This window comes from Onychostruthus taczanowskii, unplaced genomic scaffold, assembly GCF_017590055.1.
Source record: "Onychostruthus taczanowskii isolate IOZ18803 unplaced genomic scaffold, ASM1759005v1 scaffold4, whole genome shotgun sequence".
NCBI lineage: Eukaryota > Metazoa > Chordata > Aves > Passeriformes > Passeridae > Onychostruthus > Onychostruthus taczanowskii.
The window spans coordinates 12,752,301-12,824,389 of NW_024501459.1; positions in this window are offsets into that span (position 1 = coordinate 12,752,301).

Consider the following 72,089-nt stretch of genomic DNA (forward strand, 5'->3'; position numbering starts at 1 on the left):
TTTTTTAAATACCACTTTGAAATAAGTTCTAAACTGGTATAAATCAGTGTAGGTCTCCTGAACTTAGTTGAGATTTACTAATTAACACTCATTGAAGAGCTGATCATTCATATGATGCCTTGAAAACAAGTTCCTGATAAAAATAGATTAATTTATTCATTGTGCAGACTAAAATAAATTATTTTATTTGAAAGGTTATAATTTATTTAGAACTTCAGAATTAAAAAGAAGTCAAAACCATTTGCCTACAATGACTTTTAGCAACTCTTTTTCATCATTCCCATGCCCAATTTTTTTTTTTGGATGTTGCCAGATCTTGTCTCACACATCTGCATCATTTCACATAGCCTTTTTTCCTGTGTATTAATACAAATATTTGATAACATTTATGTTGTAAATTCTTGGACATCCTACTAAATAGTGCTTCCTTGTTGAAAGCTCAATATATTTTCCATCTTTTATTTCCCAATTCTTGTATAGAATCAGATCTGTAAACCTTCCCCTCATCTGTAACCACTAGTTTTCTTGATAACTTTTGGCTGGGAGCTTATCAGAGCTATTTTAGAAGATTGAGAAACACGTCAAGTTTCTCTGTTATTTAATAGGTGTCTGGTTTTGAGAAATACTACTAATCCGTTGATTAACAACAATATTCTTTTGTGTTCTTAACATATCATATTCAACTATGTGTTTTTAGCTCTAATTACTATTTCAACTACTTTGAAAGTAGCTGTGAAGAATCAATGGCCAGCAACTCTCAGGATTATTCCTAAAGCATTTTTTAATCATTCCACTAGTTGCAAGAGATTAAGATGGTAACACCACTAATAAAGGCTAGGAAAGCAAAAGTGTTAAATATTTCTTTGTGTGATAATGAGTACAATGGCTTATAGCACATAAGGATAATGAATTGTTCTCTGCCCTATCAAAAACCTCTGCTAGAAATAAACCTTTAAATCAGCTACCTAGAGTAATTTGCATTAGAGTAGCAAAAGAGCTGGGAGACCTCTCAGAGTTCTTGATGTCTGGGGTTTTTTTGAAACCCAGCATTACTGATGTAATATCTGTGAACACAGAACAATATTTATATAGAATATTGAATATTTTACTCCAATATTCAAAACCGGCAGATTGATTTGGGTAACAGGTTTGTAACATTAGGAAAATTTCAGTAACATTTTTAAATGGATACTTGTACAATACACTTATACTCTTCCCTTTTCTAAGTAAAGAGTGTGTTTCTAAGAAAAATATTTTTTAGGTCAAATAAACTAATTAGATTTTTAATTTGCAAAGATTTAATATTTTAAATCTTTGACAAACATTTTATCTGACAATGCTGTTGCACCCTAGCAACACAACAATGATATTCTGACTAAAAGAAATGAGCATTAAGAACACAGGTAAATGGGTATAAATGTTAGGTCTGAAAGCATCTGAACTCTGATCAGATCATTAAATCCAGCTAGCATTTGTAAGGATACAAATTTGGCCGTATTAATGATTTGAAAGTAAATATAAAGTCAATGTAAATAAAATAAAGAAGTGCTATCTGCTATATCTAAGAGCAGGGGATTGTGTCCTGAAAAGCAGTAATTTGGAGAATAATCTAGTGGTTTTATGTGGGGAAGTAACTCAACGTCAACACCTAATGCAATCTCATAGTGACAGAGTAAAGTGACAGATTACTGATGGAGTACATTACATTTTGGATGCATAAGAAGAGGATTTCTGGAAAAGGAGGCACTGATTTTGTTGTCAAAAAATATATTGGAAATATTGATGTTAAAACTGAGAAGGGTCTGGGAATGAGGTGGAAAATAATTCAAAGACTGCAGAAAACATAGTGGTGGACAATCTGTTTTTCAAAAAGTAGATAATGAGGTGGCATGCTCAAATACACCCTCTAGAAGGAAACACATGCAAGAAAAAAGTTTTTTTTAAATCTAATTGAAAAAGACACAAAACCCCTTGACATTAAATATAATACATTTAAAAGAACAGATGCAATTTTTAAGAAGTAAGCATGACTTGCTACAAAAGGTGAGTGGGACACCAGTCATACTGCTTCTTCATAGGGAGGAAGCATCAGCCTTATCTTTTTCTTCCAAGATTTCTGACACATCTCTTGCAAGAATTCAGCTTTTTCCAAGTCAGTTACCATCCTCCAGAACTGTCACACATTCTTTTGCCATTTGCTGCTATTTTTCTTTCCTTTTTTTTTTTTTTTTTTTTTTTTTTTTTTTTGGGACAAAAAGGGTCCCTTTGGATTTTTTTTTTTTTGGGACATAAAGGGTCACTATGGCAAATTATTGAAAGAAAAAGGATGTAGCATATTGTTGTCAGCAATTTCTGTGTGTTAAGCTCCTAATAATTATGTGATTTTTTTTTTTAATAAATAACAGATAGATGATCAGAAGTATGCCCACAAGTGCATTATCAGTTTTTCCACTCTTTTAAAACTGACACATTTATAGTTAAAAATTCTACCTATTCTCTGGTAGAATTTTTTGGTGTTCATTACAGACAACAAAATAGTCTACACACAAGGACTGTTTCTTCAAATTTTTTCTCTAGTGGCAGTTTTATAATGCATTTAAGAACACTGGCACATGATTCACATCTTCTTGTACTACCACTGTTTTCTTTGGTTTTCTTTCCTTTTCTGAATCAGGAGAACTTTATAAGTGAAATGTTCATGTAAGAACCAAGCTAGATCCTATTTCTTCATATTTATTATAAAAGTACACACAGGGTGCTATGTGTTTTCTAATCACATTAAATCAAAATTCTTTCTCTGCAGAATAAATATTCTAAAAAAAATAATAGTGTTTTGATAGTGGATTTGATTTATTTAGGTATCCATTGCATCTAGTTAAAAAAAATTCATTTTTCCTTCATTGGATTGGTTACCATTGACAATTTTTCAGCATCTCCTGCAGGTAAATCACATTACATTACCACATTACTACTATATTTGCAGTACTTCCTTGTTATTTCTTTCATACTGCACCTACAATAATGGGACTACCATATAAATGATATTTAGTTGTATATCCTAAAAAGAAAAAACTAGAGAGTTATTGAAAACTATCTCTGCTTTGAAAGTAATTTTCCTTTTAATACAAAGTAAACTGATATTTTCAGATATCCCTTATGCATAGGATGACTTTTTCTAATATGTTGCCCCTGGTTGCATTTTTCCAGGTCAAAGTCACTTTGATGAATATATCTGGTGTACAAAATGAAACACTGTAAATCATTTATATGCTGCAGAATTCCCAATGCAGATTTTTGACAGTAAGAAAATCAAGTTTTATAGGTACTACTATAAAGCTATACTACAATAGGTTTCCAAATATCTTGTATATAGCTACATCATAGTAGCCATTTTATTCTGCTGCATCACTACTGGAAAGACAATGGAGTCAAATTTCCTTCCTTTCATTCATCTTCAGCTGAAGGTGATGATAGCCAGCTGGACAATAAGGTTATTAAAGTCAATTATAGAGAGATATTTCCCTGCTGAAAGAGTAACTGCCCCACGCTCACCTGTCCAGACATAGCTCTGTTTTCTTCCTTAATCTTCTCTGCCAAAGAAAGTCCTTTTTCTGCTTAAAATATGGTAAAAAATATTCTACCCTTCTGCCATATTGGGCTTCTTTGGCATCAACACTGTTTGAGGTACAGGTTGGCTTAAGGACAGATTTTCCTCCTATTATCATGTAGATTGCAGTTTCTTAACACTAGAAAACAATTTTTCTTGTTATTCACAGTAGTTTCTTGCCCATTTATTTTTTTTGACTTTCTGTTAGTCATTGCTCAGGCTATGGTTGGAATTCAGTCAGCTAATTTCCACCTGAATATCAGGAAGAAGTTCTTTTCTGTGCAAGTGACCTCTCACTGGAACAGCTTGCCCAGAGAGGTTGTGGAGTCTGCCTCACTTGGGATATGCAAGGACTGTCTGGATCTGGACAGAGTCCTGTATTATGTGTTCTAAGAAGACCCTGGCTGAGCAGGGAAGTTGGAGCACATGACGCCCTGCGATCTCTTCCAGCCTGATCCTTTCTGTGATTCTGTAATCTACAGGAAGCTGCTGGCTAAAGACACTGGAGCCAGATTGGTTTTCCAAACAAAATAAAGTTCAGAAGATACTGAAGATTTTCTACATCCAGAAAAAATCTGGAAGCATGTCAAATGAATGATCTCTCTCTCTCTGCATATATATAGATGTATAAAAGTGGGTGATTGCAGGTTTCTTTTTTGGAATGGAGATGAGGGAATTCAGTAATTTTCCATTATAAACTTTATTCCAGTACATTTAGTAATCACTACTTGCTATCCAGGCCTGCTGTGACCATTAATTGGGTAACCATAAAGGCCTTTTATGACTATTGTGTAATAGTTAATGAAACTTTTACTTTCATAATTAAATAATGAAGAATTGCAGAAAGGGTTTGGTTTTTTTTCCTAAATCTTATGCAGAGTCTTCTTTTTAGATATTTTTCCCAAGTAAAAGGCATGGAAATATAGCTTCAAATATATTAAAATCTCTAAATAGGTTTGTAATAACAAATATTGCATTAGTAACCTTCAAGAAAAGGAGAGACTTTAAAAGGGGTTAAGTAACTTAATTTGTTAATGAAGTACTACTTAACTGTAAATATATTGAGGTTAGCAAAGTATTTTAGTAAAGTTGAAGGGTAACTATCTACTGCCTATTGTTTCTCTCTGAATTTTAAATTGATAGCCTCACTTAGACAGAAATAAAAAAGACAGAAAAAATTGTGCTTTAAGAGATTTTCCCCCTCTTTTTTCCCCCTGCATTAGAAACTGGAGTAGATGTCATGGGAAAGAAAATCAAGAAGCAGCAGATGTCATGTGTCACTTTTACAGTTATTAATACTAAGCAAGTAGCAGTTTAAATCGACAGAGATTCAGTATTGTATGTTTATGGGTTTATTTAAATTCTTAAAATGGAATACTTTTATGCCTTTAAATATTTTATGGCATTTATGGTTTTGAGTCTTATCTGTGTGAGTTGTTCAATTGTAGAGTTTTTCAGCAGCTTTTATTTGTTTATCATAGAAGTAAATTGCACCTTTAAACCACAGGTGATACAGGGAAAAATAGTAAGAAGATAGAATTGTAAATGTGTTTGTGAGAGAACTAAATGTTGCATGCATGGAGCAAATACACATATTGAGTATTCAAGGAGTCAGAAATAAGTGGAATAATGTGGATAAGGAAAATTTTATTTTCATCTGTAAGTGTAGCATAAACTAATCCAGAGTATAGAAGGCTTTGGTGACCTAATTGTGGCCTTGCAGTACCTGAAGGGAGCCTACAAGAAAGATGAGAGGGACTTTTTACAAGAGCATGTAGTGACAGAACAAGGGGGAATGAATGGATTCAAATTAAGAGAGAGTAGATTAGATTTAGTTTAGATTAGATATTAGGAAAAAGCTCTTCTGTGAGGGTGGTGGGGCGCTGGAACAGGCTGCCCAGAAAAGGTGTGGGTGCCCCATCCCTGAAGGTGTTTATAGCCAGGTTGGATGGAACTCTGAGCACCTTGGTCTAGTGGAAGGTGCTCTTGCCCATAGCAGGGGGTTGAAAGCAGATGATCTCCAAAGTCCTTTCTAACCCAAAACATTTTGTGATTCTGATTCCAAGAAAAGCTTATTATAAAGATTTGCCATTTTTACTGTGCATTTCTGGCTTAGCTTGATTCCCTTCTCTCTAAGCAAAGACATTGTGATTCCTCCATTTGAAGTTCTAACTGTAATCTCTTTCAGGTGAAAAGTCTTTCAGCTTTCTTTGGAGAGCCTCCTGCAGTGGTAGATGCAGTTGAAATGGATCCCACCATACTTTGAGCTAGTTAGGATGGCTAAACATGTTTCAACATGAGTGGCCATTATATTGACCTAAACCTCTAAGGCTGCAGTGACAGCCTACATCAGTACCAATACTGGCTGAGAGGATGTGCTAAGGCAGCTGTGGTGGATAGTGTTTAGTTTAATCTGAGTAACTCAGGATATTTGGAAGCCATGCAAACACAGGATCTACATTGTCTATGTATTTTGGGACATCTACTTCAATAAATCCACTGCAATAAATTCACATGAGTCATCATTTTGCATTCGTATTTAAGAAAATATCAAATTATTTATTGGAGTTTTTTACTTAGATGACATTTGTCTATATAAACTATTCTGACAGCTTAAATATATTTTTGTTTCTTGTGTGTTTAACAGTTTGTACACTGTCAAATGTATATATTCAAGAACAGCAACCAGTAAAGTGAATGGCATACTTTTTCTTTCATGGATTAACATGCAGTAATCCAGATCTTCAGCGAAGGTGACACAGATTTGAAAAATTAAAATGTAGAGTAGTTTCCCCTAAACTTATTGCTCTTATTTAAATGCTGGGAAATGTAAATGTAAAACCTTTACCAGTCACACAATTTATGAAATGTTTGAAGTTCACTCATCCTATAAAATAAATAAAGAGGAAATTATCTCAGCAGAAACACTAATTTTCTACTTCAGAAGCATTTTAGTTGTCTGCCACCATATTCATCTACCATGCTTTCATTGAACCAATTATATTTACTTCTTGTGTTGCTAGTTATTTTTAAAGAATATATACATTCTCCATTCCACTCTTGTCTGAAAGCTGTCACTAAAAATTGCACTACAGAAAAGAGCATTTTGGTCACTTTGTTTCCTACATGAATTTAAAGCCTTTCAACCTTTACTATACTGCATGGCTTTGCTTCAGTTATGCTTACTCCCTAAATATGTTACATTAGTTTATATAAAATGAAATCAAAAGGATGTAAAACGTTTTAATGGAGGAATATAGTGCTTAAAACTAAGAGTTGAATGCAGCCTGTGTTTTGGGAGGCCACCTAAGCAAATAACACAGCTTGCCTGCAAGTGGAATACAAAGTTTCCTACAAATGGGAGAGTGTCCTGCTAGCATGTTAGTTTGCATTTTCATCAGACCTAATCATGACAAACTGGTGCTAAACTGAATTCAGCAAGCCAAACATACACGGAAGCTTCAAGTCCCATAAAAACTACAGTAGTAAAGTGCATGGACTCTTGTTCTAGTGGTACCCAAGGGAGTGGAAGAGGTGGATGAGTGCCAGATCTCTTCCATGTCAGACTGGCCATGCTGTGCCCAACACAAAGCCTTGTGGAGCTGGCATGAGCAAATCTGCCATCTCTTCTCCTGAAGTCAGCTCACTGAGCTGCCAAAAATACAAGACTTCTAAGACTAAAAAGGAATCAAGCCAAAAGGAAGCAGGGAGACTTCAAGTCTAATCGCTGGTCCCAAAACAATTTTTGCTGTTTTTTTTCTTCTTCCCAATGAATGAGAAATATAAACATGCAGATAGTTCAGGAAACAGGAACCAGAAGTTTTTAAGTTTTTAAGAACTAGTTTTCCTATTAAACTACTTATTTAAAGTGATGTGCACTTCTTTTTTGCACCCACAGCATGATTTTTCTGTGGTATTCTCTTAGGCAAGAAGGTGAGTCTACTGATGCATTATGGATTTGTTAAAACATGAATTAGAAATTGTGCTTCTTTTAGTGACCTCAAAGGAAAACCTGGATTTTATTAAAGACATGCAGCCAAATTGTTACTAGCTTTTCATCTTTATTCCCCAAAGCATAGCAGCAAAGAAAAACTCCACTGTTTAAGGGGAAATCATACAATATGGTTTTGCGCAAGCAACATAATAGTCCCTTTCCCAAACTTCTCAGAGCCCATTGTGGCAGCCTTTACCCATAAAAAAAAAGTGTTTGGTCTTTCTGCACATTATTTGCATCTTCTTTATATTTCTGCAGGAAATGTTATTTCTTTCTTCTTTCTAAAAACCCTGAAATTAGCTGAACTGGGAGTTCAAAGTAAAGCCCCTCATCCTTATTTTCCCCTCCTTTTTTTGCCCATAAGCTTCCTCCTCCAAGAAAACTTGCTAAACTTGGAGAGGTATTTCCAGGACTTAAGTTGAAAAGATTTGGATGTTTCTGTGTCTTCATGTTAGAGAACTTTTATTTTGAGCTATTAATGAAAAATCAACATATTTTTAAATGGATGCATATATAATATTTGGTTTCAAAATCTGAAAGATCTAAAATTTCTTACATTACATTGTCATAAAGTGCTTAAAATACAAGCCACTGAATCCTCTTGTTTACTTTCTGGTTTCAAAAATATACTTCAATATACTGTCACTTTACCATAGGTCAAAAAAGAAAAAAGAATGAGAATGGTTGCTGATAGGGCATTACATACCATTTACTACCTTCATCCCCAGAACAAATAAGGATGGCCAGAAGATGGATTGTGTTTAATGCCTTCAAAACATAAGAGAAGGTTGGGAAGGATGCTGCAATTGTCAGTTGTATCAGCTCTGCCACAAACAGCTTGTTTTTCGTATTCCACTGAAGAGATGGAAGAAAAGTTTATTGTGGTTTTAAGGTATGCAATTGAATGCTATTTTCCCTTGCAATAATTAAGAGAAATCGTGATTTGCTCAATTTGATTTATTCTATTGCAGATGCATCTGACCACACTGTGACCTGGCACTGATGGTACGTCTGAAGGTAGATAGCAAGTCAGGAGTCATGCTACTTTATTTCTGTATTTGCTATCTTAAACACCTGAGTTTAACAAATATTCTTTTAATAAACTGATTTAGCCACCATTAAATGGTTCTCCTATAGGAACTTAGGTATCTGTGCTTATCCATCTAGTCAAAAAAGAGAAACAAGTAAGAGGGCACATCAAGGATCACAAAATCGTGTTTCTGTTGGTCTCCAATGAACAAGAAGGCAAATTACAGAATCCCCAGACATAAATTCACGAAAGTTAAATTAATAAGATACATTGGTCTAAGGGCATAAAAAAAGAGCAAAAAAATCATTACAGAATGTGTTTAACCAGATAAGCAGTTAGAACCAAATAAGAAGAATCCAGCTGTCTTGGGACATTTAGGCAGGCTCCTGTAGAATGAGTCTGTCTCACCTGGAGATCCAGGTGAGGCTGTCATCTAGCTATCATGTAAAGGATTCCAGTGCTCCTGATGCTGGCCCATACTTAACAGTGACAAACATCTGCAAAAATTCAGGCTGACAAGAAATTGCTTTCTCTGTGTCTTCCCATCAGTGACACGAGACTGAAGAAGCTGCCAGAACCAGGAGGTTGTGTAATCAGGTCAGACAGGTGTCCCACCACACAGCTGTCCCATCCGCCTCTGTTGAAAATGCAACATCCAGGAGAAAGGAACTAAAGGAAAGACTTAATTTCTGTCTGCTCTATTACACTCTCTTTATAAATCTAAATTAAGGTGGATTTTTTTAAATATCACTTCAGTAAGTAATGAATTACTAATTCCACAATTACATTATGCAACATGAGTAATGCACTGCTTCTGATTTAAAGTAATTAAATGAGTCAAATTTCCTTATTAAATTATGCCATTTTCCAAACTTTAAGTAGTTTTTTTTGGTTGATTTTCTTTTCCATTTCCTATAAAGTATTTCATGAACTGATTATAAATTTGTTCATCCTGTAAAAAACACCTGTAGTTATGAGTGTTTCTAAAAAGTCCTTTCAGATTTTTTTTAATTGCCTTGTGATTTTGGATTCTTAACTTGGCAAACCAAAAAAAAAACCAAAAAAAAAACCAACTTGAATTATAAACAGCAGGAACATTGAAATTTAATAGCAGATGAAAATGGATACACACAAAATTATAGATTGTCTTTCAGAAATCTTGTCTTTTTGAAAACAAGCTGTGAAGGGAAAAAAAAAAATCTGTAAACCTAGTTTAACTTGTACATACTTCTAATATGGCCAATATAGACAAGAACACAAAAGAGGGAATTGGTATCCATTCTTCATTAACACCCATCTCCTTCTGTAATTCCACAATTTTAAAGCCTCCTGCTTTCATTGATTATCTAAGGAAAAATTTTGGTTAGATGTGAAGTTATCAGTCCATTTAGTATACTGCTACTCAGGAATTTAAGAGAGAGATACTCATGGCTACATATCTAAGGATGTTTTCAAGACTGCTCTTCCTATCCTTCTGCCTATTTGCCTAACATATTGTCTAATATGCTGTCATAGAAATTCCACAGGCTTCCTAACTTAGATGACAAAATGCTCCACAACTATGGTGAAGTGACACGGGAAGATTTCTTTACAAATTTTAGTGGCTTTGAAGGATATGTTTCCTAGTAAAATGATTGCTGATGTAATCTCCTGTTCTTTGTATACCTGGATAATAAAGACTCATATAATCCTTTCAGTAATAGAAGAAAACACATAAATTACTAGAATGCTCCAAAGCTGTCTTTGCAAAATCTAAAACACACAACTGGAAATACAATAAACTTAAACCAGCACCCTATAAGTTAAATTCTATGTTGAAGAGTGCTTTTATGGTATTATAGGCCCAGGCTCAAGACCTTTCTTACTATATCTAGTGATCATGTAACTTGGTTCAATTTACTTCAAAAGTAATAAGGGCCTAGACAAAGCAAAAGAAAGCTGTATTTGAAAACATTAAGCAGTTTAGAAAACATGCATATGTATAGGTTAAAAATAATTGTAAATCAAAATATTAACATATTTCTCTAGTTCCTTGTATTCAGATTCTCTTTGTTGCATAAGATCTTTTTTCCACTAATATAGTATCTTTCTCAGCTTTAAATCATAACTGCAAAGAAGCTAATCTTTCTTGAAATGAAAGAAAATATTGTGTGAGGATTACTGACAAATCACTCAATGTATCATTTTCAGGATAGAAATATTCTTGCACCTGAAAAAAATGTTAGTTTTGTTTGTGTTTTTCCTTGTCCAGGAATTAAAATCTTACATGTAAACAAAGTAATAATATTTGCCTAACTAGACAAACAGCCTGAGACTTACATTTCCTTGCTGGGAAGATTGGCAATTGACAGATGTTATGGCAGAGTCTAGAATGAGAAACTTATTTATTGAATTAACAATGCGTGAGTTGTTTACTTCAGTTGTATTCAAAGTTTTAAACCTGGGTCATTCTTTCCAGTTATATTCAAAGTCTTAATCCTCGGTGATTCTTTCTCCTAAATATATAGATTTTGTCCAGGGAAGTATTGAAATGTCCATGTATTTTTTTCTCCATTAAACTACTATGTCTTCCATTCATAAAGTCATGATCTTCCATAATCAGTCCCCAGTCATAATATATGGTGGACATAAGTGTTATCTCATCATTATAGTTAAGGATGAGATAATACTTTAAAAAAAAAGTTCTGAAAACAATAAAATATATCAGGGAGAGAGGTGAGAGAAGACTGATATTTCTGCCAATAACACATTGTAACTTGTTTCTGCAGTTGTGCTATGACCTTTTTACAGTAACTTTTCCAGAGAAAACATAAGAGGAAGGTTAGGACACAAAACCAATTAGGAGGTGTGTTGAATAAATGGACTATGCTCCCATCATGTCTCTGTACTCACCTGTCATACTTCAAGTGACTGACTCTCTTCGCAGCTCTGGAGAGAGATTCAGCCAAACTAAGATCACCCTCCTTAATCCTCCTCACCCTCTGACTCCTGTATACAGAGACACCAACTGAACCTAGATTGTTCATATTTCAGGAATCTTGTTTAGACAAGTACAATTAAATTATATTAATACAGGGTATAAATCCAGTTATAGAAAACAATTTCTAGAAGTCAAACCTTGAACAGTAGTGAAGGGTTCTGAATTTTCAGATTTTAGAACAGTAGAAAACCAGATGTGTTGTTTTAAAAACTGGACAAAGACAAAATTTTTATTTGAGATATTAGATATTATACATCAGCAGGCAACTGGTAAAATATACTCTATCTTCTATGACTCACATAAGCAGAATATCACTGTCAACTTGCTATTTTATTATTCATTCCTTCATTCACCTTTTAATGCAAAATCTATTAATTTGGCACAACATAAGGACTTCACTTTTGCACTGAAGTTACACTTCATTACCAATTGTACATGTTTTCAGCATGCTTAGATTGACTGTGTTATTTAACATCATCAGTTACTTAGCATCATGAAACTTGGCTGTATTTTTAATTTTGTTCCCAAGAAAATTTTAGTAATGGAATTTCCTAAAATCTCTTAGTAGCCAAGGCTCATTGTTTTGTATTACACAGGTCCACTCACATCAATCAGTGATTATCCATTCTACAACTTTGGTAGCCTTTCCTCAGGACAAAAAAAGTGCCTCAGTTTGAGGTAAAATTCACTATGGAAAATGTTGCATACTTTCTGGTAGCAGAAGCACACCTCTACAAAACAACACTGCAAACTGTGGACAATATTTGGACAATGTGATGAATTAGAATTACATGGTGCAGAAGAAAAGCCCTTGATCCCTTGATCCAGTAAAAGCAGCTTCCTACTAAGACTGGGCCTCACATTTGCTTATCTTATTAATTTAATTTATTCACAGCATGCTGGGTTAGCAAAAGAACCACTTATGTGAAACTGGCTTCAAATTATTTCTTAGGACACAAGTGGGGATGACTTTAATGGTTTAATCTCAGCTTTCTACTAAAGTATGTTTGCATATCTAATCTCTTATAATGATGTTCAAATTTTTTGCACATTTTTTTTACATGTATGTTAAAGCATCTTGGTGTACTCCTGGGCTAAGATGTGATCCTTTACTACCTCTGTATTGAAACAATGCTTTGTATACAACAGTTTCCTTTGTTCTCAACCACTGGACCTCACTTTTCATGGACACTTGCCTGGGCAGTGGCATGATCCAACTGAGGAGAGTGCCATCGTACTCACCAGCACACGGCTGGGCACAGAGTGCACACAACTTCAGGAGAGGGCAGGCTGTAAAAGTAACAGGAAGTTTCTGTACAAGTCACCATCTAACCTCGGTTTCCCATGAAAAGAAATAGTCTTGTAGAGCCTCATTTTCTGTCTGCTCAGCTCTGCCCCATTCCCAGTGGCCCGTATTCCTCTGCTCACATGGTGGAGGTGATAAATTTATACCTAAAGAACATAGTGCTCAGATTTCCCCTTAATCATTTACTCATTTCTGAGATCAATCTCTAAGCAGCCTGGTGGTATTCACACACTCCAAGCAATGATTCAGCAAAGATTATTTGAGACAGGGAGAAACTGGTGGTAACTATAATTTCTTCCTGCATAATATGTCTTTGTCCAAAATTACTACAAGTTTACATATTCGTTTGTGTTTTCTGTAGAGATGTCAAGCTAGATGGGAAGGCACATAGTAATGACTGAAACTGATAAAAAATGCTAGAAGGATGCTCACTGTCTTTCTTGTAAAGTCATGGCTTATCTACCTAAATTGCATTTACTGAAATTTCATTTTTATGAGGACTACAATTTGCTCACAACTTTTCAAAAGCAAAGAAAAAAGAGCATACTGCCAATGATTTTCTTTTAAAAGTCTAAATAAAAATGATAAAATTGTGTAAACTTTAGTTTTATTCCTGCTGAGTTTCACTGTGTATCCACCTCAGTTGTTATTGTCTCTTATTTTTTTAAGACAGAACACTTGAAATATGAAATTTCTTTCCAAAATTTTTGATATTGCATATATAGAGGTGTGTGGTTTTCTGTTTCAAAGTACTCTTATTTAAACATATAGACATGTACATTTCTATAAATATGTAAACCACTCATATTTGTTACCCTTCTAAAACCCTATAGATCAACCTGTTTTTGTCAACATCTGTTTGACATATTTTGTATGCTTTGTCAGTATGTCAGGAAATCATAACTTGTCCATCACTGAACCTTCTTTTCTAATTTTACATAATTACAAAAGCAACCAGATATAAATGGCGTGTAGCTTAATAATACATGATAATGTTTTAAAGGTCTTTAAAAAAAGTAAATTGATTTTACAGTATTAGTGGAATCTATTGTATAACATTAACATGCATAACAGATTGGTCTCACAAGAATAAGTGGGTATTATTTTGATTTGATTTTAATTAGATATATATTGTCTCTTCCATTATATATTATGCATATTAATACCATAAGAGGCTTTTATGCATAATATTTGAAGGTTTATTACACTCAGAAGTTTTAAATCTTATTGGTATGAAACTACTATGCTGAAGAGCAGTCAAAAGCACTCTAATTTTGATATTAATTTTTGTTAGGTTTAACAAAGGTAAAATGTTATTGAAGGAACTGTTAATTTTAAATCTATGTTCTCATTTGAAAAAAGTGAAAACACATATATCTATATACATATTTCTTAAAAATATACTATGGCTTTGTGTGTAAATTTCCTGTTTGTATGTAGAGGCCAAGTAATGGTTTCCAAATCTATTATGGCCAATGCATTTAAGACCAATATATTCTACTCTCACTTGTTTCTTCTTCATGTAAGCTTTAATTATTGTTTGTTGAAGAAAAGATTTCTCCACTCAGAATTTTGTTATGATTACAGTCTTTGAAAATATATTTACTTTTCTAGAAATTAATTTCTGCATAATTATTAATTATTGCATGCTAGCACAAGTAGTGATTCTGGAAGCTAGGTGAGAAAGAGACTATTGAAAAAAAATCAGGTTTTGGCCCATTTAGAGTATACGGGCACAATTCTTATTGTGATGCCTTTTGTGATGTAAACTGAGGAACTGCATATATAGACCAAATGAGGAACTGCATATATAAACCAAATGAGGTTTTTCAGAAACCATCAAACCTAAGCCTACAATGTCTATCAGGTGTTAACAGATTTTCAACACCATTGGCTTGTATTTGATTCCATTTTGAGATATAGAGTTGAAAGTCTGACATTCAACTCCCAAGTTTTAGGTTTTCAGTCTTTCAGCATTCCCTGTTTTTTTTTAGATATATATATATATCGGCTATACCAAAATAACTCCATCCCTCTAACATTCTTTCTATTCTAAATTCAATGAGCCATGACCAAAGAGCTAATCTTAAAGAAATACATAGCAAAAATAAAACAAAAAGTGGAAAGAATAAAACATTTAAACTGAAACATAGTAAGTTATAATGGTTCCATTTTTATAAAATAAATCTGATTTCAATTAAAACATCCTCTGGAGGTAGACTAGTGTATATTATAATAAACGGCTAAATGTAAGGCGTGGGAAAAGTTCAGACATTCCTTCTAGCATATTGAATCAATTAATAGCATGTACAAGGAAACCCTGATTATTTGAAGGAGTGGAGAAAAATGACTTGATTCTTTACAAGTAGTGCAGACTATTATTAGTATTCCAGATAGAGTGTGTTCTAGGGAGTCCATCATATGCTTTGATCTCTCTGCATCCACAGCTGGAAACTTTGTGCCAGTCTCTGGAAGCAGCACGAACTGACAACAGTCACCTCCATCAGGAAAGTGAGTTAGTGGTTGCAAATGTTAATCAGTGGATCAAAGAACAAAAGTGAGTAAAATTGGGTCTTTTTTTTTTTTTTTTTTTAATCTGATTTCATTTCCTATGGCCTCAAACAATTAAAGCATTCATAAGAACTCTCTTCTCAACTTACTGCCATATCTTTTATCTGAAGCTCAACAACAGGTTTTTATAAACATACTGTCGAGGGGTTTTCACCATCACATTTATGTCCTTATGAAATAGAACAAATAATAAAATAATAAATAATTTTTCTGTAAGATCACAGTGCAATTTCAGACCTGTTAATAAAGTAACTGAACTCTAAGTAAATTTTTTTGTATATGATCTTATGCTTTGTGACTCTTTCATTATTTTCCAGACCTCTCATACTAAAATTTTAAAATTTTAAATTTATTTTTCTCTTTATGCAGACTCTTAATGATGGAAACTGATTTACATTCTTAAAAGTCAATATTTAAATTAGCAAGTCCAGCTGGTGAGAAGCATCCAACCTTTATTTCTCATAAGATAAACATATGCTTGTAATTCTGTACATATATATAGCCATAAAACTAAGCCTCACCTTTCCTTGATTATTTGAGTAATTTAAACAATTTTTGCCATCTTTATTATGAAACTTTAGGCAGCATCTATAATAATTTTTTGACAGGTAAAAATGGGTTTCCTAATTAGAGCCTATCATTTTTGTGTACTCCTATAAAAACTGTCCAACATCAAGAAGAGAGTTGAAATGAGCTCGATAATTGAATGATCCTGAGTCTATATCATGATGATAAGCACTATGAGAATACCAGTGTGGGTCCACAAGAAGAAACAAATTCTCTATAAAAATTGCACGGAGTTATGGGAAATTATTGAAAATTTGTTATGTCTCTTTGCAAGCCTCTTGCCCAAACATATAGAATGGTGTTACTAGAAAAAAATGAACGGTTTAATGAGTTAAATTGTAGTGCAAAATAATTCTTGATATGTGGGACTGTTTTCTTTTAATAGCAAGTACTTCTATGAGCAGTTGGTTCCCTTTATAGGTCCCTTTATGTAGTCTGAAAAGCCTATAACTTAGGTCTCTAACAAATCTGATCAATTTAAAGCCCTTTAAAGATAAAATGACTAATTAAAAATATTCCATTGTCTGTATTAATTAATTTCCCATTGACTAAAAAGAAAACCCAAGACTGCTTTTGAAGATGTAGATACCTACCTTATGATCAACCTCATTTAAAAAGCTCACTGGCAAGGTCATGCTGGAAATCACAACTTTAGCCCTGTAGATTCCTTAATGCATTGGTGGTTTTCTGGTTTAAGTGCTATGACTCTACAATAGAATTATATTGGACTCCTTGGCAAGGAAAAATTCTTTAATTATATTTTTTCCTCACTTTGAATAAAATGTTTAGATCTTTGCCATATTATAAAAATGTCATGACAGTATTTTCTCATTCTGTCTTATGTTTTTAACACACTTGAAAAAAATTCTCAAGTTGCATGGGAACTAATATTAAATAAACTGATGTAGCTTTCCATCAATACAGGCACCATGGTGCATGTTTCGGAGTTGTACTTTTTTCCCATCACTTTCTAAATTATATTTTAAAAATAGCCTGTGTTTTTCCTAGGACACACAGGGTTTTGGAAGAGGAACTTTCTTTTATAATAATTTACATATATTTACAGTTCATATTGAATAAACAATTTTAAATAAAAGACATTTTTTATAGAGCAGAAAAGGCAATTCACAGAACTCATTTGATTGCTTTGGAGGTTTTATTGGGATGTCTAAAGTTCAGAAAAGTAACAAAGTATATGAAGTCATTCTGAATTTTTCACATTTTGATAAAATAGAAATCTTGAAATTCTTAGGGGGTTTTTTTGGATAGTAGAAACTAACAAAAATAATTTGCAAATTTAGGCTTTTGGGAATGATAGAGTAAATCAAATTAATGTTATAATATATATCATATCATTAAAAATCAATACAGGCAAACTAACATAAATTTTAAAATAAAATTGATAGCCTTTCCAGATGGGGTAATCAGCTGATTACAGTGGTACCAAATATGTTTTATAGGTACAAATTTACAAAACCAATTTGTGTCTTAGGATTTCAACTTCCCCAATGACACCATAGGGATATTTAAATACACAATTTTGTCACAGGTGAATGTGAGCAGAATTTTTTGCAGAGCAATCTGCCCTCTCAAAATTGGGTTTTTTTTTTTTTGTTTTTTTTTTTATCTGCACTATATGGTGTCCAAGTACTGGATCCATGACAAAAAGAGAACATTTATAGTTTCCTCTTTGTGTAGTCAAGGAGGAGAAATAAAGATCCATTTTAATATTAATTTCATTTTAGAATCACCTCATTGCTGGTTATCCTTCCTTACACCTTGTTAAAGTTTGATTTGACACTTCCAATAACCTAGATCAAAGATGTCATAATGCATAATTGAAGGCCATATGGGACAGACTTGGTAAAAATTCATTTTGCAGGGAAAAGAACGCATGCACTTATCTGATACTTATCAGTAACAGTGCTCTTTTAATTCAGACAAAAATTTTGAGGAGGTTGCCCCAGTAAAATTGAATAGTTGAGGTTGTACAAGGGTGCATCAGGTCAAATTTGTTATGGGTTCAGTTGTTTTGCAACATGTTGCTTCTTTTCCAAAAATATGGAGATGCAATAACAAGTAAGTTACAAGGTCCAGAAATATAGATAACATGTGATTTATTTCAACACAACGCTACACCATGAACATGATAATATGGGATGATTGGCACTAATTTTTAATATATTGTTTGCATTAAATGAAACTACAGATCAGATTTCAGTAAGTATTTGCTTAGTGAGGGGCTGATGGAATATTGCTATTCTACTTACTTCTTCATTTGTTATCTATTCAGTTTTCCAGTTTTTATTTTATTTATTGCTGTTCCTTTTAGGTATATTTCTTTGTGGTGGGCTGCTTTTGTTCTCTTTATTATTCTTTGAGTCTATGATCTGTGGAGGTAATTTTGAAGAAAATTAAGAGTGCTAAATCAACATCACCAACATGCTTGTATTTGCCTGGAATGTTAACTATCTCTTAAGATTTGTATTTCACATATAGTGTAGGCTTTTTATTGTAGAAGGTTATTTGAATGTCCTCTAAGAATTGCTGAATTGTTTATTGATCTAATAATTATATATATTTTTTGGAACTTCTAGTGTCTGTCCTTTTTCTGTTCCTTTATCTTAAAAATTTAATAAACAAAACATGAAAGAAAAAGGAATTAAAAAAAAAAAGATGCCTAGGAATAGATCCCTGAGGCTTTTTATTTGAAAATCTTCTATATCAGAGTTATTGTTTATGGAAATCTTCTGTGTACACTTTCTCAACTAACCTGCAAAAGTCTCTATGGAGTTATCTGTAAGCCCACTATCTCTGAGCTGTTAAGGAATATTTTATGATCGATAAAAATTTGTCCTGTAAATATGTTTCTCATTGAATTAGAGATATCATTGGTGTTTTGAAGAAGAGAGCGGTATTGGTGGAATAAAGCTAGATTATACTGCAGTCAGACTTGTTTTCTGGTACAGCTATTTGAAATCCTTGAACAGAAAATTTTCAAATAATCTTTATTGAACTAGAATGTGTTTATGCACTTTTCCTCTTATTTCTTCTTTCTGCTGACCATTGTAGGACCTATTTAAATTAAAATAATGAGTAACTAAAATATAAGTAAACGTGTTAATTATTGTTGAAGCAGATCACTTCAAGGTGCTTCAGTCTTAGGTGTCTTCACCTGGTTGTGTTTTTTTCAAACACAAACAGGGGTCAAATGAAATAGTTTTAAATTGAGGATTTTTTTCCTTTTTTCAATAGAATCAAATTTTTCAACTTTTTTCCTGTTCTTTTTGTACGTTGACTATGCTGTTACTTAATTTCCTTATATCTTTTTCTGAGGCATAGCTATTTCAAAATAGATCTGTGTACACAAACAATATATATGTCTCTTCCTCATCATTCTTTAACAATGAATACTTTGAAGTATACTGTGTTGGTTTTGCATGGCCTGGTTTTTGGTAGCAGAGGGGCACAGAGGTGGTTTCTGTGAGAAGCTGCCAGAAGCTTCCACCAAGTCCAGCAGAGCCAATCCCCGTGGCTCTGAAGATGGACATGCTGCTAGGGAAAGCTGGGCCAATTAGAGATGTTGGTAATGATTCTGTGATAACATATTTAAGAAGTAAATCAAAACAAAGTAGGGCATGCAGAGGTTTTTTTTTTTCCCCTTCTAGTCAGATAAGAGGAGGAAGTGAAAACATGCAAGGGAAACAACATGGAGACACCAAGGTCAGTGGAGAAGGAGGAGCAGGAGGTGCTCCAGGCATTGGAGCCAAGATTCCTCTGCAGGCTGTGGTGAGACTGTGGTGAAGCAGCTGTGCCCCTGCAGCCCATGGGGATCCATGAGGGTTGCAGAGATCCACCTACAGCCCATGGGGGAGGTGCCCATGCTGGAGTGGGTGGGTGCCGGGAGGAGGTTGTGATCCAGTGGGAGACCCAGTGGAGAGAGAGAGCTCTTGCTTCCAGGCTGGAGCAGGCTGTCCTTGGAAGACTGCACCCCATGGAAGAGTGACCCAAGCCACAGTAGTTTGGGGAGGACTGTGTGCCCATGGGACACTGCAGCAGTTTTGGGAGAACTGCTGCTCATGAGGTTTGGAGCCATGCTGGAGAAGTTAAAGGAGAACAGTCTCCTGTGGGAAGGACTCCACGGTCTCACAGGGGAAGGACTCTTCTCCTTCAGCAGCAGAAGAAAACTTTGGATGATGAGCTGACCAAATCCCCATCTGCTGTCTCCCTGTGCAGTTGATAGGAAGGAGGGAGGGCTTGGGGGAAGAAAAGGTGTTATTTTAAGGGCTTATTTTACTACTCATTTTCCTCCTCTGACTCTGTTAGTAATAAGTTCACAGTGTACCTCTAAGCTGAACTTGTTTTACCTTTGGAGAGTTTTCTCCCAGTCCTTATCTTGCCTCATGAGCCGTTCATTAATTTTTCTCATCTCTGCCCAGCTGTGGCAGGGGATGGTGAGCAAGAGGCTTTCGTGGCTGCCTGGAGCTTGGCCAGTATCAAAGTATGACATATACTATACAACGTGTATTTATTTTCCCTTCGTACCAAGATTTTTAAACATCTCCTTACTGATGACTTTGTTTTTGGCATTGGATATCTTGAGGTTTTTTCATCATGAAAATTACCTTTCAACCTGTGGCCTAATTTTGCATGGGTTTTCAGTTTTTGAAAATACATGAGGATTTGTGCATAGATATCAGGAGGTTTCCAATAGTCAGGAGGATTCAAAATTTGTTTTTCTTCAGAAAGTTTTAAAGAGTGAAACTTCATTCAATGAGCAAGCTCTTGGAAACTGCATGTGCAAACTTCTGTTTTGTTTCAAGAGCATGTACAGATACACCACATTTTTTTCACTTTTTATAGATTTATTTCAGAAAACACCATTAGCCATAGGCTTCTAAGTGAGGTCACCGTTTTTTATTGGTTCTTGGGAATGATCAGAATCCATTGTGAAGTATGACTGTTTGTTTCAACGTCCTTTAACAGCTGTTGACTGTTAGACATTAGTGAGTGAGTGGCTCCATTAGTTTCTTTATGATGCAATGGAGAATATAACATTGGTCAATTGAATTCTGTCCTGAAGCTCTTATATTGTCATTAACTGTAGTTTATCTTGTCTCTTTTTCATGTTTTAAGATGCACAAGAGTTTACAAGAAGAGAGGTTTAGGTTGGTGTTAATCATAAGCATCTTCAGTATGGTTATAACATCTATATGTCATTTAGGTTAATGGAGAAGGTAAAATGAAATGTTCAAGTTGTTTTTTCTAAAACTGAGACTACCAAAAGCTACAGATAAAATGCTAAATATTGAATACATTAAAATACAGGCTAAAGGTTTTTTGAAGAGGTTTAAGTAGCTTTCCATGTGTTTTAGATAATCAGATAATCTCAGTCCTTCTGGAATGTTCTTTGTTACATTTTTCCTTGGCTGTGTAGTTCTAATCACTAGTTATAGGATTGCTCTTCTGACTTTACATGATTTATGGTACTACTTTATGATCATTACAATGTTTGCTGGACTGCAGGTCCTAACCACATGAATCCTCTGTATTTCTAAAAATCTGTGGCAAAGACAAAATAAGAAATCTTATTTCTCTGTCATTGCACATAGGCTGACTTTTAAACGATTGCTCTGTCTGTATTCCAACACTGAAAAGGAATCGTCACATGAGTTGTCAAATAGGCTGTCTGCAAAAGAACATAAAACATTTTCTAACTGGTAGAAATTATTGTATATCATGCATATATCATAATATGACAGTTAACAAGATCCTTCCACCTTTAAACTGTGATATGAAATGTTTCTAATATTGATATTGCAAGCTGTATTACTCTAACATTGAATAGATAATCAAGAAAAACATATCCTATATCCAAGTCCAAAAGTGTTCTTATTCATATATACTTAGGCATTGTCTGCTTACTTACTTACTTACTTACTTACTGCATCATTTGAGACTTCTAAGGATTATTCCATAACTAGAAAACTACACTGAAATGATCACAAAGGCAGATAAAGATTTTATGTAAGCAAAAGATCATCTTTCCTAACACATCATGTCTTTGGATTTTGGAATATTACAGGCTGTCTTGTTAATTTGTCAAAGCATTATTTTGTTATCTACTATTCATATTTCTGTGTTTAAGATTCTGCCTGTGCCCATCTTTACAGTAGATCTTCATAGTAGATCTGTTTGGTTTTTTGTTTACTTGTAGTGTTATAAAGAAATATATCCCACTTTTGCATGTTTGTTTAGCAGTAGGAAGGTTTGCTATCATAGAATAATGGAATGTATTTGGTTGGAAGGGAACTTAAAAGATCATCTGGTTCCAACCCCTCTGTCATAGGCAGGGACATCATTCACTAGACCAGGTTCTCAATGCCCCATCCAGATGGGCTTTCAGCCCCTCCAGGGATGGGGCATCCACATCTCTGGACAACCTCTTCCAGTGCCTTACCAGCTTCACTGTAAAAAACTTCTTTCCATTCCAAATCTACTCTTTTTCAGCCATTCCCCCTTGTCGCTACATGTTCTGTGAAAAGTTCCACTCCAGCTTACTTGTAACCCCCTTTTAAAGGTATGGCAGGCTGGGACCTTCTCTTCTCCAGGCTAAACTTCATATCCTTCAGCCTGCCTTCATAGGAGAGGTGCTCCAGACCTCTGAGCATCCTTTCTGTAGCTTCTGCAACAGATTCAAGTTCTTATTTTGGGGAGCCCCAAAGCTGGACAAAGTATTCCAGGTGGGGTTTCATGGGGGCAGACTAGAAGGGGTGAATCATCTCCCTCAGCATTCTGTTCACACTTGTTTAGATAAAGCCCAGGATACAGCTGGCTTTCTAGGTTGAAAGTATGCATTTCCAGGGCAGGTAAATCTTGTCATCCATCAGGACCCCCAAGTCCTTATTCTCAGGGATGCACTCAATCCCTGATGCGCTATGTTTCTGCACGTGGAGTACTTAGATGAAGAAAACTCAGGCACATGATGTGATTCTTGGAGCTGTACTGTGCAGGGCCAGGAGTTGGACTTTGATGTCCTAGTGGGTCCCTTCCAGCTCAGGATATTCTGTGATTCTATTCTATGATTCTATGAAAGCCTGAGACTGGAGGGAAGGTCCTGGAAATGGAGGAGAACTATGCAGATACTGACACTCATGACTATGAGCAGATTCCCAGAATGAAATCTGAACCTTTTGCCCACTCACTTAAGGCCAGTAGCAAAATTGTGGAGTGGGAGTTAAAGACTAAGGAATCATGAAGATGGAGGCAGAGTGAACCAGTGAGTATGCAAGATAATCAGGTAGTGTCACAGCTCACATCCTGTTGATTGTTAAATAAGTGCTACTACCCAGATGCACTCGGGGTTGTTGACATCTTTCTTGTGACAAGTGGACTTGTTTGCATGGACCAAACAAACCTATTTTCCACAGGTTTCCAATAGTACCAGCAATGTTTTTACAGAGAAAGACAAATTTAGATACTTTTAGATTTTACTTAAGAGACTCACTGTTTCATTTTGGTTTTTCTGAATGACATTGGACAGGCACCGAAAAACCTTCAGGCACTTTTTTGAAATTCTTAGTGACAAATTAATAGAAACAGTGTTAGTATTGTTTTCTAAAATAACACCATAAACATAGCAAAATGCTTCTGTTGACTTCAGAGGAGACTACAGTGGTAGCCCTGCCCATATCCTGCACTTGATATTAATGATATTTCTTTGAAATCAGATTTTTTGGGTATTGGTGGCTTTGGTCACATGAAAATAAGTTTGCCATTTAAATATTTTTTCTCCTTACTATAATTAAGTAATTTTGTATATGGAGGGAAAAAGATTTTCATTCAGTCCACTTCCAAGGAAACAGAAGAGTGTAAAAGTCCACACAGTGCACATTGAAAAAAAAAAGTGCTAGAGAACAAAGGTGTTGCTTCTTAGTTTCTGACAGAAACTATTACATTTGTAGGATTTTGCCTAGGAAATAAGCTCTAAAGATATTCTTTCAAATATCTCAATGGTACTATTTGTTAGGACTTTAGGAAAAACCCCTGAGAAGTCCATGAAAATCAGAATTATAAACTTCACAGCTGATGTATTAGCATAAAAGTCTAGGATTTAAATATTCTCACAAGTAGGATAAAACCCAACTGAGTTTGTTATGGATGTGTAATTCATAATTAATCCTGTAATGGTTAATGAGGTGTGAGACATGAGTGTAGCTTGTCCATGCTTGGACATTAACAGCTTCTGTCTTATAACACTAATAACAGTCCTTTTCTGAGTAATTTTGATAAGAATTACAGGTTTTTAACATCTTTGAGATGCATTCTTCCTGTTGTCGAAGAGAAGAGCATTATTGTCCCAAGAGCATTGAGGAGGAGAATGAGACCATTACTTCCTGTCAGATTTATTTGAATTGACCAGTATTTTAAAATGCCTTTGTGGGTGCACATACAGAAAGAGAGACATAGCCCTGATTGTGTAGGTCTGATTTTCTTCAGAAACCAGGAAATATTCAGTAATCATGCATGCTCTTCCTCAAATCCAAGTTCCACCTCTCACCAGGATAAAATTAGTTGAAAGAGAATAAAAAGAACAAAAACAAGCACTAGAAAACACAACTTAAAACTGAAACAGGAGATGCCGGTTGCTTAGGCTTTGATAAAATAAAGCCTTCTTTGAAGATGTAAATCTATACAGCTACAAGGGAAAACCATGATCGGTTCTCAGGTTCTGACTGAAAGTGCTGCCTAGGCTGAACTTGTACCATGCTTCACTCAGCTAATTTTACATTGGAGACCCAGCTGAGCAGTGGAAATAAAAAGCTATCACACTTCCCTTTTCTGTAAACTTGGCAGCATCTGTCCTCTGAGCTCTTCCCAGCAGTATCTGCCCCGAGAGTCTCTGCAGTTGTTTGGATGGTGTTACCTCTGACAACCAATGCTGTCTGACATAAAATGAAGAAAACATCTCTCTCTGAAATGTGATCTACCCAAAATAATTTTAAACACCAAAGTGGCTCTTATGTGGAAGTGTTGAGTGTCTCCAAAAACCATTAATTGCTAAATATTGCCAAAGAATTTGATTAATATTCTGCTGCATATAATTTTAAGCAAATCAGTGAATACATTTCATACACTTGTTGAAGGAAATATCTTCCTTTAAAAATATGTAAGCTATGAAACCATAATGATATGAAAGAGAAAATGAAACATCCTAGAAAAGATTTATTTAAAACCAAAAGTCAGTTTGGGGTTACTTGTAGAAGATTAATTAACCCTTTTCCAGTTACATAGCAAGTGTTACCTAAAAACACATAAAAAAATTAAATATGGTGTAAACACACTTTCTCATAAACTTATTAGGATTTGCAGAATAACATGAAATAATAAGAACTGAAATCATGGCAATTAGTGCTGACATGAAACCATGAAATTTTACTTTAAGCTGCAAAAAGTATTTTGTTCAGAACCTGATCCAGCTCTAGCTGCAGACAAAGAAATACTGGGGAAACTCAATGGAAAACTACAGATCACACTAAAAATAAAGCGATTTTAATGTAAATTTATATTTAAGATAAGAGGTAGCTTAAGACAATATATAACATTAAGAATAAGGGCAGTTGTCTTTATTATCATAGATTATTAAGAACCTGATTCATGAGCTAATTGTTATTTTGCTGGGTTCTGTATGCATAAAGAACAAAAGGTAATACAAAAAAAGGCAATTAAAATATCAGGAATAGTAGTCTTACAGGAGAATGAAATATGTTGACTTCATTGCTAACAAATATAGAATTCAATTAGGATTTCATATAGAAGGATATCTGTCTTAAAGGATAAAGAGATTACAGAAAACCTGAAGGATTTATTTCACATGGGTCTTCACAGAGAATAATATAGACATACTTTCCTACATGTATTGAAGGTATCAGGTGATGGAACAGGTCAAGAAATTAAATTTAAACAAATCACAGCAACCAGATGACATTCATGTAAGATAAGATTTATTAAATAACTACTAAACTATCTATATTGATGCATTAAATAATGTAATTTATGTATAGCATAAGCCTGTATGTTTGTCAGTTTATATCTTTTTTGCCAAACAGGTTGCCAAAGGTATTCCCAAGAAGCCTAGGGCAGTGAACTTTTCAATATAAATCCTTGTCCCATTGCTGTTAGGTATCAGAAAGGTGTGGCTTCTCACTTTTAGGTATTGCTTGTGTTGCCTTTTCATTAGTCATTCATTATTTGCTGAAAAATATCTATTTTATCTCTGGTAATTCTTATGCACAATTGTCATGTTTTAGGCAGAGCATTCTCTAAGTTAGTTTACTACTGCTAAAATCACATGCTGCTTCCCCTCTCTCTCCAGCTGGAGGTACAAAAGGCAAAGATCACAGGTTGAGATAAGAACAATTTCCTGGAAACAGCAATGAGATAAGAAAACAAATAGTAACAGCAACAAGTGAATAAGTAAAGGTATCAGTAAAGAAAATATTTATATGGAAAGTCCCCAACAATAAACATTATCAGACCATTCTGTCTGCCATGTTTCTCGGCAGGAAACCTTTCTTCCCAGAAGAGAGTCCTTCCCTCTGCCCTGGCAATGACATGAAGTGGTACAGAGTAATGTCCCTTCCAGTTACTAGAACCCTGCCTTGTTGGAACCAGTACAACAAAATAAGCTACATTGCTCAATCCAGAGTAATTACATTACAGGCAACTCAACTATGTTTTATACTTCTGTGCTGGTGGCATTCCATGACTAGAAAAACAGTTAATTTATATAGACAAATCTTTCGACAATCTTTAAAGCTGCTAAGATTCAAGCACTGTCTGTATCATAAAGTTCAGTTTGTCTACTGCAGTGTTGTTGCACTCTGGTGTTCACAGCACATCCACAGGTCTGTCTTTTCAGAACTGTCCACTTGCCATAACAGCTTTTTGAATAAAATTATAATTTCCCTAGAAGCATGAAAAAGTGTTTGCTGTATTCTCTGATGTTGCGTATTCAATGATTGACTTTAGAATATTATGTCAGATACATGATAATTTCTTGAAAAAGCAGATTCTAACAGTTGTCTTCATTAGGCAGCCGGACCAGATCTTGAACCCTTAAAACAAGATGAAGTCAACCTAGATGCTTGGCAATTCCAGTATTGCAGCATATTTAAAGAGGAAAACAGAGGTTTTGGGATTGATACAGGTATAATACATACATACATAATATACATACAGGTATAATAAAGGCACTGGTGAAGTACACCTCAAGTACTGTCTCCAGTTCTGGGCCCCTCACTTCAAGAAAGATGATGCAGCATGATCAGAGAACGGCAACAAAGTTTGTGAGCAGCCTAGAGAGTAAGTCCTGTGAGGAGTGGTTGAGGGAGCTGGGGTGGTTTTCTGTGGAGAAAAAGGCTTAGTGAAGATCTTACCACTGTCTAGAATTAACTGGAAGGAGGTTGTAGTGAGCCTACATCTCCCAGGCAACCAGTAATAGGACTTGAGAAAATGGTCACAGGCTGGGGTGGTTCAGTTTGGACATTAGGAACAATATCTTTATTGAAAGGGCTGTCAAATATTGGAATGCGCTGCACAGGGAAGTGGTGGAGTCACCATTCCTGGAACTGTTTAAGAAATGACTGAACGTGGCACTTAGTGCAATGGTTTAGTTAATACGGTTGTGTTTGGTCAAGGGTTGGACTTGATGACTTCGGAGGTCTTCTCCAGCCTTAATGATTCTATAATTACATGATTTGGTAATGATCATATACCTACTCAGAATTTTGGGCTTGTGCTTAAAGTTTTGTGAAACTCTCATCTACTGTGTGCCTCTCATAACAGCCGTGACTGGTAGTAATATGAGATGCCTTTTATTTTGTTTTATTCTAGTGTTGTTAGCCATTGGGTTTTTAAGTATTCTAGTGAGGGACTAAATGTGCTTATCTAATAAGATTATCTCTCAAGTCATATATCTGAAATATTTTCTGCTATCTCTGATGTGTATTGTCTTAAGCTTGACTAAGAGTATTTTTCATGAATTAAAAAAAGCATAATTCAGTGTGTCCTTTAAATTGCTTAAAATTATAATGTAGAAATTTTTTTGTGTCAAAGACAAAGTAATTCAATATTGTCTTTTAGAACAGGCTCTATGACATTATGGGACCAGTCATCTGGTAAGAGACAGGGATATTTTCCTTTTCCTCACTGATGACCCAATGTATTTTTGCTTGCATTTTATTTCACAGACATTAACACACTACCTTGAGAAGGTTCAAATGTATAATCTCTCTTTTTTTCTCTGTAAAAAGCAGCACTGCAAATTTATTCTTTCCATTTTGCCTTTTTATTTTAGGCAAGGGGAAGGGGTGGGAGGCGTAGTGTGAGTGTAATAGTACTGAATTAAACCATAGAATCATCAAATCATAGAATAGTTATCTGTTTATAGAAATTGAATGTTGGAGCTTTTAGGTGGTTACGTCAAAGACATTTTCTTCCAAACCTCTTATAGAAATATAGAGCATAAATTGGTTACTTTGGATTGCCTGTAGCAATAAATATTTTTCTAATGAAAACATTCATTGTGAAAAAGTCCATTGATTTTTACATGGCTTTTGGAGTTTTTTGAAATCACCAGCAGTCAATTTAGTTGCTCTAATCTTTAAACCTAAGGGTCTAATTCTGACCAAGTCTTTTGATATGTTTTCATTACATTCCTATGATGTTTGTTTGGAGAGAACTATAGAATATTGCAACAGAGATTCATATTAGAATAAGATTCATCCCCAGTTTTATGAGACTCAGAAAATTTGTCAGGCATTTATTAAGTGCACAACAGCATAACACTGAAAAGACTCAGGAAAACATTTTATTTCCACACAGGACACATTATGGTCACTGTGCAGATGATATTTAAAAATACAGTTAAAATTTAGCATATTCAAGTTCCTCAGTACCAGAGTAGCCATAAACCTATTTGCTATTTAGCCATTTAACACAATTATTTACTCTTCAAGAGATATACAGTTACTATAGCAACAGCTACATTTACAGTCCCAGAATAAATGGAAAGCCTAATCTGTCCATCCAGTAAAGCAAAAAGCTTTTTAAAATGTAGTTTATCTGTTGCTTTTATAATAGAAATTAGTGGCACTCAAATTATGAACCATGATCTGGTTGCAGACTGCCAGCTTTGATCTTGAAGGCAACTGTTACACCCAGCTCATGGTTTGACTGCATGTTCAGTAGCTTCGACAAGTGACAGTAATATACTCTTTTATTTTCTTCTTTTTTTTTTCTTTAGACTATGATAAGATGACAGATGCAGACAGAATAAATGAGAGAATCTTTAGCTGACTCTTTTTGTGGTTGAAATTATCAGTAACCTAGGGTGAAAAAGAGCTACCTTTCACATAAAATGTTAATTTAATGACAATGAAACAAAAAATTAGAAGCAGTCTTTTTTTTAAGAAGTGTTACAATTATCCTCATAAAAAGACATAAATTAGGAAATTTTCAAAAGAGAGTTATAGGACTCTTTGCAGGCTTCTTTACTGCTTAAGGAATTTCTGTGTGCAAGTTAATATGAATTGGTTTTACAGATTAAATTAGACTTAAATAAGATATCACTGTATTTAGCAGTGTGCTTGCAAAAACTTACACTGCCTTATGTTCAGAACCAGAGTTCTTCAAAATAAAAATATTTGCTACAAAAATGATAGTAAGGTGATCCATTTGGGATGGTGCATTTTTATATTAAAGATGATATTAAATAATTATTCTTGTTTCTAAATTACCAAACCTTATAGGTGTCTGCACAAGGACTTATGTGAGGAACAAAGCTCCTTTGGTCTATGCATCAAATCACTTGAGCGTGATTTGCTCTCTGTGTCAACAGTGAGTCACTGAGGTTGGGTCGATCAGCTCCTGGCTTGCTCTTCCTCTTCCTCTCTGGCCTGCAGGTGCTGGTAACGTGGCATGTCAAAGAAACACCTCAACAGACTCCTTTTGCCTGCAGTCATTAGTAAGAATGGCTATGTTCTGGCCTTAAAGTGGTGGATATTCTTGCTCTTCATAAAAATTTAAAAAAGCCCCTTTGACGTATTTTTTGCTGTTCTTGATATTTCAATGCTCTTAACAATAATGCTAATCCTAAAATGTTTTACCTTCAGCATTTGTCATTTTTCTTCCATTTGAATATGTATGATCTTATGAAAAAAATCAGGAAATTTCTGCAGCATAAATATACTGCCTTAGCTGATTTTATCCTCCTAATTATTGCAAAGACTGAAGAAGAAACTTTTCCTGACAGATACATAAAACCCTGTCTTGAAGTTTGATTTTCTCTTTTAAAAGTAGTGCTTTTTGGATCTTTTGTTTATGATGTTTTCAATTAAAAAAAATTCCTCTGTGTTCTTATGCGAGGAAAGCATCTAGATTCATATGTTTGAAAAATGCTGGATTATTTTCAGGCTTAAGGGCTCCTGGTGGGAATTCATGTGAAACACTCTTCAGATAAGAGGACTGGAAAATAGTCAGTGTTTGCAGATGTACTGAAAAAATCTCTAATCAGTAGCACTTCCTACTACATATATCCTACTAATACATATATCTTGATTACTGCATAGTAGGCAGATATTTGCCAGCCAGCTGGTCTGACGTTTGAAAAAAGAAACCAAACTATAGCAAATTATAATGTTAGGATTAAGCAAAAATTATCTTAAAACTAAAACCTACCTATTTCTCTAATTTGTGCAGAAATGATGTGTAATATGTGTGATTTAAACTGAAAAGATGTGTCAAAAGATGCAGTCATTGGTTTTATCTTATTTCACATATATTTAAAAAAATTATGATACTTTGCTAAAAAAATGGTTATTAAGGAAGGATGTGGAGTGGCACTTCATGTTCTTCCAGAGCATAGAGCTGAACTGAATGGAAGCAGCTGTACATTGAGAAATGCAGAATTTCAAATTCATACTTCTAAATCCAAGAAGCACTGAAGTACAGAAAACACTCATGCAGTCTTAACTCTGCCTTAATTAGCTGCAGTCCAATCTGGTCATAACATGTGCATTTACTTTTTCATGGGCAGAACAAATAGGAAGTGTTTAGCCCTATATTAGAATGAATTAATTCAATCTCAAGGCCTCCTTGTAGTAATCAGTTATTCCTTCTCTCTTTTGTATTCTTTTCTACAACATTAGTGTTAAAAGTTTTAAGGTGTTAACATCAGCCTCATCCACAAACCTAGGCTTTATTTTTTACTGCAGTTACAGTAATTTCAAACACGCAAAAAGGGGATCAGTGTCTGCACTTTGTTTTTCTCTCGCCAGAGACTCAAATACCTCCCCTCATATTCTCCCTGTCCTCCATACTTAATCATTTGCTTTCTTCTGAGAAGCTTTTCCATGCATAATTCACACTCTTGCTCATCTTCATCCAGTCTTAAAATTCTGTCTAAATTTTTCGCAGATTGAATTTCTTATGAGTAGAAATGAGATGCCTTCCCTTTTCCTCTTTTAATGGGACAGTTTTGAGCTGCAAGTATGCAAATCTGCTGAGTGGGGTCTCACATGATTTTGTGTTGCTGCAGGCGCTCATCCTTACTCTGCCACAAACTCAGAGAAGGCAACTCTGCTATCTTCCACCTGACGTGAGTGCTGCTTGGCTATGCTTCCCAGGTATTTGGATTGTACGGGTGAACATGGGGAACCAGTTAAGGGAAATATAGGCTAGATATTAGGAAAAGTTTTGTGGAAAGGGTGATAAAGTACTGGAATGGTTTGCCCGGGGAGGTGGTGGAGTCACCATCCCTGGAAGTGTTTAAAAAAGATTGGATGTGGCACTCAGTGCCATGGTTTAGTTGAGGTGTTGGGACATGGGTTGGACTCGATGATCTTTAAGGTCTGTTCCAACCTAGTGATTCTATGATTCTGTGAAATAAATAAATAAAATTAGTGTCTTGTGACACTAATGAAGTAATTGTGGCTGTATTTAAAAGTTGAAAACAAAAAACCAACCCACAACCAAAAACTGTTTATGCCAATAACAAATATGATTACATTTTTGTTCAAATATATGCAAAACTGTTGATATTTCTGACCTGTAGACCAGGCTGGGAAAGGTGAAAGAGGAGTGAGAAGATTATATGTTGGAAACCTTTTACTCAGATAACTTACATTTGAATCTATGACTGTAAGTTATACAACAAAGCCAAGGAAGTGGACTTGGGCTTTAGAACTTTGAAACACATATAGGAATATTGACCTTTGAACAGCGTAGTTTTCAACATTAAATACAAGAAAGCTGGAATTTCTCTAGAGCACTTCTCACATTTGCAATTTTCTTTATCTTTGAAGGGAAAATTCTTCAGTCCTTGTTCTATCAAAACTGCCAGTATTAATAATTAATAGGAATTTTGTTCAATGAATAATGACAGAGATGGTGCTCTTTGTTCTCAACAATTATTTATTTTCAGTCTGTGAAACTCTTCAGTTATATCTTCTTGTAGTTTTGGATCATGTATGCCTTATATTTCCTGATGTCATTTATCTCTCAACCTTGGTTGTCACACAAAAAATATAACTTTTAGCTGCAGCTTTGTCTTCATCTGTTTCCTTTTTCTCAGTATTAACTCTTATTAGTCCTAACTGTCAATTTTAGTTTCTATTATTGCCTTGAGGAAAAATACCATAATTATCTAGAACACTGAATATGTATTGACTAGGTTAACATTTAGATTCAGTATTACAGATATGAATATTAAAAAAGACCTCTTCAATTCAAAAAGTTTAAATCACTTCTCAAATATTCTGATCTTATGTCTGAACTTTTTTAAAATATTCTGGAGAAAGAATTCATAGTTTAACTTATGTTTTTTCATTGGAGATGTAAAATAATCTTGTCAGAATCAACATTGCTCAATAGAAAAAAGACTAGCTACTTGTCAACAGAAGCATGAAGACAGCATTCAATAATAATTAGTATACAGAAATGATTAATCCTTTACGTACACTGAAATTGATTTGGCAATTCAAGTTATTAACAAGGAGATAAAGATTCATCTTTGTACAGTCATGATGATACCTTCCTCTTCTCTTATTGCCTTTGCAGAAAAGCTAAATATGCGGGCTTTTTTTTTTTTTCATTTTTTTTCATTTTTCCTTAATAGAAAATGGACTGGAGAAATAAGCTGTGTCCTTTTTAAGTTAGCATAAAATGTATCCTTAAAACCAAAGTTTGGTCTGGTAAAAATTTTTGATCCACTACTGGAGAGGTTCTCATTTATCAGCTAGCACTCACAGAAGCCATTCCCAGGAAGCACTATAGAAGCAGGTATGACTTATTTCTTGCAGGTACTTTCCATATGGCAGATCCTTTCTGGAGGTTAAAAGAGTCGAATCTAGCACAAACACAAATTATTCTGTACCTTTTGGCTTGAGAGTCTGGGAATACCATCCAGTTTGCTATCGCAGATGCAGAAAAATAAACTGGGATCTGAGGGTTCTAAATGGTGCCTGACCTGTACTATTCATTGCTGCCACAGGAGATGTCTAACTCCATCCTGGCCACTGTGATAGGCTGCCTGAATGAGATTCCCAGTGTTCAGAAAATGTCTGCCTTCTTCATAATTTACCTTTTCTTATTGATTTCATAATTGGGTTATGCAGCATTGACTGTAACATTGCAAGGCAAACCAATTGGCAGACCACTGAGTGGAATTAGAAGTGCCTTTTCAGACATACAATATGCCTGAGGAAGCCTCCTGAAAAAGGAGAGGTTGGGTGTAGTATAAAAAGTCTTTTATCTTTTTAATGTTTATGATTCTCTGACAATAATAGTCAAGGAAGTTGCTCTTATGAAAGACATTCTCAGATACAGCAAATAATGATATTGATGAGAACAAATTGGTTTCATGGTGGAAGCGTTTAAAAATAAAACTTTCTTTGAACTCAGTGAGAACCAGATTTAATGAAATTTAAATCAAAGTGAATGGAATAGATATGTAGGAGTTAATCAACTGGAATGGCAATATTATGGAATAGAGGCTCTTTTATTCGAAAGAAACTGCTTGAATGAAGTCATCTATCTTGATGTTTATTGTCCTTTGACTGAGGCATGCAAATGTATATTTTGAAAGCCAAATTCTTATCCAATTAAAAAAATCAAGGATTTAGATTTTTTTTTGTCTTTGAGATAGTCTCTTCTGTAAGAAAGAGAGTTGTCTGCCTGCGCTTTTGTGGAAATGCATTTTGGTGTCTCAGCAAGGTCCTTTTGGTTATTCTACTGCAGCTGTTAATACAATGCAATGATATAATTTTTGTCTTAATATAATTTCATATTTAGCATGAAAATAGTAGTCTAAATTTAATACCACTACTTTCTAATTTTGCTAGAGTTTTACAGGTTTAAACAGAATATAGATAAAATTTCACTTTTGTTGTGACCACATATTCTTTACTTGATTCTTGACCAGCTGGAGGTTTGCCTTAAAATCAGTAACAATCTGTCCACACTATGGAAACAAAATAAGGGTAAGTCAAGTCTTGCATTCACTTCAGTGACATATATACAATACACAGTTTTGATTTATTTTCCCTTTTTTTCCTGTAATGTTTGTAAATATTAACCCCTTTGCTATTGCAACAATATTATTGAGGATATCTTCCCTTAAAAAAATTACCTTACTCTATTCCTGGACTGAAGATTTTTGTATTTATTTTAAATTCATTGTTACTGCAGTGGTTATCTCATTAATGTTGGTAAAACAATGATTTTATCTCATAATTGAACCAAATACACATAAATTATTATTATTATAGCAATATGGAAAAACTCAAAATCACAGATGACTGTGTTGATGGACCCAATTTTTGACTGACATGACTACAAGGCTAGACTACCATGTTCTGTGCCTGCTCAGTGAACTGTACCAGCTACAGGATGCAGCTGTGTTTCACTCAGTATAATTCCTTAGCAACTTCTACCAATTCCTCTGAAACAGAAATTTACAGTGTCTTAGCATTTAATAGTTCTTGATAGGTTTTGATTTCATGAAAACAATTAATTTGATTTTGAAAGAATAGCCCATTCTGTAGGACAGCTTGCAGTGAGGACAGAACTCTGCTACCCATATGAAATTCTGGCAGCACGTGCCTGTACCCAAAAGAGGTGTTTGCCACCACAGATTCTCTGTGCTTCTGACTCCATTTTTCAGTGCTAACTGTCTTGGGGTGGACAAGTTCACTGAGGGCAGTCAGACACAGGCTCTCTAAGGCTCCAGCAGTTCACTATTCAATGTGGCTTCAGCAGTTCAAGTGAGAGATGTTGATAAGATCATCCAGGGCTTTATTCTTCATTGATTCCTTAACTGTCTAGGCAGTGTCATCAAGATGCACATTTCAATTTAGTGCCTGTCCTGGGGTATTAGCTGCAAGGCACACACAGAGCAGAAGATGCCACAGAAATTATACACAGTCCCCTTTTTTGTTATGTCTCTAACCTCATCTAGAACACAAGACCTTAAAAGTTGCTCTGCATAGCACCATTACCACAACTTCTACTCTTGTGTTTGGAAAAAGGTAGCACAAAAGCCCAGGGGGACTGCATTAATGTGCACTCACATGCAGGGGTAGAATTAGGCAGTTACACAGGACTGAGCAGGTAGTTTCCAATACAGCTATGTGGAATATTTCACAGCTCAAGGTCTCAGTGGACTTGCTTTCAATAGCACAACTGCCTTTATGATCAGACCGGCAGCAATCATGTATTCTGTAGATCTGACACCTAACTTCTGTTCTCACCAGAAGTCACTCCCTCCAACTTCTTTCCTTATCCCAAGATAAAATCATACAAATAAAGAAGTAATTATGATTTACCTGTTTTAATCATAAGAGTTGTGTTGGCTTTAGTGAGGAGTGAATAAAAAAGGTTTCCCCCGAAAACCGATGAGCCTTACAGTGCTTTTATTCCGGGTCCAGAAAATGACCCTAAAATTGCCGGATCTGAATCAATGTGCTTGTCTTAAGACATCCCTGAGAGAAGACCTCTTCAATATTTCCATAATAGGAGCATATCTGCCATGCCACATGCCAGGTGCAGTTGCTGTTAAGATGATCAGGTGACCAAGTTAACCTCTTTGAGGTATGTGCAACAGTCTCCCATCAAGGGCAAGTCATGAGTATAACTGACTATTTCTGCTGCTGGATTACCCTACTTCTGAGGAGACAGAGGCACAGCTTAGATTTTAGAGACACCATCTTAGATTTTCTGGAAGATTCAGAAGATTGGTGTAATCCTCAGGACAATGCAGAATGAAATAGAATAACAGAAAAGGATTTCAGAAGATAATTCGGTAATGAGGAACATCAAAAGAAAATAAGATAAGCAAAGATGAATAGGGTTATTTATGTAAAAGCTAGAAAAGAGGTTGAATAGAAGAGGGACAGGTACATCTCAGAGATTTGATATCTTGTAGCTGATAGTAAAATCAGAACTATGGATTGATATAATGAAGAGCAAGAAACAACCCGAGATATCACAAGGGCTCTTAACAATTAAAGACCCTCTTACTGGCTCATGTTTTGAAAAACTTCACAGAATCAAACAGAATCACATCATCATTTAGGTTGGAAGGCACCTCTTGAGATTGTTTAATCCAACCCCCTTGCTCAAGTTATGACAGGTAGAACACATTGCCCAGGATCATGTCAGTCAGGTTTTGAATATCTACACAGGTAGAGACTCCACAACTTTCCAATCAACCTGTTCCAGCACTTGATCACAGTCGCAATAAAAGAGTTTTTCTGTATTGAATTTCATGGGATTCATTTTATGTCAATTGTTTCCTGGCTCTCTCTTCTTCATTTCATTCAATCAGATATTTATACATATTGATAACAAGTCTCTTCATGCTGAACAGTTCAAGCTCTTTCAGTCTTTCCTCATACAAAGGATGATCATCCTTTGGTGATATTTTTGGCCTTGTGCTGGGCTCACTCCAGAAAGTCCATATTTTGCTTGTACTGTAGAGCTCAGAACTGGACACAGTACTCAGGTCTTTTACCAGTGGTGGGTAGAGATGAAAGATCACCTCTTGACCTGCAGGCAACACTTCCTAATTCAGCCCAAAATACCACTACCTTTCTTTGCAACAGACACATTTTTGGCTCATGATACATTTTGCTTCAGCTTGCTGACCACCAATAATCCATGGCCCTTCCTTGCAGAGCTGCCTTCCAGCCAATTATAGCAGTGTACTGGTGCCTGGGGTCATTCCTCCCAAGAAGCAAGTGCTTACATTTCCCTTTGCTGAATTTCATGAGATTCCTTTCAGCCCAATTACTCACTCTATCTAGGTCCCCTGTAATGGCACCTGCTCTACTGGACACTCTTTCCAGTTTTGCATCATTTCAATTTTCCTGGCCTGCACCCTTCCCCATCATCCAAGTAAGGGATGAAGAATTTATACTGTAGTGACAGTATCAGTCCCTGGGGTACCCAGTACTGGCTTGCTTCCAAACTTTGCATCAGTGAAGCCTGTTTGAAGCAGATTTTAAGCCAAGCTTTAGTTTCCACCAAAAGCAGTCTGTGATCCAAATTAAAATCAGTAGCTGAGAAACATCATGGCATGTGTTTAAACAGTGTACTATTGTTCCAAACAAGAGCAAGTTTTACTTCTCTCTTCATGTGATTAAGCATAAGGATATTGAATATAATTTCATTTTTGTCTTATTCTTCATTGTTTGATTAATATTTATATTTATATTGTGATCAGACAACTTAATTTAAACTGGAAGTGACTGTTTCTCTTTCTTTCCTTACACTGTGATGTAACTTTCCAAATGACATAAAAAATATTGATTGCACAGGATCCTTTCAGGATTTATAATAGTAAGTCTGAAATAATCCTGGCAAATGTCATACATAAAGAAAGAGATCTATTGAAGAATAAAATAACCAAGACTGTACAATTCCAAAACAGTGAAATCCTATTTTAATAGATTTAAGGAAACCACAAATATCATGTTGCCATGACCACCTAGGTGAATTATTTTCTCTCCAGCCTAGCAGTAGTGACACTTCCTACACTGTAATTCTTAGAAGTTTTTTGTGCTTCCAGTGTTTCTTAGGTTCCTTAACCTCAGCCTTTCCGTGCATAACTCCCTAATTTTTCAGCATACTTTAGACAATACCTACAAGAGAGAATTTATGATGTGAGATTTTCAGAACAATAGTGTAAGGACAGAGTGAACCTCTCATGGATGCTGGTCTGCATGGACATCAGCCAGATGCACAGCGATGCATGATCCCCTCTGCCCCATCCCTGCTCACATCAGGGGTACCTCTGCACAGGGCACTATAAGTGGTGCAAAATCTTAAAACAAGCTAAAAAACAGTTATGTGGGGGAATATAAGATAATCAAATTCCCATAGGAAATATAATTGAGACGAGAATACTTGATTGTTAATTTTCATATTTAATTACAATGAAATTTTTTGTGTGAACATCTGTCAGAGCTGATGTTTTTGTCAGAACTGTGAGTGACTCCTGTACTGTAGCAAAGTTTGGTGCCTTTATGGCCTGTTTTGGAAGACACAGGGCGATGGTGTGCTGTACATGCTGCAGGCGTTACTGCTGTGACTGCTAAACATTATGTGGTTGCTTTTGTAGTAGGGATAGGACTGAGGCCTCCAACTCGTTTGACAATAGACTATTGAATACCCATCAGCTGAAGCAAATTTCAGTCAGTAGCAACCCGAAATGCAATTGAACTTAATGACCTAGAGGTGCAAGGCCCTGTATCTCATTACCTCTTCCCTAAACCTTCCAGTCCCAGAGTGTTTTCTTCAGTCTTTTGAAAAGAAACATCTATTGTACAGACATAACTGCTGCTGAGTATCTTAGTCATTTAACTTTAGATTGTTGAGTTTCATTATTGTTTATTCCTTTGTCTCAAGCTGAATCATTTTCTATGAATCAGATAAAGCACTATCATTATGATATCATTTATGAAGGCTACATAATTGTAGCTTTTCTCACTAAATCTTTGAAATAGTGTATTTCTTCCCCCACTAAATACTAATTTATTTTCAGATGTGGCTATTGCATTATTCTTTTTATTTCTCAAGGAAATCTTTTTTTTAAGTAGACATCCTCTGTATTTTTCTACAAGTATCTGAATTGTTCATTAGCTTTAACAGTAAAAGGAATTTTCTGAGAGATATTTCATAAAAGTATTTTTAGTAGTCAGGTAATTTTTCAAATAAGTTTCTGGTTTTAAAAATTTGAGGAAGAGATATATTTATTTTATACTTTACCTGAACAAAACACAGACTTTGCTATAAAAGTTACATTTTCAATGAATTTTTATAACCTGTCAATGTCCATCAGTTAGAAATATTTTAGGCACCATGAAACTAAAGCATCAAAGACATGGGAAGCTTGTTTTCCTCCAAGTAAGAAGTTTACATCCTGAAAAGTGAAACATAATAATCCTAATCCTTACTACTTCTGAACAAAAATGTTTTGTCTCATCCCTTAAGATTTCAGCTATATTATTTGAGGTGAGTTATTGTGACAGTGAGCCAAAGAAATTATTTTGTGACTAAAAATCCATTATTTTAATAGATATTTAGAATGATCAGGTATATATGATTAAAATGAAAATTCATTGTCTTTTCCAAAAAATTTTTAATGGTTTTGAATATGAATATAGTGGTCTCCCAGGACCTTCTTGCCTCTATATTCAGCAAGACCTTCATCCAGAAGAACATTTAATGTAGAAAAAGAGGTAAAAAATTAGTATTTTTATTTTTCTCCATAATGAAGTCATGTAAGAGCATATATTTGATAAACTATCTGCAGAGAGTTGAATTATGTGAAACAGTTTTATTCCTTCTAAGCCACAGGAATGCAATCCAGAATTCTTCAAAAAATATCTGTAATGCTGAGCAACAGTCCTACTAAGAAACCTGTACTTTTGTTTGGAATTCTAGCAGAGGTGTTAAGAATTTAATGTGTCTTTACCTTAAACTTTCCTCTCATCCATGAAAGTGGGCCCTTGTGAGCAGAGCTGAGATTTTTAGCATAGGGGAGCTTGTACAGCCATCATCTGCACTGTAGCTACTTTGCTGATGTGTAGAAAACTTTTGTTTCAATTAAAGCTGTGAATCTAGGCTGTTCCTCCAACATTATACTACCTTTCTTTTTTTTTTCTTAAGCTATTTATATTAGCCCTTAGGTTTATAAAAGGGCTCAACCATTTTTTAGTTGCAATAAAACTAGCAGGCTCCACAAGACATAAAACAGAAAAAGAAAATATATCCACAGAGAAGAAGAATTTCTTCTAAGTCAATCAATGCAATAAATATTATAGGAATTTTAGTCCAAGGGTGTTTAATTTTCCATAGTTTTTAAACATTGAGGTTTGTTAGAGAATACGGTTGTGGGGAAAAGATTGAAGGACTAAAATTCATAACATATTTGAAGAATCAAAGTGGTTTCAGACCCTCAGGAATGGGAATTTCTGATATGGTATTTTTCCCCCACTCCATTAATATTATTTTTTTATTTGATGTTAAAGTATCACATATAGAAAATGGAAATAGAATGCAAAATGCCTGTTATAGACGGCCAGTTTCTACAGGGTTTACTTCTTTGCAGGTGAATTTGTCTTTCTGTGTACAGATCGTCCTTATCTGATGGTCCCATCTTCTCATATTCTCTTGCCCATTTTTTTTTTTTTTTTTTTTTTTTTTTTTTTTTTTTTCCCAAGGGAATACAGATGAGCCTTCCAATTTTTTTTTTTTTAATTCTTCAATTCTTCGAAGATCTGTGTTGCCTTAATTTATACCAGACAACCTCTAAGTCCCATGTTGCAGTTAGTAGCATCCAGGTCAAGGACTACTCAGCTGGACTCTTTCTGGAGCTCAGAAAAATAGTCATGATTTTTCTGAAGGGTCACTGTATATTGTAGAAAAATGTATGAAAAGCTTGGATAAATCCTCTGCATGTGATGAAAAGGGTCTTCTTTTGTCAGGACTGATTTGTCAAAGAGCAGGGTTTAGGGTTGGAGGTTTTTTTGAGAATATATAAATTGAATTGACGAGAAATTTCCATATCTTTCAAAATGTTTTTAATACAAAACAACTTGCACATAGGAACATTTTCAGGGAGTATTAAGAGGTAAAGTTGATGAAGACTGGCAGTACTGAGGGTACAGACAATAATAGGGATCTGATATAAGGGGCCCAAGTCTCAGGGAAGATTTGAGCACGTAGGTAAAAAAAAAAATAGAGAAAAGTAGATTAGAGGAAGAAAAAGAAGGAAAAGGTGAAGAGTTGAGAATTTTATGGGTGATAGTTCTTTCTAGCTATAGCTCCATTTTCATGAGCACTTTCTTGGAGGAGCAGAGCAGGAATGGTATGGGAGCAGGGCAGAATGTTTTGTTGTCCCTTTAGACATTCCTGGTCTCACCTGATATGAGGTAAACTCTCCCTCTTCTCCTGAGTAAATTGAATCTCTTTTTCCAAACAAGTATGAACATACCATTTTCCTCATCTGGAGTGTATTAAGAAATTTTCTGGTCTAGGTGTTTTGAATGTCTCCTTTTACTTGTGATTTACTCATTTATCCTAGCACACACTGGGATACCAGGAGCTCCTGAATAATGATTGTACAGATCTTAGTGACATTCCCAGCACAGAGGTCATCACTGCTCCTCTATGTAGTCAAAATATAGAACAAGTGTAGAAACTGATACGTAGTTAAAAGACTGAAGAATATGCTTTACTGGTTCTCCATTACTGTAATTAAGCAGATAAATAGCAAAATATAATGAAAGAACAGGAGTAACTGTACTCTTTCGTTTATCTATATTCTTTCTGTGTTATTTGTTGGAGAGAAATAACTCCCTTAAAGTTTCTTTATCTGAAAATACCAGTATTTCATATGATATACCCACTATTTATTGAAATTTTCAAGAACTTTGAGGTGATTGAACATAGAAAATTCCTAAGATATTTAGAAAGTCATCTGATGCAAAGGCTTCTGAGATGTCACTCTCAGCTTCCTTTAAGCATCTCTTAAAGTTGCCAATTCCATTCTGCTTGTTTTTGAATTCTCATACATGTACACACTTCTGGAATCAAACTGAAACTATTGAAATTGTTAAACTTTAGAAGTGATTTCTCATCATGTAGATAGCCTGTGTTCCAAGGCACAAAGTCATATCATCTGCAGAAATGTCTTATTTCTGTGATTAAGTAGACTTTTTTGTTAATAACATTTTTGTGCATATTACTTTTGCATGTTAATAGATTTTGCTGATAAGTACACAAAAAATAGACAGTAATGTCTTTTGGTTTTACAATGCCCAGTATACACATATATTCATTGCAATATTTTGGTATGTCATGTGCTGCTTTTGTTATATTTGTCTATCATGTCCAGTTGAAGAAGGCAATTAAATGTAATCATGCTTATAAAGGGAAAAACAACAAACAAGGAGAGGAGGTGGAGGAGGAGGACAAAAAGAGAGTGAGAAATAGTAGAGACACTTCCAAGTTAAAGAAGAAGGGGGAGCATACACTCCAGATGCCAGAGATGAGATTCCCCAGCCCCTGGCGAAGATCACACCAGAGCAGATATCCCTACTACTGCCCATGAAGCAGTTAGATATTTCCTCAAGGAATTGTAGTGAGCCCATGCTGAAGCAGGTTTATCCTGAAGAACTGAAGGCCACAGGGAAAGCCTGCAATGGAGCAGGGAAGAAGCATACTGAGGAAGGAAGAATAGATGGAACTGTTATGGATTGACCCTCAACTCCATTTCTCATCTTCCTGGAATGCTTAGGGAGTGAGAGTAGATGAAACTGGAGTGAAGCAATCAAATTGAACCTGGCAGAATGGGAGATGAAAGATGTTGCTTTAATATTTGTTTCTCACTATTCATATACATTTCCATTGGAAATAACTTAATTTTCCCTTAATTAAGTCTGTTTTGTCCATGACAGTAATTGATAAGTGGTCTTCCTGTTTTTTACCTTGATCTATGAGCTTTCTTGTTCTATTTTTCCTCCTGTCCTGCAGAGGGGTAGAATTGAGCAAGTACCTCTTGGAAGTTTGACTCTTAGTTTAACCCACCAAAATTATGGAATTTATTCACAAGTCTGTATATCACCAGGGATGAATAGGGTATTCCTTGGTTCTTCTGGCCATTTCATTTCTCAGTGTTTCTGGTAGGAGCTGGAGATATTCTATACTTCTGCATAGTAAGGAAAGGGAACCTCAAAAGTATTGACATTATGTATGTTTATTTAAATTATTTAATGAAAAGTAGTTGCTCAGCACTCAGACAATATCACCAGATTGAACTATTCCTGTTTATCTATAAGCCATGTTTTCTAGTGCTTCTTGATGAAGTCCTCTTGATGAAGTGATGTACAGCTTCGACAACCGAAATTAATTTCCAAACTGCTTCTCTGAAGACATCACATTTTATTTAGCTCACTATCTTCCATTGTCTTCCATAAGATGACATTACCTCACTTAGTTGTTTTCTCAGTTGTGTTTCACTCAGTCCTAACAGTCAAAGCTGCTGGAATTATAATACACGATTGATTCTTACTTTCTTTTGATGTTAGAGAAAAAGAAATATATTACTCTAAGAGTCAAAATACCTCTCAAACGGAAAAGGAAGTTATTTTGGACGCTTTCAGGTTGGTTTTACTCTATAAGGTAAAAAATATCTCACAACTACATTTTCATTAAATTGGTCAAAGAATGTCCATAGCATTCAAATGGCAACTTTATAACCTTTGACCTTACCCTTTATTGTTATGATATAATGTATAATTATTTTATTAACATTATTGTATTGGATTTTAGAATACTATTATGCTGCTTTGTTGGCTGTTTCATTGCCTCAAGTAGCATAAGCCACGATGCTTGCCGTGGATTTTTGCAGTTTAATTAGCATGCTGCTGTGCTGTTTTTAGTGGCATGCTGCTTTGGTACCTTTAATTGAAATCTTTCTCTTATGACTGTGATAATTATATCACCCTGATGCCTTTAATCTGGCACCATTATATAGCATGTGGCTGTGCTGCATTAACTTCTTGATATTAATCATTTGGATTAGCACCAAGGGATAACCCAGGAGCAAGAAATACACTGGCTCCACAGCTGGAGTATTTTTTTAAGGCCATGAATATATGCCTGTGACACACAAAGATATCAGGATAAGCACCTTTATGTTACCACTATGTTTTCAAAACCTTGGAATAATGTATCTACTCGGTCTTTTCCTAAACTATCTATATCACATTAAAGAATTTTTTTATGAATTCTAAGAAACTTCAGTTTTTCTCCTGAAAGAAAAAAACCCCTCAGTCTCATGGGCTAGTAAATGCATGCAAATTGCCCTTTAGCAATCCTTTTGGATATATCACAAAATACCAAATACTTTGTACAAAAATTGACAGATCCTTTTCATGTTTTCCTCCTATTTATTTAATGTATTAACTCAGTGCATAGAGGGAATTCCAAAAGCAACAACAACAAAAAAATACAGACAAAAATCACGCTTTTAACAGATATAGTAGCTGGAGACAGGAGTTAATGGCATTTGATACAGCAAAAACATATGCGCTTTAATACAAAGTACAGCTAAGGAGGACCATCTTACTTCTGAAAATTGATGATTTTTTTTATAACTGTATCTTCCTTGATCTATTTAGTACTAAGGGTTGCAAAAGTACTATCTGTGGGAGGTCTTGTAATGAATGAAATCAAGTTAGTTAAAGTATATGCTGATAAATCTGAAGGTGATGTTGCTACATTGGGGGATGCAATGTTGCTACATTGGGGGAAGGAACAGCAGTGTTGATATATTTTTGTATCATAGAAAGGTTAGAGTTGGAAAGGACATTAAAGACCTCGGTTCAAATCCCAGAGGTGCCTCCCATGCAAAACCACCACAACTGCATAGTTCAAAACCTGCCATGGGCAGCAAACTCTCCACTAGATCAGGCTACTCGAAGCCCTGTCCATTCTGGCCTTGAAGACTCCCAGGAATGGGGCATCCATAATTTATCTGGTCAGCCTGTTCCTGTGCCTCACCACCCTCACAGTAAAGAGTTTCTTTCTAATATCTAGCCTAAACCTGCCCTCCTTCAGCTTAAGGCCATCCCCCTTTATCCTATTACTAGATGCCCTTGAAAAAGTTCCTCTCCAGATTACTTGTAAAATCCCTTTAGGATTTTATTCGAGGAAGACTCCTAGAAAGTCTCCCTGGAGCCTTTTCTTCTCCATGCTGAACAGCCCCACTCTCTCAACCTGCCTTCACAGGAGAAGTGCTCCAGCTCTCTGATCAACTTCATGGCCCTGCTCTGGACTCACGCTAAGTCACATTGGAATTCTTGTCCATGAACACCCCCAAGTCCTTATCCCCAGGGCTAGTCTCAATCTATTTTCTGCCCAGCCTGTATTTGTGCTTGAGATTGCCCAGACCCAGGTCCTCAGTCCTCGTGAGGTCACATTGGGAGTGCTGTGTCCAGTTGTGCACTCTCCAGTTCAAGAGATACATGGAGATCCAGAAGCGAGTCCTGCAGAGGACTACAAATGTGATGAGGAGCACCTCACTTATGAAGAAAGAAGACTGAGAGGAGATCATATCAATGTTTACAAGCAACCAAAGGGAAGGTGTCAAGAGGATGGAGCCAGGCTCTTCTCAGTGGTGCCAAGCAATGGGACAAGAGGCAATGGGCAAAAACTGAAACACATGAAGTTCCATATGAACATGAGGAAGAACTTCTTTACAGTGTAGGTGACCAAGGTTTCCCACAGAGGTTGTAGTCTCCTCACTGGAAATATTAAAAATGTGTCTGGGCACAATCCTGAGGTAAATTATCATGGGAAAAATAATGCACTTTTGGTTCTTTGCATAGGCTTTTATCAGGTTATGCAACAAACTCCCCTGCACACCTACAAAGGAGCACTGTGAGACAATGACAGGTTGGGTAACCCAAATAATAATAATCTCCTGGGATATCAGGCCATCAAAGGCCTGTTTCCACAAGACCAGAGGAGCACAGGCGTACCTGGTCGGGCAGGGTAATCTCAATATCCAGGTCAAAGAGACAAAATCTCTGCCTGACCCACCCCCCCAAGGGCTGTTTCAAGGGATTCTCAGCACTGCACATCCATGGAGCACAGAGCACCAGCAGTCAGACATTAGGCTCTATGGGCCACCTCACAGATCAAGGGGGTTACTGCCTATGGCATTGAACATATTAAGGGATGAACAATGGGAAGAATATTTGGGATTTTGGAAGGCCTTATTATTGGTTGTTTAAAGAAATAACCAAGGCCAGGGAAAGAGAGATTAGGGTTCGGGGAAGGAAAAGCAGGAAAGCAGGAAAATAGGTGGTTAATTGAATAATTAAGGCCAGTTGTGTTTGAACAATTACCTGGTCAATACTTGCCTCTCTGTGGCCTCATCTCTGCAGTCTGTCCTGTCTTCTCAATTTAACTCAATTTTTCTTTTTGAGGGTGAAGTATTGACTGTATGTGTAAGTGTATGGGGTGTGCCAGCATCTGGAGACATGCATCAGGGGAGTCCATGTGTTTGGGTTCCAGAGCCTGGAGCAGGTGAATCTCCATTTATCAGTGTGTGATTGCTAGTGAAACGAGAACTGATGAGTGGGATAATTGCCCTGGGAGCCATGTCTGTCTCTGAAAGTAAGGCACCTGGAGGAGTAAGCTCAATATATATAGATGTCTTTTGAAATTGCTGTTAGTAGGAATGCTGACATAAGAGAAAAATATGTTTTAGAATATGGCTTCATTATGCCAGCTAAAGACAATCAGTGTAAAAAAAGTTTACATTTTTATAAAAAACTTTGGCATAGGTTAACACATTGTTTAACATATGTTCATTGGCACATATTTTCCAAAAAATCTTTCAGTTAAGATTTTTTGTCTTAGTTTTATTGTTAAAAAATTAAGAAGCAGCAAAACTGAGTTTAGACAAATGTGACACCGAGTCTTACACATCAAATCAGTACATGTGAGGGTGTGGCCTGTTTATGCTTAGCTGTCTCTTTCTTATTTCCATCCACTCTATTTAGCACTTTTCTCTAAATTCAACAATATAGTTAATTTTACTTGTTTAAGAGTTAATGATATAACTTAGATGTAGGTCTGTGTTTTTATAGGGCTTCTAATTTTTTTTTCTAATTATTTTTTAATTGTTTTCATGTGCTTTGGCTAGGGACCTGGTATTAAGACAGTCTGGCTGTTTTAGTGTTAAGGTAGATCTGGTCTATGTTTCTGGTAGTACAAACATTTTACCCTTAAAATAGGATCTACTTACAGGGAACTCCAATACTCAGTGAAAAATCCATTACTGTACATCTGAGTTTAAGAAAAGCTAGAATCACTTCATTTATTTTAAAGAAGAAAGGGAGAAGGCTCATTTCTACCACCTCAGAATAATCCACACTGACACATTCTTTTTTCCACATAGAGGTGTTCACCCTGTCCTTTAGTTTTAATGACATCAAGTGAGGCTGAGGAGATATTCCACAACTGAAAACTCACTGTCAGCATTTGCTAAAATGTGTTATAGATTTTTAGCCAAGCTACATAAAGAGATCAAAGGTATTTTAATATACTTTACAAGAAATAAGGGCACATACACGCGAAATAAATTACTTCTATTTTGATGGAAAATATACATTTGTATTCATATGTTTGTATGTGTGTACTTATGGTTATGTGACAAAGTAAATTCATATAAACACAATTTTGTAATTTATAAGCATTTCACTATTTGCATGTGTGTGTGTGTGTGCGTACCCATACGTATACATAACATGCTCTGTATATGATCTACAGATGATGGTAAGACAACATTTTGTACACTTGCCTAAGTGCTAAAAAGAGGAAATGATTTACATTTGCACTCCAGGCTGCTGCCAGAGGAGCCTTTCTACATCACATATTTCAATCTGCTGTATGCATGTGCCTGCATACACGTCTCAAATACACCATATCACTACCACAACACCACTGCTTTAAAAAATTATGATTCCTTTTTCAGAACATATTTCTGACTGAAAAATTCAATTTTTTTCATGTATTGATATCAGATGCAGTCTAGAAAACTGGGAAATTACTGTGAAAGCCTACAACCTAAATGGTACTTGTGCAAATTTCTTTAAGAATAAGATATTGACCAGCAAGGAAAAAAAATATAGATGTGATCAAGGATACATATTGTTGTGTTTTGGATCTTTTAAAGATAAAAATACATGATTCAAAATTTGAGCGTGCTAACAGTTTGTATCTTTGCTTGAGATTTACAGCTCAAGCTTGGAATCAAGCTACAAGCTCAAGCTACAGAGAATATGTCATCAGTAGTTCTGTTTATTTCAATTACAATTAATCTAAATTTACAAAAGGTAAATTTCTATTCTGTGGTCCTATATAGCTTGAAAAGGCTTGCTCAGTCTCTTTCAGAACAATTGCAGTAGAAATCCAATTGTTCTTCCAACTGCCTGTTGTAAAATTCCAGCTACCTAAGCTAAACAAATGCAGCTGAGAGCTGTTAGATGTGTTTACCCAGAGCTTTTCAGAGATCAAAGGGGGGGAAAAAAGCACATCTGTATATTGAATTAAACTTTTTACTTGGAAATAAATTTTTTTAAAAAGCATTATTCCTTCCTCATGAAGTTTTCCCCAGAGACCCCCACTTCTGAACTGTGCATGTACAATTTAAGGCACTTAGCCTTAGGAGGGGCCACCTCCCGCTATAGATGAAGAGCTCGACACCAGGACTTATGTTAAATAGAGGCATGTACCTCCTCTTCCTTCAGGTCCTGCTTTTTGTCCTGTACGGGCATTGGAATCTTTGGTCTCCATTCAGATGCACTTTTCTTAAAATGTTACCACCTGTAGGCTACTGTTACATTATTTCTTTGAAAATCCTGAAAACATGAGGGCAGTTTTGTTCAATTTAGCTTTACTGGGGGTATGTGGTTTTACAGACAAGAAAGAAAGTCCTGGTTTTTTCCCCCTTGAGATGCTATTATGGCCATGGGCATATCTATGTCTGGATTTTAAAAGTGAACTTCACAAAAACACAAAATACCCCTGCCAGAATAACATGTTTTATGCTTAGTGTGTCATGGGGAAAATGGTGACCTTGAGGTGGTATTCTGTTTGTGCATACATTTCCCTCTGAACTCTGCAGAAGCGGGTAATGTTGGGGAACAGCTTTTCTCTCCTCACAATTTAGGGCAGAGACAGAAAATGTTCATGTTCCTTAATGACACAGTCTTTCAGAGTCAAAGCAGTTGAATATAGACACAAAATTGCAATGTCTCTTGATTTTGGGATATATTATAATAAATATTTGATGACTGAGCAACAGATGTATGCTTAGTATGTATTAATACCTTATCAAAAGCAAGGACTATAAGAAATGCAGGCTGTGAGCTTGTGATGTACTGATTTGAAAAATTGGGACAAACATTAAATAATTTACTGAAACTTCGTTGTAGTAAGCTATTTCCAAGTATAAAAAGAATAATATGCTACCTAAACACATTCTTGTTATGTGTTTGGATTAACATAAAAAACGTAGGAAGATGAGAGTGCAAAATCCACTCCTCATTGGCCTTACTGCAAAAAAATGGTTAGTGCCACTTTATTTTTTAAGGTGGAAAATAATTTTTTTGTATTTGTGTCATATTATTTTTTACTTTAGTAGTATAACGTTTGTTTTCCAGTAAAAATAGCATTTATTTGTTAAGTACACTTAATTCTTGATTGCAGCAGGAATTTTTACTCACTTTTAGTCTGTTTATGTGTATCAGTGAAAATCATCCTACCAGAAGTACTGCAAATGTGAAAAACACTAATTTCAGAATTCAGGAAAATTTACAGATCCTAATCTGGTTCTGCTCTTTCATTCCATGTGACCAGCTTTCAACAATGCTTTTTATATATATACATACATTTTTATATACATATTCCACATTTGTGGCTTTATAATTTAGCCTTTCTAGTGGCTAAATTGCAGTAAGATTCCAATAGATAGCCTTTATATATATATATATATATATATATATATATATATATATATATATGAAGAAACTGTAATTCATTATACCAAATTTTGGCAGAGTTGTCTTTCAGGATAAACACAAAAAGCTCTTTCTGAATGAAACTTAACAGGACTAATCCAATGACCAAGTGATCTAGCACTTACATTGAGTGGGATACACGTTTTCAAACCTATGCCAGAGCTTATCCCTCCTTGAAGCCTCTCTGTGTCTCAAAGCATGCTGGTCTCCACGAACATGATGGGACACATGGCCCTTATCTTCAGCCTCTGCTGGCATTCTGCAGCAGTCTTGGCATTCTGGTTGAGAATGAAGAGAGCCATTGCTTCCTCTCCATTCTCAACCTATGTGCATGTTTCCAAGATGCCATGTTTCTGGCAGAACAGACAGTTTAAGGACTGGAATGGATTTTCACCTCTGTTGCAATCACAGTGATGTCCAGGATTAGGGAGTATTTTACCTTTTCAGAAGAACTTCACTTTTTAAAAAAGTTGTACCAAACAATAGTAACTTAATGTGGGGAAATGCTCTTTTGCTAGAGCTCTGAAGGGGCAAGGCAATAAATTTAAAGCCCTTAGGTCAAACAATTCCTTCAAGTTTAGACAGAACACTGAACTAGGTATGTGATTTTTAAGTTAAAGCAGATTTCCTGTGAAACAGCTAGAAATATCAGAAGAGGAGTCTAGATATGCCTGTACTTATATATGCCCTTTAAGACCCTGAGTAAGGCTGGATAACCTACTAGGTTTGGTAAATCGTGGTATTCTTCCTTCCTTAAAGTTTTCCTGCTGGAATCTGGCAAAAAACAAAAAAAAAAAAAAAAAAAAAAAAAAAAAAAAAAAAAAAAAAAAAAACCAACCAAACTCTTCTGGCTTAGTATTACTGACTCTTAGTATTATCATACAGTAAGGGAGAATATGTTATTTTCTTGTAAAGGCTGTGGAGAAAGTACAATATTGAAGAAGCAGTGAATAAGAATATGTTGGAATATGAACCATTTTGTATGCTTAGTTAAAAATGTAAGTCTCAGAAGCCCTGTCATGGTCCCTCATTAGCTGTGGCTTGAGAGCAGTAAAAAGCAAGTTGAAGTGAACAAACCTCATCTTAGGTGCTTCTCTATATTCCATCTTTACATTTCCCATTATACCTGATAGAATAGGTGAGCTCTGAGAAGTAGTCATCCCCTACTTCAATTAAAATGAATAAATCTGGCAAGTGATGCTTTGAAACCTGTCCCTTTCCATGTATATCTTTCACTTGAGTATCTTATTGTGAAGTTCTAAATCTTACTTGCTTTCAGCAATTAACTTTCTGTTGAATCTTGCTTCCATTTACCTTGACATTTAATTTACCAAATCTCTCTGTCTCTGTGTGTTTGTGTGTCTCTCTCTTTCTCTCTCTCATATTACTGTTGCTCTGGTTGTTTTTTGTTTATGTTATAATTATATTGCCTGATAAATTTCCATTCAGTCATTTCAGGAATGGAACAGTCTTTAGTGTTCTAAGGACACTGTGCCTTTGAATCTAGGTTATTGGAAAACAGTCAGACAGGAGATTTCCCCTTGAGTTATTCTGTAAGGTTTTGTGGTTTTCATATAATTTCTTTTATATGTTCATATTTTTGATGGGGGGGGGTGGGGGGGTGGGGGGTGGTGAGAGTAAAGTTCAGTCTCTTATTCCCCTGGCAAACATTTATAAAACAAAAGAAACACCACCTGATTGCTTATGTGAAAGAAATTATGAAAAACCATATGCCAAATGCTGTTAGTAGCAAAAAGTGAAAAGACAGAAAAAATCCAAATGCCCACAATATCTCCATTCTGTAATCTTTAGATATATTAAGTATGTGTTATTTTTTAAAAATATGGATATGGGTTTTTTTCTTAGAAAATGTGAGTTATAAATTGAGTCTGTCTTTAAGAAAAAAAAAAACAACAAAACAACAAAACAAACGTCTACCTGAAAACAACTTGCCTATTTAGAAGTTATACTTTTAGTATATCCAAAGAGAATTTTGACCCAGAAGTAATTGCTATAAATACTGAACCATATCCACACCCATATAATATATGGGTAGTACATTAATTTTTTTCAGTATTAAAATATTGGCAAAAAGTCAACATTTTCTATTCTAATTTCTTACATAATGTAATAAATCGTTTCATAAAATGTATATTAATTTCCATATTTATCTAATTCTATTTTCTATATAAATGCTTTGTCTCTACAAATTTATTACGGTCAAAGATGCCCAGAATGTGTAAGAAAACTCTCCTGTTTAAACAATTATTTTATTTTAGAAACTGGTGACTCACAGAACCTTCATCACCTTAATACGTTGAGAATTTCTTCAATATCTGGCTCTAAAAGGTTGAATATTATCCTCATTATTTCCTTGTCTATATAATCAGGGACCAAGTCCACCATAGTCACCAATCTGCTGGTAGGCACAGATATTAATTCTAATACACATATTAATATCTAATGCACATATTAATACTAATTAATACTAATTTCCAAAGTATAATCATCCAGTTCTGTTGCCAGATGTACAACTGTCCATGTGTCTGCCATAAAGTGTATGCTGTTGGTCTGAGATCAGTTACACAAGAAATATATAACACTTACTAATACTGATGTGTCCTCATCATATCTTTCTTCTTCATCAATTCTTATATGGCCTGAAAGCTTTGCCAGCAAAAATTTAATGTTTTGCCAGATTATCAACCAAAATACAAAATAGCTGTCAATAAAAACAACACTTTACCTCAGAACATGGTTTCCTGAGAAATTTGATGATGAATGCTCATGAAGAATTATTATTTTACCAATTTAAATTGCAAAACTTATTTTTGAATGAAGATCTGCGCTGAAAACAAACAAGTAAGCTCCTAATAGCTAGCTACAAAATAGAAATTCCTGTGTATTTTTAAAGTGTTCTTCTAATCACTTTCTTCTCTTTTAATAAGCCCTAACTCTCAACTGACTATAAGTTAAGATTAGCATCCTGTATATTCCGTTTTTAGAAAGAGGGGTTCCTAAGTCACGAAGATGACAATGAGTATTTGCCTAAAAATGAAATTTGGCCTGGGGATCATCTTACTGTGCTCATAGTGCTGCAGTGAAATTGGTGTTGATGTGTGAAGCGGGCTAAGGGTTTACATGAATTCATGGTGAAATCTGTAGCTGTTGTCATAAATGTCTGCTTTATATTCTTTGTGGTTCTCTGCACGTGTCTGTAGCTCACAGGAATTCCAAAATGAGTGACAGTCCATAGGGAGTAAAGCAGAACTTGAAAATGTCCTTATTTTCCTTTTTTTCCTTTTATTTAATTAAGTAAAGATGCATATCAAAGCAAGACTTAAAAGATGTATATATATATATATATGGAATGATATTATATATATATATATATATGAATAGATAGACAGATAGATGATATATGATATATGAGATATATATATATATACCTGGAATGAGCATTTCTGCCTCACCACTTGTAAATATATATGAGGATATTAAAAACAAAAAAGTATGGATAAAAGGTATATTGAATAAAAATGTCACTGTTGGTTTGCTAAGCAACAAAATATTTTTGAATTTTCAAGTATTCTTTACAAATATTTTAATGTCGACACTGCCTCCTACCTCTAGTGTTAAGTGAAATGTGCTACAAAAAGAAAAGCACTTGGAGTACGGAAATGACAAAGTTGAGGTTACACATGCAGCATGAACTTGACTTCCTTTGTGTGTACATGTTTTGATAAGGTCCTTTATTATTTGATCACATAAGTATTTGACATTTGTTCTCCATTTAATTTCAGGTCAAAATCAAACTATATAAGTTCAGATCAGTATGAGTTCGGTCTCCATTGGGCAACAATAAAGCAAGTTCTGATCAACCTGAGTGAGCTAAGATCCTCTGGAAAAGTGAGAGTTGTCTTGTGAAAGATGCCATGGGTTAAAATTGAACAGTCTGGACTTCTGCTTTGCTTTAAATGTTACTACACCTCTCAGTGCCTCTCTCTGTTCTCTCATAGTAAATATTCATTCAAGTATTTCCTGATCCCATAAGAGTGTTCTAGGAATAAGTTCATTACTCCTTATGAAGCACAATGACATTACAGTGATGATATAGATAGAAGCCCATGAAGAAAAATAAAAGCTTATTTGCTTCAGGGCTTAGAGGGTATGTCATAAATACAATGTAGAACCGCATGTTGAACATAATGATAAAAAGAAATATCCAGGTGTTGCTTAGTACTTTGTCCCCTGTACTTCTAGAGGCTCAGGGGAAGGAAACGGTGGGAGAAAAACTCAGTTTTTTCCTACAAGAGTTTTGACAGCAAACTAGTAGGTGGTGTGCACAAAGCACAGGACAGAGGTAATGTTGGAGATTTTATTAACAGCTCTTTGGTTATAGTTATTATGAAACTTATTCAAAACTGAATTAAAATTCTTCTTTACCCATATTCTCTTTGAATGGGCCTCTTCAGAATACAAGGGATTTTATGGTGCATAGAGAAGTCAATTTATAATGCCTTATGCCAGGACTAATTTATCTGTTTACATACAGATACATAGATATATATAGATATATATATATAGATGTATATAGATATATGTACATAAATATCTTAGAAGATAGTTTTGCATTTATTATGAACATTTCTCATTAGAGAGTAAACACTTTCAAACATCACAAACCCTCACAAGGCATTAAGGCTTTGTGATACTTTATGGTATTTTCTCCCTTTTTGATAGTAGCTGAAATAAAGAAAATGGCTTACAGATTTAGCTGTGTATATAGTTTGAAAGTAACAACTGAAAAATGATGTTCATAATTTGAATTGCAATGAAACCAATTATCTGTACCATGGTGTTTCACTTGGGAATACTCTGAAAGGTTTAGTATTTCTTAAAAGAAATTAAAAACAGCTGTAAAAATACCATAAAACAAAAATAGCAGCTGCAAAAGAGATTAACATTCCTAAATTTCATTTGAACCTGAGATGTTATTTTTCCAACAGAAACATACATATATACCGATTTTTAAAATCTATTCTTTATGAAACTATATCCTTTTAAGAAAAAAAAGTGTTTTGTTTGTTTTTTTTTTTTTTCATTTCTTGATGTTACCTATGAATTTCATGAACATTCTTCTCCTCTGCCTAGGAATTTTGTATTACATTTTCTTCTGTAATTGTCAAAGAAAAGCTACAATTGTTGAATCTTAAAGAATGATTTAAATATAACCCATTAAGAATTAAAGATCTGCCTAATAAACAATTTATAGCAATCTTTGCACTTTTGTTACTTACAGCTGTCAAACAGCTTTCAAACTGAGCCCAAATCACCCTGTGCCTGTTTCAAAATTTTATATAGCGTCTGTTTTCCAATTAAGCAGCCAGTCTTAGATGAAACCTTTCCTAATCTTTTTCATATATATAATAAAACCAAATGTAATTTATAAAACAGAACTGGAGGTGCTGACAGTATAAAACAGTTTATTTTGCAGTCTTGTTCAAAACATATGGCAGCAACTTTTCTAGACTTCTGCCAGATGGCGGGCCTTAATCGATTTTGTCTGTTGTGCCGTATGTTAATTCTCTGTGAAAAGTGTTTCTTCAAACTCAATTAAAAAAATAATGACTTTCATTTTCTTACCGAGCAACTAATGCTAAAGCTGTCATTTAGATACGTCTGCTTAAGTTTGAAAAGTTTTTGAAAGCCCCAAGATATTTACACAACAGGTAAAATTGATTCTAATGGTCTTGAAAGCTGTGATTGTTATTCATCAGCTTGTGTATCATTTCATGAGAATCTGAATAAATTTACCTTTATGATAATATTCCTGATCTTGCATTTCTGTTTTTTCTTGTGGCTTTTTTTCAACTGATGATAGTGTTTCATTCTGTAAATTAGAGTAATTTTGAGCACCAGAAAACCCCAGAGAAAATTCTCAAATCGTCAACACTAAACTCATTACTCCAAACTGTAAACACATTAAACTAGAAGAAGAGAATAGCATCTATCTCTACATCTCAATAAAGATACTGTTTCATGCAATAGCTGTTATAAACCTTAACTACCGCTCTACCCAACACAGTTTGGTGTGCTTCCTACATCTCCCATATTAAAATATTGTATTTTATGTGAGCATACTACATTTAATAAATGTTCACAAAGGCCAGTCTCCAAGGTTATTTTAACAGGCAATTTTTGCTATGGTAGAGTATCAGATTTCCTCTCTACCCAATAAATAATGAGGTATTAATTTTTGATAAAGGTGTTTCCTGATGGGCAAACATAGTGGACACAAAATCTTTAAACTCTACTAAAATTCTAACAGTTATAGTTTCTATGTATTTTGATGAGTAGGTTAATGGTATGGATGCTTTAAAAAATACATTTTTTAAAAATCTGTGACTTAACGGAAAATGTAGTAAATGTTTATAAATTTTGGTCTCTTTTTACTGCCATTGTTCTTTTGTTATACATATTATTTGTGACACAGGCTTAGATTCTGAACTAAAATAAGATGTGTGCATAACAGAAATCAAATGAAAGGAACTAGTCCCCAGAGAAATATGCAATCCTTTTGTAGAACCTAGCTTTAATGTAGACCAGTACTTAGCATATTCACAACTTATGAAATGGGTGTATGTTGAAACAAAATATCAACCAGATCTATTCTCCTCACCATGTTTATTTTATGACTACTTCTTTTGAAATAGAGCAGGGTTATGGTAATATGTATGTAGACTAAATAGGTTGTGTTTTCTCCAGCAGTAATCCCACACAAGTACAAGGCAGAAACACTGTGTTTTTCCAATATGGTCCAGCAAGGGCAAATGACAGGCTTACCTGGTGGCTGATATCTTTTATAGTACAGCTGCGACATATTTTATGCATCACAAAGAATGATCAAACATTTCTCTGGAAACCTTTCTGTCATGGAATGTGGCCCCATGTCCCATGTATGCCTTTACTTTGGCCTATAATACACCGAAATACTAAATTAGATATTTGTTACCAGTCGGTAATTGTTCTGTAATCAGGATGCATTTAGGAACAGGGTAAAATATTTATTTTGTGTTATATTTAAAATTTATTGGATTTTAGTATATGATAATGATTGTTTGGAATATATTTAAGATAAATAGTGCACATACTTAGTAATAAAAATACCACGGTAGGCAATTAATTAATTTTAAATGGACCATATGCTTATATTTTGGAAGATAAAATGGAGTACAGCTTGGATGTCTGGGGATTTTGGAATTTAATGTTTTAAAGATTCTTAAGGTACAAAATTATATTGATATATTTGACACAAAACCTCTTAGCAATTTAACTATCCTGAGTTCTTCACTGTGTTAAGTATTTTTAAAGCAAGGTTCAAACACAGATTTAACATCTAATGCAATATATATTTTAGTGTAAAGCTCTTTGCTGGTCACTGAGTTGGTTCCCCACACAGACTTCTAGTGTCATTTGAGAGATCTAAGGTGTCTAGTAAGATGGATTGTAAAAGTGACAGTTGCCTTGTCTCTGTGGAAGGGAGGTTGGAAGCTAAGAGTATAAAACAAAGCTTCTTAACAGTAATGGTTATTTTGCAACTACTTCAAAACCTGCATGAAAAGCAAGCCATAACAACACATAGCTTTTTTGACAGGGGAAAGAAGTCTGTTGTGCATATTAACTGTGTTTTAAAGTAAACTTCTCTTTTGCAATTTGGGTTTAGTCATAATTGGAAGGGGGCAGACATCAGTATTTATAGCCATTAAGCATCAGTTATGAGGGCAATATATCACTATTACAGTAATAGAGGAATTTGATCCAGGCAGAACTCAGGAGGAGACCTCTCACTGTTTCACCAAGCAAAGCTTGTGGGTTTGCTTTTCCATTTTGAGATTTTTTGTTTCCAGGACTCAAATGTTTTTGACTTTGCATCTCACTGATGTGACTGGAGCACTCCAAGAGATCTGCTAGGAAGACCTCTGTTGCTGAAAGAATAGAAAGCAATAGGAATTGACTTGGCCCACAACTTGTCCATTAGAAACCTAGATATTACTTTGGAAAGCACTCTAATAAACAATAGCATAATAACACTAAATAGAAAATATTACCAAACTGTGCTCTTATGGACATCACCCTTCTAACAAGGAGAAATTAGACGAGGTTCAGTCATCCATTCACATCTATGCAGGATAATCAAGAAGGGTTTTTTATCCGTTAATGACATACACACTTTTCAATAGGAGACAAGTGTTAGACTTTTATATTTTTTTCTCTTTTATATTCCAATGTCTATATACCTTTTTCTGCTGTAGCAAAAGGTGAGGATTTAGTGTCCTTTTCTTACAATACCTTTTATACCTTGCACAGGTAAGTAGTTGCCAGTCAGGCAACATATTCATTTGCAAATTTTATTGCTTTCTTCACTTTAGAGTGATTTTTCTGGTCATCCTTACGTACCTTATTTTGACCAACAATCTGTAGACAAAACTTTCTTCTTTTTCTCAGCAGTAGCACTGGGAAGGCATCCTTTTTAAGTGGCATGAATCATGAGCTTCATTTTTCTTTAAGACACCTAAAGAAAAGAGAAGGTGCTTTGATTAGTGAGGTTTAGAAAATGGAAGTAGTATTAGAAGGGAAAAAATAGAAAGTGGACAGAAAAAAAGATAAAAAGAAAAAAAAATGTATTTCCTGATTTTCCTTTTCATAATCTTCCTTTAAAATACCACTCAGTGATAATACTTTTCCTACTGCAGTAATGAAGTGCACTATTTGCCAAAGTAACCAAAAATTCAGTTTATGGATAGAGGAAAAAAACAAAGAACTTTCTTGGGAAATTTCCTGAGTGGAAAGTTATAATTAAATTCTGAGATCCTTTTTCTGTGTCTCACAATCTAACACATAAGAGCAGAAGAATTGAGAACTATCCCATCCTACTTAATAGAACCTTTCAAGTCCAATAAGAAGAAAGCAGACAATATCCCAAGAAAGAAAAATGCTCTTCCTATACCATTGTCAAGGTTAGACTCAAACCACTGAGATTTTTATTACTTTCTATGAGTTTCCTTGCTTCTTTGTGGAAAAGGAGAGCAGATAATGCTTTCAACACTTGAGCTACTTTCAGAATTCAGTGAAGGCAGCCTAATCTTAGAAGCACATTATACAGCACAGTAACTTTGGGAAGAAGACCTTAGTTAATCGATGAACTAAAGTAATGTATGTAAAGAAATACAAAGTATTCAAATTTTACCAAAGCCATAAGTTATTTTCAATTTAGACCTTTCGGTAACAAGCTTTGATTAATTCCTTTTTTTAGTTTGGTTTTTTTTTTGGTTTTTTTTTTGGTTTTTTTTTTCTTTTTATATATTTTTTAGGAGATTTGGGGTCCTGGTTTGGATTTTACACTTAGTAGCCGCTCTTACAATCAGCAAGGGGAAATTCTCTGCAGAGAAGGTATGGAGAATTTCAGGGTAGAGACCTGTTTTCATTTATTTCTAAACTGTTGGTCTACACTTGTCAAACCTAATATAGATTACATGGTGCATGAGAAAGAAAAAATCATGCTCAGGTAATTTTTAAAAACTGAACTAAATTCTCCTCTCCTCTCCTCTCCTCTCCTCTCCTCTCCTCTCCTCTCCTCTTCTCTCCTCTCCTCTCCTCTCCTCTCCCACCCTTTACTCCTATTTACTTAAGTTTTTCAAGGGCCAATAACCCTCAAAGCATTTCTAGTGCATCACAGTTCTGACTTGCCATGTATTTATTTATGACCTTTATCAACAACAGATGAGCAATTGTACATAAATTGCATGGTGATCATGTGGCATGGGTAATTATCCACTAGAGATTGGGAAGGGAATATCAGACAACTTCTCATCTAAAACAGAATTAGAAAACAGGTTTATAGTGGTATACCAAGACAAAGTTGTAAATGTACTTTGGTTAAAATATGTACCTGCAGTACTATCTTAATTAATGGAGAATCCTAGGGTTCAGTTAATTTAACAATCAAATACATAGAGGGGTTTTTTACGCAGAAAATATATACTAATATTTCTATATTTCATTAATATAGGATCCATATTTCAGCTGGAAAATCTCTCACAGAAGCTGAGCAATCAGCCTCTCTGGGTATGGTATAGTAATGTACTAGCTTGTGTGCATGAGGTCTTATTATAGAGATGTCAGTTTTAGTTTGAAACATAAACATATTTTTATTTATACATTAGTGCTTATAGTGATCAATGACCATCTGTGCAGTATATTAGAATTTGGTTTTGATCAGTAGAAAGCAATTATTCATAAAACTCAAAACAGAAAGCAAAGTTGTGAAAGAAAGAAGAAGAATTATGTCCTTCTTACAGGGAAGGTAATTTTAATATAGACGAGATTGGCCCAAGTCCTGCAGTTTGGATTGATAGATTATCTAGCAGAACTATCATTTCAATAATCTCAATGACAGTGTAGCAGTGGATACTTGGTACAATATTATAAATTAAATTTACTGCAAATGTCATTGAAGAGAATATGGAAAGAGATCTGTCATTTGTATTTGTAGAAGTTAAGATAGGGAAAAATTTAAGATTGTTTGACGAAACATAACAAAAATTATCTACATGATCTAGATGTGCTACCAGCTGTCTAAAAGATTTCTTTCATCACTACTTTACTCATTAGGATACTTGAATTTTCCTATATATTTATTTGATCAAAGAGAGATTATATTATTTAAAACACAGAAATTTTTTTATTAAATTCTTGGATTTAAGAATATCCAATGTCCATTTTTCAGAAGCACATTTTTCAGAAAGTATGAACTGCATCTGTCTAATTACTGTCTACTTATACAACTGTAAGCTAACTGTGGATTGGAAAATAAATATTCACCTCCATACAGAGTTATATGTTGGCCTGACAGTGATGTTTGCAGCATAGATACCATGTTGGTGGTATAACAGTTCTAGAATACAGGGGACTAAGGAACAATAATAAAATTATTATTTCAGTTTACAGTTGTTGTAGCCTTTCTTTGCCATCAAAAGGTCATAAATAATGTGATATAAAAGCGTTAAGTAAAATTGCAAAAGATTTGAATTTGCAGGCACCTGAAAATTGTTTGCAACACCCTGGAGCTAATTCTCTTTGAAGTTAAAATTTATAAGTTGAGATGAACTTCCTTCCCTAAGGGAATTTATTGGGAATTATCTTTGAAAGCAGAAATCCGCCATTAGTAAAAAGTGCAATTAATGCAAAAAAGTTTACTTGTTGTGTTTTGTAGTGTTGTTATTTGTTTGGTTTGTGTCTTTTTTAAGGGATGCTGAAATCCAACAAATGGACATAAACTATATTTCAATTTAACCTTCATTATGTCATATCTTTATCTGCAAAAAATATAACTACATATTTTGAGATTAATCAGCAAGATGGAAAATATAAGAGATCCAATTAATATTAATTATGCTAGTTTTAACTTATAATTGAAATGAAAAATCGAATTGTTCTAACCAATGTCCAGTGCAAAATGTATTCCTCCAGAGAGGATATCAAGTGGGTCCCTAGAGACCTCAGTTCTATTTTAAGCCTGCTACTGGCTTACTTTGAAACTCTTAGCAAGCTAAATCAGTTTACATCATTTTGCATAATTTTCTCCACCTTAATAATGATAACTTTCATAAGGTACGTTGGAAACATACACTTCCATAAAGTGTACATGAATACTGTTGAATCCATGGTCATTATTTGTAATGTAAATAATTTATAAAATTATGAAAAAATACTCAACATCTAGATTATTATGAGATTGTTGGTACTGATCTGCCTAATTTCTAACTTTATTGTACCTTCATAATAAACACTTGCATGGCTGAACATATGCCTTCTCCTGACTCTTAAGACAGAGAAAATAAGAACAAAATTGCACATAACTGTATTTTTCCTTATTTCTGTCTTTTTATTCCCATTTTCCTCCTACTTCCTTCAGCTGCCAGCAGGTCAAGATCCTTTCCTGCTACTCAGCAGTGGTGAGACCACACATGGAGTGCTGAGGCTAGTTCTGGGCTTCTCAGATCAAGAGAGATATGGATATACCAAAAAGAGCCCAACAAAGGACTGCAAAAATGATCCAGACACTGGAGAATCTCTCAGAGGTAAGCCTGAGAGAGCTGAGCCTGTTCAGTTTGAAAAAGAGGGTACTCAGAAGAGATCTCATCAAATGTGTGCAAATGCCTAAAGGTGTGATGAGGTGCAATGGGAAAGAGGACAGAACAAGGACCAGAGCCAGTGGTCGAAAACTGAGACAGGGAGCTTCATTTGAAGATCAGAAAACATTGTTTTTCCATGATGGTGACCAAGCACTGGCACATTCAGGTGTGTCACTGGTTACTCAGGGAGCTTGTGGTATCTATTCTTAAAGATACTCAAAAATAATTTGGATGTGTTCTTTGGTAGCATGCTCTGGGTGGTCTTGCTTGAGCAGGGATTTGGGACAAGAACACTCCTAGAGGTCCTTTCCAATATCAACCTCTGTATGATTCTGTGATTTCAAACATTTCAGTAATTTGCCATTCAAACCCTTCAACATTTACTTTTTTTCCTGAGGTATTTGCACTACACCAAAAGCACATTTCCCCAACTATTTAATATTATAAAAATTTGATTACATTTATATAACAGTGACACTTACTATAGACATATTTTGTGCTGTCTGTAATTCACCAAGGAAAGCTGGATCAAAAGATTTTCTCTTAATTCCAGAATATGCCTGCACTTGCAATGTGAACTGTGTGTATTTATTGTGTGTATAGTAATTAAGCTGTTGTGGAAAATACCATACCAATTATTTCAAATAATCCAAAAGGAATGTATAACATGAGATGAATCTGCTCCAGCTGTAACAAATTAAATAATTAAGACAAAAAACAATGGAAGCAGCAATGTAGTACTGTCACATTGAGAAAATCAGATATTTTGATTGATTCTGTCTATCTATCATCTATCTATCTATCTATCTATCTATCTATCTATCTATCTATCTATCTATCTGTCTATCTAATCTAACTTTCTATGTTCTGTTGAATACCATGTTTCTCTTTTTCTCTTACAGTTATCCCTTCCTGGTGGACAGGAAGTTGGTAAGATTTTCCTTGTCACCAAAGGGTGCAGTCTAGTTCCATTTGTCTAGAAAATTGAAACTAGTGTGTCAAAAGGGGAGAGAAAATCTGTCACGACCATGGGGATGTATAGGATGATAATTCAAGACAGCTTGCAATGACTGCTATCTTTGAGCCAAAGCTCATATTTACCACTGAGAAAATATAGATTATTGGTCCTACACAAGGTTCTTTTTCTTCATTTCTTTGGAACAATTCTTTAATTCTAATACTTTTGCAAATATATTTGACAATTATTTTAATTTCCAACACAGTATTTGCAATATTTACAAATACAGTAATAATCAGACTTCCTTTGGGGAAGCTACTATCAAGGAAAACATTAAAAAGTAAAAATTTCTGGATGCCCCTAGGATGAAGACATTATTCAAAACACCCTCATTTTAAGAATATTAAGTACATATGACTGAACAATTATGTCATACCCTTATCTGCCGACATAGCCAAAGCAACATTCAAACACATATGAAAAACCTTTAGCAATTTAGCCTGTACAAAGCAGAGTTCAATGCCATATAAGGAGTTTTTTACAAACTCTTATTTATATCACTCTTTGCAATTGTTGACTTTTTTCTTAGTTATTAGAGCAAAAATATGCTATGTTGATTATAGAAAGAATTTGCTTTGTATAAGTTGTTGGTTTTTTTTTTTTTTTTTTTTTGACAAGTTCCAGTATGGTTCATCAAAGCATGAAATGACCATGATTTATTGCAGAGAGCAATTTCCAGCTGAGACAAAGTTATTGGAACTTCTACTGGCCCAGCTGGAAGGAGGGAATTTTCTTGGAGGACATTGTGGAGTAAAAAAATACAGACTCTAAGTGTCCTACTTTTAGTTACAGCCACAGTAATATGCAGAACGTATGTGCATACTAAATCTAATCACCAGTACAGACATGGCTAATGAGTTACACTTCCTGTGATATTCAACCTCCATATGGTAGGTACAATATTTATCACGCCATATGCTTGATACCATGGACAAGAGTACATTCTGTAAACATGATTATGACACCTTTTCATTGATTCAAGAAGTGGCATTCAAACAGAAACTGTTTCAAGCTTCTGCCAAGATGGAATAGCTGAGAGGAAGTCAGTAAAGTATTACCAGAAGTTTCCCCAGCAGGAATGTTTTTCTCCAAGGAGACCTCAGTATCAAAATAAAGAACAACTCATCAAGGATAAAATACCTCATGTGATTTCACAATGGTGAATACTATCATTTTTAGTTGAAAATTTTATTGTCAGATTAATGTTTCTCTATTACACCTGTTATCATCAGTAGAAGTCCATAAACTGTAACAAAAGTACTGGTATCTAACCCATATGGAGGTACTTATGTGCAGGCATCATCTGGAACTGAATCAAACTTTTCATGGGGATTCAGTGGCTTAAACACAAGCTCCTGGTGCCATTAGCAAGACCAAAAGTCTCCAAGTCATCTGCAAGTAGCTTTCATATGACACAGGATCTGCAGAAGGCTATACCCTTCTTCAACAAATTTTTAATTTGCCTAATCAGGCAAGCAAATTTTGTCCTTCTTGTTTTATACGGCTGAGATTGCAAGAGTTCTTGGCTGTCACAAGCCAAGTCTCTATGAAAATAACTCTGAACTAGTGCTTTGTGTTTTCTACCCTAACTGTGTGACAGTCTGGTCTTTTTTTTTTTCCAAAATGCTAGGAGTTACATACAGTTTAACATAAAACTTACTATCTAAATACTGACATAATGTTGGTTTTATAAATATTATTCAGATCATACTGAAATATCTGCAAAAAAATATTATTCTGTGTAGAAAAGGGCCATTATTTCTTTCATAAATTTTGGAAAACACTATTTTTTTTTTCATTTACAAAAAGACTAAGATTTGTCTTCAGAGATCATTATGAAACTGAATACAATCAGAAAAAATAATATAATTTAAGGAAATATTGAAAATCTAAATCAGCTTTTGAAAAATAAACCAGATTATTTTCAGGAGTAATCATAGGAACAAGAATTCACACATAAAAATCAGTTATTGTTAAGTTAATGAAAATTATGCCTCTTATAAAGGGCAATAATTATTATAAAAGAAAATGAGGGTCCAGAAAAACACATAGTTATCAGAAAAAATGGGTTTCTAAAAAAAAAAAAAAAATTAAAATAACTACTGGTTTTAAAAATATGTCATGTACAAAAGAAGATTTTCTTTCATTACTTATCCAACTGTCCTCTCAAAGATCTAATATGAAAGCCTTGAGTAGGGACTTGGAAAAAGACATCTCTCTATTTTTCATTCCTTACATATGCAGAGAAGGACAATTCAGTTCTTGCTACCAAAAAACCTACAACTGACACACCATGTCCAATACACAAGCCTTTCCCCCTTGTAAATGTTGGAATTGGAGCTTGTTGCAGATATGCACATATAAAAATTCCTCTAAGTATCAGCATTCTTTGTAAATAAATTATCCTTCAATTTTATCTCTAAGTAAATATTTGGCAACAGAAATGTTTTAATTGGTAATTTGTGATGTTTATTATTCTTTGTTTCCTAGATGTTTATCACAGGAAATAGCTCTGGAAGCAAGTAACCATTTTTCAAGGAAGAAACTATTTACCTCAACAAGGATTGCATTAAGTCTTTTTTCTTGTTTGGATGATGAGACTGTTGGGATTTTTGTTGTTGTTGAAAAGAAAATAAACCAAGCCAAAAGAAAATAAACCAAGCCAAACCAAGGCAAAACATATTAAGCAAGACAGAAACATGACTTTGAAAACTAATTAATTTGAATTTCTGAAGAGGTTTTTCCAAGTATTGTCATTACGTTTTAGGTACATTAACAGGCATTATGCACACAGATAGTAAGGACTTGGGACTTGCTTCACAGGGTCTCAGTCCCAGCTGCTACTGTAAATAGGTTTTAATTGCTAGAGAGTAGAATACCAAGTAGTGTCCACTGGAGGGTGACTTCAGAAACAACTATGGAAAAATGGGTTTGAATTGCAATGTTACCTTTGGTAAATTAGGACGTTGTTATTCACGTTCAACCTTCTGAAAACCAGCTGTAGGATCAGGTTGTTTCACTCAGCAGGCAATGCACAGGAGGGTCTTCACAGTCCACCTCGAGATTTCTATGTCTCACCCATCAGAGAGGGAATCAAGATAAGTAACAAGACGCAAAATTCTTAGCTGGTGAAAGTAAGCTGATTTAAAGGCTGCCAATAAATTATCAGAAATTGAAGAATGATATTTAAGCTGAAAAAGGATCAAAAATGAGTGAAGAAAGGTAATATAAAAGGGAACAAAAATAATTATGTATTAAAGATGAAAAAAAATAGAGCATGAAATAAGGTGTAAAATATGGCATAAAGAGGCTAAAAGCATTCTATAGTTTTTAATGGGAAAGAATCATAGAATGTTAATCTAAGACTCCAGAAGTGTTTGGAAAACCTTGAGAAACTATAAATCAAAGAATGAAGGAAAGATGGAAAACAGAAAACGGTGTAGAGGTAAGTTTGGTTTTGTTTCATGTTCATGTTGAAATTTCACACTTTTTTTCCCAATCAGATTGAGTATATGGGATTTGACTTAATTGACTGTAATTGACTTAATTGACTGTAATTTTTTGCTTGCTCTGATAGCAACTGGTATGTATATAAGCTAGTGCAAAAAACTGAAAAAATCCAAAACTACAGCAACAACAAAACCCAACAACAAAATTAATTATGAGAATGAAATAAGTAGACAATAATGAAGGAAATGCTCCAAGACTTCTGTATAGCTTTTAAGACTATTTCATTGGTTTGAATGATAATGCAATGGTTGTAGTGCAGTGGCCAAATTTCTTATTATGTCTTGCATTAACTAGTCATATGGAGTAAGTTAAGAATGAAGCGGTAAATTTGCTTTTGTTGGTTTAATCCAGACCTTTAACTTCACTGTTTTGCATTTAGTAAAATACATCATAAAATAGAAGCGTGACATCTCCTTATGAAAAATGTTTTATCTGCATAAAGGCAAATTGAAGAGCAGGTGATGGATTTAGAAGAACCTGCGTCAACTGTCATTCCATACCGTGGAAAGAAACATTCTTATTGTTGGTTAGAGAATATCACAAAGAGTCAAATCCAAAACTAAGTGAATCATTCCTCCTAGAATTCATAATTACTTCTCCAGCAAAGGATTTCATTACAGTGCATCTGGGGTGGGATGAAACCATGTGACAGATAAAAAATGAACACATTTTAAATCTGATTATATGTGAATATTTGAAAATTATATGTACCTTCAAAAATGTATTCTTACTAGAAAATTTGTGCAACAACTTCAATATTTTATTCTGTTGATGAAGGTAAAAAGGGTAACTCATGACTGTTGAACAAAATCTCCTGGCAAAATATTTCAAGCATACCATACAAGTGTTCCTGAAATTCTGCAAGGTGGGTACCCCACAATAGTTACCTATCAAGCTGCACTGATTCCAAGGAAGTAGCAATAATTTTTTTCTCCAACCCAGCTATCTGATAATAGCATAATAATAACCTGATAATCAGCATGGAAGTTCTAAGGCTTTGCAGTTTGAACAGTGCTGGAGTCTGACACCACATTGTAAAATAAAGCTTTATTAGGACAGTAGAAAAGACAAGAAACAACATGCCCATAAGGCAATTTTCACAATCCCTGTTAGCAAACACAGGATCATAACTGATATCTTGTCTATAGTGGAGTGCCAGGGACACTTGGTCATCTCGCCACAACAGCCAACCATGCAAATATCTTTGGAATCTGAGTAAGAGTTGCAGCACCCCTTGGTTCCACCACCCCTTGGTACTGCCAGTGGGAGTGAGATTTGGGAGAATTGTACATGAAGTGAGTAACATGAGTGACATCCTGCCTGCAGTCCCTACCTTGACCAAGAGCATGATGTCACCAGGATGTCCTATGCAGCCAATAGTAGTCAAGAGGCAGGCCATCACAGTCTTAAAAAGAAGTGTATATTTGGCAATTATAATACCTAGATCAGCTTGTGTTCAAGATGAGCTTTAAATTACCAATTTCTTACTCCAGGATATATCAAAATGCAGAATTGCAATTAAAGCCACACAACTCTTTTTAATGTATACTTCTGAAGCAGCCATATGTCCTAAACCCCAGATTTTTAATGTCTCTCATGACCTCTAGGTAAAAAAGGTGCACCTAATAAGATTTTCAAAAACACCCTGGTGTCTAGCTCTCCTTGATTTAATTGAGGGTGAAAGACAGGAATTAAATGCCGAAACAGTGATGTTAGAATTCCTTTCAGACTGTCTTATATAATTGTCATATCCTGGAGAACAGGGAACTAGCTCATACTTGAAAGAATGAATGTTTTAGTTAATTTTATTATGTTACTTAATGTGATGTTGCTTAGCTACCACAGCGGTATCTCAGAAAAATCCTGCTTCAGGGAGCTTCACCATTTTTTTCCTTTTGAACAAACATCCAGAACAGCACAAAATTCATTATATATGTCATTTCAGTAATATGTTTTTGTTACCTTCCAAGATCCCTTTCATCTTTTCTGTGACTTGTAGTTGCAGTGCTAATTCAGACTAATGTTTTACCTCTGTGTCACTGATTCGTATTTAGAAGGGTATTCTCACCTTGTGTCTCTGTGAAGCACATGAATCAAGAGAGAACAAGCATTGTATTTTACAGAGGAAGCTGTCTGCCCCTATTAACAGTGTACAGGAGAGTATTTGAACTACAGACCCTAGGGCATAGCAAAACCCATGTCTCATTTCAAGTCAAGCCAAGGAGACCATATCACGGGAGTGGCTGGGAGCACTCCTCAGAGCATCAAGGAGCATGATGATAGCAAAAGCAGGATGAAAAAATTAACGAGGCATTTTGGAAAGAAGTCTGTACACTTCTGTATTTTTCCTTGAAAATGATAAGGGAATGGCTTTCATGAACAATGAGGTTCCCTCCATCAGTGGCTTTCCTTGTCAATTTTCCCCTACTGTGAAGGCAGAGACATGCTTCCAGAAGAGGTAGCTAAGGAAGGTGTGTGACTCCACAACATTCTTCACTGCTCAGTAATTTTTTCCTACTCAATCTGAGTGCAGGTCAGTCACTTTGCAAGGAAGATAAAATGATGCATTGGAAAACTAAATATAGGACTTGAAGAATTTATCTCTGTGATTTTAAGGAAAGTATTAACATCCATTTGGACGTTAATTTATTCATTTTAAGCAGGTAATGTAGCTACCCTTGTCTATTACACAATTTCTACCCAAAATGCATGTAAACACTACCCACCCACAAAAAAATCCCCAAGGAAATTGCAATAATTTTTTAATTAAAAAAATACCCTCCACCTGTACAGAATACTCTACACCTCTAACAAGTCATACTGTCTAGTAAAATGGTAAAAAAGATATGTTGCAGAAAAAGGAGTTATCTATCCTTTTCCCTCGAATTCTGCATATCTCATTCAAAGAGTTTGCTTTTGATGCATGGGACTGAATCAGGTTTTCAACATTTTGTTCATTAAAATCTCACACTGAATCCATCTCCCTCCACAAAAACAGGAGTACTGATAGCAATAACAATAATAATAATAGTAATGCCACTGCTCAAAAAAAAAAACCAAAAACACAAAACAACCCTAGTTAAAATTTAAAAAAACAATTAATGTTAAACTTTAAAAGCCCCAAAGCTTACTGTGGTCAAGAAGTCAAGAAAAAACTTGTCTTTTCCTGAAGGACAGCATATCTTTAGCACTCCAAATGACATGATCCTTTTTGAAAAGTCACTCTGTGGTCAATGTTACTAAAGAAATCACGAGATTACTCCAACAGCTCATTATACTCTGGTAATGTGGCAATCCCCATGAGTTCTTGCATGCAATAAAATTCTCAATGGTGAGTCTGTTAGATTTACTGTACACACTAATCCAGACCACCTCTTCATATTTCCAAGAAGCAGGACACTGTTTTTGTCATCACCATTAGCCTAACCAAAGCAGGACACTTCTATACTTATACTATACCTCTGTACTACTGCTCAGCTCTTTGTATTTTCTATTCATATGATCTGCAAATTAGGGTAATTTTGTACTAGGTAGTCAATTTATTTCTCACTTTTTAATGGAACAAATCTACCTAATTAATTTAAAGCTCTCAGCTCATCTACAAACCAATGGATGAAAAACATTAACCTAATTCTGCAGCAGTACTGGAAGTGTTTGGAAACTGCTAGCAAATATCTTCCATTATTGTACCAGAATGTTATGGTGAGGAGTATAGTCAAATATACATGATTCAGAGTATGCATGAAATCAAGCAGGACTTGCAAGATCATCTAGAAAGAGAAATATTCTGAAATAAAAGAATTATGTGAAAGGAAAAAGAATCCCTACAAAGTGACTTGAAGAACTGGAAATTCATTTCTTGGATCTTTTTCACAACTTTTCTTTTTCACAACAGATGACTACCTGTTACCTTAACCTATGTTTCATTTTTCAGGTTCATTTCAGCTTTAATGATCCCTTTTTAAGCCTTTTTATAGAAAATCTATTTTCAGAGTATTAAGAACCACCTGCTTCAATTGTTCTGTGGGATGAAGGTAAACATTTTGAAGGCTTCTTTTGCTCCATTTTGTAATTTATGCCTTCCTCTGATTCTCACGTTTCTCCTTCTTGTTGTTTTGCTTAACCTTGTCCTTTTTCAAGTCTTAAACCTGGCTCTATCCAAACATTGATTTTCTGAGCTCTTTCATTCCTTCCTCCATCACATCCCTTCCTCAGCCCTGGCCTCCAAGCATGTCTTTCCCATCATCTCTTCTCAGATCACTTCAATTTGGCTTCATTCCTTGGATCTACAGGATTTTCCTGTCAGAGCTGAGAATGCATGATCCAACTGTAACTAAGTGTGGTAAGGTAATGCTATACTTTTTTGAACTACATGAACTATACATGAACTATACAAATTGTGATTGCTGACCCAAACTTCTGCTCCATAATTTTAGATCTGTCTGAAAAAACTCCAGCTTTACACAAAACAGCAGTCTGCAGCGTGTTTCATACTGTAAGTATCTGTGCCCAGATTATGAAATTTCATATCTTTGGTCTGTCTGCACAGCAGCTAGAGGATTTGTGATTGCAACACAGTGATACACCTGGTTTAGCTTTACACTAGGTACTGGAAATAACAATAGCAAAAGCATAGACTTCAACAGGTGAAGGTAAAAGTCCACCAGAAATCCCTTTATATTTCCTTGAGGGACTGAGTCATGCTATCTCTTCTGGGCAATTAGAGCCCAAACTAGCTAGATTGAAGCCAGAGAAGGTAGCTGCTTAAATTTTAACTCAGAGTCCCAAAGTGGGCATAGCTTAGGAAAGAATTATATGTTGTTATTAAATCAAAGTCATAGTTAATAAACATGAATGTTTCATTATGACAGTAAAAAATACACTGAAAGTGAAAAATAGTAAATAGATTCCAAGGTGCTAAGTACATGCATCTAAGGTCACATAAAACTAAATTATATTCTATTATTGGAAAAAACTATGTGGTCATTGAATTAATGAGTATTGTAACAAACCCCTGTAAAGAGGCAGAATTAAGATTATTCGTGGTGTCTTCATTGCCTTTTTTTAACACGGATTCTTAACTATATAACTTTAAGGCTTTCTAGAAGCAGAAATTAGGGGAATCTTTCTTTTCATTTCACATTATTTTTAT